Source organism: Haliotis cracherodii, unplaced genomic scaffold (genome assembly GCF_022045235.1).
Source record: "Haliotis cracherodii isolate W230 unplaced genomic scaffold, xgHalCrac1.p SCAF_3, whole genome shotgun sequence".
In the NCBI taxonomy this organism is placed as follows: Eukaryota; Metazoa; Mollusca; class Gastropoda; order Lepetellida; family Haliotidae; genus Haliotis; species Haliotis cracherodii.
Window position 1 is genome coordinate 27,689,978 of NW_027266286.1, and position 57,623 is coordinate 27,747,600.

Below are 57,623 nucleotides of genomic sequence, written 5' to 3' on the forward strand. Positions count from 1 at the left end.
AGCTGTGTAAGGTAACTGGACGTGACTACAACCACAACGATTTGTCCTACACTGTGTATCACTGCCACATGTGCACTTCGCAAGTTTCAAAATATATTGTGGTGCTGGAGTAACACTTTCATGTAGAGTAACTGGAAGTAGGCATTTGATGTAATGTCTTGATATGGAAACCAAACTGACTGTAACGCAGCCTTACACACTCTGGTTTGGAGATGTGCCCGCTTCACATTTTCTGAAAAGGCTTCATCGTTTTGCGGTAAAGTTGAAAGCTTGGGAATTTGAGAACAACCTCTTCCAGTTTTGGTTGCCCAAACTTGTAATCGAGCTTCTGTAAAAGAAGTGCAGTTTGGTTTGCCATCTGTCATTTGACAGAACAGTCACTGGATGGAGTTTCATCTATTGCTACTTTAATTGCTTGTTGGGCAATTATGTTGTTAGCTTTTTCGTGCGTTGTGGCAATGTTATGTCTCATGGATATGATGCCATTGAATACTTCAAGCGGGACATTATTCTCTCTTGTAATGACAAGCAGATCATCGTCATTAAGGAGGTCATGAGAAATCATGCAGGTTTATCAATGCATGTTTGTTTCCTTTGACTCTGCCTTGTGACATCCTTAGTGCTGTGCTCCTTGTAGCGATCAAATACCAAGTACACACCTCCAACTTTAAATTTTTGATATAATGTTAGCTTTGAAACCTAGCAAATAATCTGGGCCTGTTCCCCATTCTGGCCAGCGGATGACCCACAGCAATGCTGATCCATCAATAATCAAGGCTGTCTGAGTATCTTTATGACGAGAAGATACTTGTTCTTGTCATATACGTTTAATTGTGGACTTTACCTTGCAAACTCGTATTTCTCCACAGTCGCAGAACATAGAAGTAGGAACTGGTGCTAATTCATGAGAAAATAGATGCTCAATGTCAACATCACGAGAACTGGCCTGCAGACCAATAACACGAGAGTATTCTCAAACTTGTGTCGAAAACTTTAATTGATCCAATATTGTTATGTTTCTTTGCTGTTTCCATTGCAACAATCTTTATTGGAATTGTTTCATGAAAGCTGTTTAGCCATCCACTCTGAAAGCTTCCCATCTGCTTTGTTCCAATGGATACTGCTTCATGAACGTTAACTGCAGAAGGAGAAACCCTGCTGGAAACAATATTCACAAGATCTTCTGGATGAGTTTCTGGCTTCATTGGATCAATGAAAAGTTGTAGCTGCTGCCGAATGTTCTCCCTGTCCTTGACATCCGAGTATATTCTTGATTTGTTTTCTTCTTTGTGTTTTTCCTGTCGTATTTCTACATTGAGTTGACTGATCTTTAACACATCTTCCTCTAATTGTGTGAAATGTGGAGACTTAATGCACATGTCTTTAGTGTTTCAGGCCTCAGGGTAACTCCACTTATTCCCCCTTGCCCATAACCATATCTCATAAATGCTGTTTCGATCTACATGTCACTCCAGATATCGTTCCAGTAGCAAGGTATGTGTCTCATGACATGATCACCTGCAAGGAAGTGCCCATTTTTATGGGCATAGCTTCAGTGGACCTAAGAAAGAACAGACCATATTTGATATAATGTGTATGTCCAGCAGCAAAGAAGTACGGCATCATTTGTTTATCTGCTTCAAGGTGCAACGACCAGTCACCTTCCCTCACCATTGATGATGCCTGATAATTCACAATCATGTGCAGCAGCGTTGGCAGATAACTTCATCCAAGTATGCATCAAGATTCCAGTTACTGTATCACCCATAAAGAGAACTGAATGGATGTGATCAAGGTTTGATAAAGAGGCAAAGAGTTCCATTAAGGTTATGCTGGTAGCCCGCTCCGCATCTGATAATGTCAGTCGTGTTTAATAATGCTCTCTGTCTGTTGCAAGTTGTTTGGTCTCCTGCTTTATATGCTTTGACAACTTGGTAATAAAATTTTGAAGATCATCATATTCCTTCCAAGCCAATCGTAGAACAGAGGAAGCTGATGTTTTAAATGCAAAAACATTGGCATATCCAGGAGAGGACAACACTTCTGCAACAAAGCTTTTCGACACATTTTACCTCCTTCATTGTCTGCGTATAGTTTATGCAACTATACTGAATTCCACATTCGTGTTTCGTCTCACACAAGAACATTAACAAGGTTCATGTATGGTTCACCAAGGTCATCTCCAGAAAACTGAGAAGAGTATTTTGCTTTAGCAACTGCCCTTTGCCCTTAATCTACAACGACACTCAACGTGATAAATTGTGATACATGTAGATCACTCACAGCTCCTTCAATCCGTATCCTTACTTGAGAAGCTTACTTATTATGTCTTTCGTCGCATGTATCACTGATTACCTCCTTGTGAGACTTCTTTTCTGATTTGTATTCTAACTGGCGAAACAATCATGTTGGCCTCCATTGATTTGGATACTTTTTTTATCGTTAATCAAAAGTCTTCTCACCAAAATACGAAATGTTGCAGGAAGTCACAATCAGAACTGTAAGATCGAGGAGCACGCTTTACATTTTGTTCACTCAATTTGCCACCAATAGACCGCTTGCTAACGCTCATCAAATGGATTTTTGATGTATATGTTAACACAACCTCTATGACACATTATTTGGACACTGGCATTATTGTCCAAGTTCCGTTGTAGCTCTAAATGCTTTCCATCAGCATAGTATTTACTGTAGCTGATAAAAGTCTGTATTCTCTGAGGTCCAGCAGCAGAAAATTTCTCTGACTAGCCCTTACATCCATATTTCCACTCAAAATAGCAACTTATTGCTACTAAATACATAAACCCACCTGTAAAAGTTGACACATTAGTATAAATTTACAATCTGTGCATATCTGACCCATTTAACAACAGAAAACATTTACCTTACATTTCATTTCGAAAAAATGACTGCTCCCCAAAATATAGTAATATGAAAGTTGTCTGCCTTGAATAGCAGACGACTCATTGTGGCTATGTAGAAAGCAATATGTACTACAATCTGATGCTCTACTTGCATTTAACACAATTTAAATATTTCTTTGTGAAGTCAGACCGCATTTCATATACTTAAAACAATGTTTTTAAAGAAAACTGTGAAAAAAATATTTACACAATTGGTCCCACTGCTGTGATGTCAAGTTCCACAATCCGGCGCAGTGGTGACTCAGCATAACACCACTGCCACAGGCTAATTTGCATATCACGTGACCGGACTTTTCTCTTGTTTGTAAACAAACGCGCTTTTTCAGAAATCAGCATAGAACGGGCTAATGCAAGTATTTGGGGGCGCTTAACATATTGTTTTGCATAATTATATAGATTTTCACGTTTTAGGATACTTTCTTAAAGAACCGTAACCATTCTTTGACATTTGTTTATGAAAATGTGTAGACTTGTCAAACATGAAACGGATGAAAAGCAGATGCAATATCTTGAATAGACTGTGAAAATTGTGACGAATCGTCACATGGCGCTGGCCTGTGGCACATCTAGAGGTACTATGCTGGCTGGTTGCAACTATGGGTAGGGGAGTGGTCAAATTCAAGCTTTGAAGCAGCCATTGAAAGGGACCAGTCACTAATTGTTCCATTCTTCTTTCAAAAAGATTTTGGTCTCAATTTTGTTTGGCCCAGTTTGTTTGGGCATAAATTTCAAAGTATTTATCACATTTAAGCACAACTGTGTGTATAACAGACATAAAAGGTTTTACTTTATTGGGACGTCTTTTTAGGTAATTATAAATTTTTATAATTTAATTTGAACAAATCGAAAGAGGCTTGGTAAGGTGAACTTCACGATTCTTGTGTCTAAATATATACCTTATGGATAGAAAATACAAATGTATACAAATCTATTCACCAGTCTATTTGCCCCTTGATTTGAGTCAATATTTTAACGATTGTTTTGACTTTAACGACGTATTCCTCCTTAATTAAATCATACATTTTACTGGCCAGTTCAGGTAGAGGATGAAACTTGTCATAGTTCCCGACATACCCGTATGCAAAGACTGGAAATGTCTTCCGCCAACTATAACGTCGCCTACCGTTTGTCTCTCAAATTCAAAGTGTCCTCGGGCAGTAGGTTAGCTTTTAGGTTTAATCCTTCACACGTCACGCCCGGATTCATTTTCCAACATGGCGTATGTATGTGTGATGCTCATCATTTATGTACCACACATATTAAGGGCATAAATGTTATATTTATTGGGAAAGGGTAAATCCGCCCGGCTACTCACTCAACGTATCTAGAATAAAGAATTGTCCAAATTTCATGCTAACATTTAAATGTCACATGTTTCTCAAAAATCGAAAGTTGGGAGTGTGTAGGTATATCCCTATTTGATGCAAAATACAAATGTACACCTGAAATATGCTCACAGTTGTATCAATATTACCATAATGTGTCCATTGATTTGCAGTCACGATTTTCACGATTTCCTGACTATCATGATTTTTTTCTTCAATATTGAATCATGCATCCTTTTGGCGTGTTCAGGTAGGGGAAGAAATGTCGTATTTCTCGAAATGCCAGTACACAAGGACCGGAAACGTCTCTCACCAACTATAATGTCACCTCCCTTTCGTCATTCACTGACTACACCACCACTGTGGCTGCTGTCAATAACTTCAGCATCGGGATTAACACTTCCCTTGCTATACGGACAGACATTGATGGTAAACAAAATGTATATTGCATCAAATCCATTCACATTGTGTAATGTCGACTCATTTTTACCAATTGCAACAAGATGAAACCTTATGCCATTTGTAATGAATCGGAATTAACAGTAAAACATAAAATATTATATAAAATTATATCCAAATATATCTTACAGGGGCAATGACAAGAAATATACATTGCTATATGTAATTGAATTTAATTAATGGTGCTTTCCTTGGCTACTAGTCCCAGCAATGCCAGGAAGTTTCTCTGTCACTGTGTTGAACGCCTCGGCGGTGGAGGTTACCTGGACACCCCCAGTTCACAAGTCTGGACCGACGGATTACACCATCCTCGTACAGCAGGCTACAGGAAGACAATCTTCAACGTTCGAGAACATGGACAACGTAACTGTAAACGGTAGGTGTATATTTAAGGTGACCACACCCCAACAAATAACAAGAAGATAAATGATATCAATCATTTATCCTATTAGCAACGTGTATGTGTATTTATATATGTCCTTGTAACTTTGTTATTCATTTAAACAGGTTTGTTTAATGTCTTTCACGGGGTTTTTCATATACGCTTATTATTATTGTCTCATGTATACCTACATCTAAATAAACATTACGTTTATCTTAATTAGATGTAATGTCATTATAAAAGTAATCAGTGCTGGTTATATTATATCGATTCTTGCTGAAAAAAACCAACCCAAGAAAGCCATTACATGTATCTTCGAAAAGACGCATTTACATTAATAGTTTTTAGTTGCATCATTTTATACAGTTTATATGAATAATTACAGTGATAGGAGTACAGGTATGTGTAGGGAATCATCAATGCACGATTGAATTATTTGGGCATTTAGTAATAGGGACATCAGGATTGCCTAGTGGTTAAAGCATTAGATCGTCACGCCAAATACCCGGCGGGATTGCTTACACATGTGTTTAGGTTGTGTTCTCTTTGTAACAAAAAAATGCTTCGTGTGGTTTCTACCTGCTGTGAATATCAGTTAGAGTTTTCATTAACACAAAATAATAAGGAGAGGTGTGTTCCTTTCACACCAAACTAAATGAAACCGGGACTGCTCCATGACATGAATATACGTAACCTGCATATATACGTATATATGCGTATCATATAAATAGAGTAACATAAACGTGGCATGATTCATTTACTAACATGTATACATACAATGTACAATATGTGAGAAATATATATAAAACCTAGTAAACCCACCAAGTGTGTGGACCTGGGTTCATCAGTCCAGATATAGACCTCTGCACAGCTACATATGCACAACAAATGAATGAATGAATATATATATATATTGTGCAGACCAATTTAATAGCAGCAATATTACTACCAACCGATACATTATGTTATTGCAGAGTAACTTAAAACTTTTCTAAATTATAATAGTAAAACCCTGCTTCATTCATACATTATACATTCATACATTACACATTCATATATAGCAAATATGTAACTTAGCAACACATATGTTTCACATTCTTACTTTCATACTTCATACGATCATACATCAGCTTCACAGTAATTGAGGGGGCACTGGTGGCCCAGTCGCTGTGCAGAGTTGCGTCCCTTGGGCACGTCAGAAACCTATGATTGTGGGTTCGAATCCCGGTTCGCCCCGATTATCTTTCTAGGTTTGTCAGCACCATACCTGTGCTCGTTGGTTTCACCGAAGTGGTAAACGTCTGACACCTGCATCACTTCGGGCTTTCCTCCCAAATTAAGCTGACATGCCGTGATATAACTGGAATACTGTTAAAAGCGGTGTAAAACCAAACTCAATCACTCACAGTAATTGAAGATTTAGTTAAGTAATAGTATTTTAGTCCTGAACTTAGCGCTTTCTGAATTATTTACCTTACGTTAATAATAACACTTGTAATGCATACAGAAACACAACTAATTACTATGATCTATCTAATATTTACAATATGACAAAACAGCAAAATTTTCAACAACAAAATTCCTCCAAATATATGCAACTATCTGATCCTGTCACATTCTTCTGTCCCTTGAATAATGGCGTCCTCGTCATTCCGGTTCTTCATCAACAAGGGAAAGCAATGCCTTGGAGATGGTGGTGCTGATGTGTCCCAAAATGCCAGTTGCTGCCAGTTGTTCAAGGCGTCGACTCTTCTGCTGCCAGACTGGGTCAGAAAACTGGCACATTACATAATCTCCTGAGGTTTGTCAGGCAGGCTTCTTTGTTAGTCTACCAGTTCTTCTTGGTGCAGAGTTGGGTTGAGGATTAGCATCAGGTGGTGCAGGAGGAGGTAGCTCTTCTCTGACTGAGTCTTCTGGCTCCTCTTCAGTGTTCTCTGGTGGTTGCACTGCTTCGAGATCTGCTTCTGTGCTGCTCTCTTCTTCAGGTATGTGGTCGTCACAACCAGAAGCATCAGCTGCTATTCCAAAGGACTGTAAATCGTCACCTGTTGTCTCTTAAGTAGCCGCACTCTCTTCCACAGTGTCTTCACTGATGATGGTAACATCCTCAGCAACTGCTGGAAAATAGAATGGAGCATCATAGTCAGACTCTATCCTCCTGGATATCCTCTTCTATTGTCTTCTTAACTGTCTTTCTTGGTCTTGGAGTTGGCTTCTTGGCTGCTGGTACTCTGTTGTTATCCATGATCACTGGTACTGATCCAATGGGCAGGAGATGGTTTCTATGCAGCGTCTTCTTCCTCCCCTCACCAGATTCTCTCTGCACTTCAAACACAGTGATATCCTGGTTTGGTTGTAAGAGAATAACAGAAGGATCTTCCTCCCAGCGTGTGTGTGTGTGAGAGAGAGAAAGCTTTATTTCAGTAAAGGGGCCACCGGCCCATGATGCAATACATGATATCAGAGTTAGACAATTTCAGCGCCAATGAGAAAGTTATATCGCTTTTTAAAAACAAGAAATATAAATTTAGCTAAAGAATTAATTATGCATGGGGTTTTAGATGTACAGAGTGTTACAAATTTATCAAAAGTTACATTTGTGTAAAAATAATAAGGTAGAACCTTACGTCTCAAACTGTCATAGTATGGACATTGTAAACAAAAATGATATTCAGATTCGACTTCAGGTCTTACATAAAATGGACATAGTCTCTGAGCTCTAAGTATATTGTACTTCCTTCCATTTTCAATTAGCAAAGTATGACCAGAACATCTAAATTTACTCAAAGCAATACGATGGGCACTTACTGGAATACAATCTAGATAATTTTCAAATACATTATATTGCTTAATACAAGAATAAAATGAAAGTTTTGAGTAAGTTCTTAAACTGCTAGACCATTGTTGATTATCTATATCAATACATCTTGATTTAGAGTTATAGATAAAACCAATATGATTTACTCCTTGACTATTCCAAACGTGGCCAAAACCATATGAATAAAAGTTGTTTTACTTTTAGTGCCCAGCAATTTATTCCTTTTTCTGTCAGATTGTATTGATATGAGTAAGCATGGCTAAGGATTATATTAGTTTTTTTAGAAACAAGTCGGAGCCAATATTTGACAATACGAACATGTTGATTGACTTTAAGTGAATAACGTCCAAACTCACCACTAGCAACTATATTGGGGACAAATCTCCCATATTGTAAAATATTTTTACAGAATCTATCATGTACATTGATGACATCCTGAGACGGGTGAAAGCCCCATATCTCTGAGCAGTAGAGAAGAACAGGTAGTATTTTGACATCAAATGTCTGTAAAAGTACATAATAAGGAAGTTTTACTGATTTTAAAGTGAGAAGATATTTCGTCGCTTGTAGAGCTAGTGTCTTCTGTGTAAAGTACCAACTACCAGATGATGAAAGATGAACACCTAAATATTTATAAGTAGGAACAATTTCATTAATGTCAGTGCCAAGCCAAAACTTTTCATCTCTTCTAAGACGACCACTACATCTTAACACAATAACTTTACTTTGGTTTATATTAATAGACAATTTCCATTTATGACAATAAATCTTCATTTTGTCGAGGCGTCTTTGCAACCCTACTACTGTACTATCGAATAACACCATATCATCTGCAAACATTAGAATAAAAATTTCAATCATTCCTAATTGGATATTATCTTGCCCGTCTGAATGAAGAAAATCAACAATATCATTTACAAAGAATGACAACAGAAACGGAGATAATTCACATCCCTGTCGTACACCTGACTGGGAATGGAAAAAGTCTGTGTAGTCACCGTTAACAAATATACAAGATTTAACGTTTTCATACATATTTTTAAGTATTCTAAATATTTTACCAATAACATTACCTTTCCAGAGTTTGTAAAATGAAATCTGCCAACGTGTGCTTACCATCAAAGGCTAAGGCTTTCACCAGAACTCGATCACCTGTATGTACAGTGGCTCCTCTAGTCTTCAAGTCGCAGCTGGTTTTCTTTGATGCCTTTGATGTCAGGTCATAGGTTTCTTGGAACTTCTTCTTCAGAGACGTTGCATAAGCTGTCAGAGACTGATGATTCTTGTTGGTCTCGATCTCAAAAGCAGGATCTACGGGCAGACGAGGTTTACGACCAATCATAAGGAAGAATGGAGACTGGTTTGTTGATTCATGCCGGATGCTGTTAAAGGTGTGGACAAGAGGAGCTACATAGTTCTTCCAATCTGCTTTCTGACCTACAGCATCCAAATTTGGAGAAGTGAGCAAATAGGTCAGAGGGTTATTATCTGTATATACACTGAATGTATTGCCATACAGATAATCCTTTAACGTTTCAGTCACCGCACATTTCAAACTAGACATTCCAGATGGTGAGCTGAAAAGTTGCTCTCTGCCTTGCTCAGTCCTCAGCTTGCATAACTGATGACATTCTTTAATCCATTCTATTCCTGGTACAAGACAGCTCCCAGTCCTTGGCTATTGGCATCAGTGTGGACTACAAATGGCTTGGTGTAATCCACATACCAAAGAACCGGCTGTGTTGATAAGCATGTCAGGATTGTCTTGAACGCAGTTTCCTGTTGTGTTCCCCATTGCCATGGCTTGTCTTGCTTGTTGGCTGGATGGTTTCTTCCTCGTGTCTTGGTCTTTGTGGCTGGCATCAAAGCTGATAGAGGCTTGGAAATCAAGTCCTTGACGAATTTCCTGTAATAACCTGCAAGCCAAGAAACTTTCGTATCTCATCTGGGTTTGGGTTTGCAAGTGTAGGCCAGTCCAAAATCCTCTGTATCTTGTCCGGATCTGTCTCGATGCCACCTTCAGACACAATGTGGCCAAGAAACTTGATCTTGTTCTTGAAGAAAGAACACTGTGCTTCATTCCTGTCTCTCTGCACCGTTGCAGTACTTGGTTAAGCCTTTCTAAATGTTCTCCAAATGAGCTGGAAAAGATGATGATTTCATCCATGTAAATAGGACAAATTTTGAGGTGGAGTTTTTCGAAGCATTTGTTCATCGCCCGTTGATATGTTGCAGGGCTGTTGCAGAGACCGAACGGCATACGGTTGTATTCGAAGAACCCCGAAGGACCTTCGGTGAAAGCTGTCCTTTCCTTGTTCAATTCCTCAATTTCAACTTGATGATATCCTGACTTCATGTCCAGTGTACTAAAGAATCTTCATCCTGCAAGTGCGTCGAACATCTCGTCTATCCGTGGCAGAGAGTAGGAGTCTTTGATAGTCCGGCGATTCTGCTGTCTGAAGTCGACACACATCCGTAGTTTCCCATTCTTTTCCTGACTAAAACCACATTAGAAGACCATGGGGGGTATGACAGATGACTCCACATGCAAGCAGTTGTTGAAGGTGTTCCTTGACTTCTTGGTACATTGATGGTGCAATCCTTCTATGTCTCTGCTTTAAAGGTCGCTCATCCTCAAGGTCAATCCGATGCTTAACATTGGGGACATATCCTAAGTCTGTCTCGCCATTGGAAGTACACCCAAGTACTGTGAGATAGCCTGCTTGCCAATCTTCAACTGTTCAGGTGTGACTGCTACTTCCTTGAAGTCCATGCGGTTGATAACACCATGGCCTTCACCTTGACTTTCACCCTCAGGAACATCCTCAACATTAACGACCTGGAGTTCACACTGTGGGAAACAGTTGACGCAGTAGAACCTGTATCAAAAAGAGCTGTGGCTTTAACTCCATTAATGTAAACAGTGCCTTCATTTGGTTGACCTACTGGCTTGGCAACTTGCGGGTTAGTGATGGGAAGCCTCCTCCTATAGCCTATGACTTGCCCCGTCCCATAGGCTTCTTCCTGTGTTATATCCAGAATTATGCGGCAGCCATACTGTAGATGTCCTGGCTGGTTGCACCAGTAGCAAATGGGCTCTCCAGTAATGGAATCCTTAAAGGGTCGCTGATTCCTAGAATTCCCTCTCTCGTACTGGTACCATGATTGTGTTCATGGCGGATGTGGCCAATACCATTGAGGTGGAGGCTGCAGATTCGGTGATGGTCCTATAGGTCCTGGGTTTCTGTTCATCCAAGGAACAGAGGAAACGGGGAGTGGTGTAATCTGTTGCTTCTTCAGTTCTGCAACTTCGCTTGACAGCTGTCTCAACATTCCCTTTATCTCCTTCATCTCAGTGTCCTGTGTGCTTACAGTGGCCATACTAGGAGTCGAAATCTTCTTCTTGGCTCCAGCTCCTCTCTGCCCCAAATCTACTTCAGCTCTCCACAGCGCTCTGAGAAGGTCATCAAAGGTGATTCCTTGGTCATAGATATGAGCTGTCAGATCCCGAAGTTATGGCTTTGACCCTGACCATAACTGTGTACGGGGCATCTTTTTCCTGGTTGCCTGGGGAACTGGCCCTTGTGTTTCTGCTTGGGTGGGTGAATGCTCTAACCTGCATGCCCATAAAGCAACTTCTTCTGTGGTCTCTCGAAGTGAGCTATAAAAGTTAGCTAGTGGTGACTGACCCCTATCTACACTACCAAAAGTAACCTCTAGCTTTGAAATGAGCTGCTTGATATCAGCCTCAGGCCAAAGGCACATGTCAACAGTTGCTGCCTTACCACGTAGGGCTTGTAGGACTATGTTAACAACGGCCTGTGGTGAAAGAGACTTGTTTTGAAACAAACAATCAACGTGATATTTCCAAACATCAAATGATGTTTCGCCCTTCTTGTCACCAGAAAAAGATGGAACTTTTGGTGCCTGTGCTAACGTAACAGGTGCTTGAGTACCTTGGTTAGAAGGCGGGATGGACGAACCATCCTCAGCCTTGACCTTGGTCTGAGTGTATGCTCGCATCCACTGTACCAGGTCCTCTGGATTATCAACAGTAGGCCAGGTACCAAGAGCCTGAAAAGAAGAAATAAGTTTCTCGAACTCTTCAGGTGGTGGTTTACTCATGATGCTGTAACATGAGCAAGTGATACGGAAATTACAGGTGACAACATAAGTGTTGTGTTACACACAGGATGCCCTGGTGTAATCAAGTGATACTACAAATATATGATTGTATGTTCAGGATAACCTGAACGACAAAAACATTATGCAAATGATTGTTTGCTCATAGCACAATGAACAACAAGCTGAGATATATGAGTGATACCTGAAAGAAAATGGCCTAAAAAACTAAAACGTGAAGATAAAGAGCACCATATTACTTCACACATGTAGAAGATACCAAGGAAAAAAGTTGAAAGTTGTGCAAACAGCTCATGTACACATGCAGTGTATATCTACGCGCGCAGGGACAATATATTGGTACTGGGGAAATACATATATACCAAAGTTAACTATTAACAAACACCAAATGCAACCCATATTGACACACATGAAGACAAAATTACTGCAGTTGAATGAACAAATAGGTATACGTCTACCACAAGGCAAGTAGCAAAAGTAATACAACTACCACTGAACTTGGAACACAACACCACCCCTACATGATGAAATTTGAAAAGGTGTATTAAGGCCTAGTTATTTATTTGCTAAAGTTTAAATGTAAGGTTTGCCTTCTCACTTTATTCACACACATCGTACCAACGTGGTACTCTCAGCCATTGTACTTGCAATCCCAGGGTAACACAAACAACATATGATTTAAACTAAATATCAAATGAGTGAGCGCTCACTGAAAGAAACATAACATTTCAATCAGTATGTGCACACAGGCACAGGAATATCACAAGCATATGTACAATAAAGCTGCATAGAGCCGGAAAATATACTTAACTATAATATTAAGTGATATTTACGTGACTTATGTTTAAATTGACAATACCTAACCCTTATTAAAGCGGTGGTCACCGGTGCTAAGAACATTCCATATCTATGATAAAACTCACAGCTTACTGCGCTTATAGCATGTTCGATGAATGGGTCTTTCTCGAGAGATTCACATAAGTACATGCGATGTTCTGCCGGGATAGGAAGAAACGTACTAGCTACGACTGTGTATAGTTGTAACATAGCTGAACCAATTGTTTTAGTGTCATGGTTACTCCCAGTCTAGACTCGTAACGCACGTACAGTTTTTTAATTTCTTCATCTGTCATGTTATCAATTTTTTCGGTGGTATAATTTTCCCCAAAATATTGGGAACATTTTCCATCGGCTTCCTAAGCCGCGAGTCTTTTTCTATGTTTATCTGTATGTTGATCTACATGTTGATCTGCATGTTGATGAAGTTCTTTGAGCATTTGTTTGATAAGTTCGTCGCATTCCATAATGTAATACCTAAGGAGATATTAAAGTCTAACATAATGGAATATGGCATATCCAATACAGCCCAAAATAATAAACTTTTGCGAAAGAATGAGGATTTCAAACCACATTATTACATAATAACTGCTAATGTTCAATTTATCGTATTTTTGCTATATTTTTGCTATATTTGCTAAAATTTTGCTATATTTACTGAATTTTTGCAATTTTTGTTTAGCAGTTGCTATATTTTTGCTAAGCAGTTGCTATATTTGCTATACTTTTGCATGGAAGTTGCTATATTTTTGCATGGCAGTTGCTATATTTGCTTTATTTTTGCTAAGCAATTGCATAATCTCTGTCTTTGCAATGAAACAGGGCTACCCATTTGGTCTGCTCTCAGATCTTTCAGGACAGAGTTGTATTTTTGAGAAAGTACCCAAACGCTATGCTGAGTATGTCGTACGGAGAATGCTAAAAATGAAAGCATATCTTTCTTTTTGGTAAGTTCTTTAGTCACACTTCAACCGTCTATTATGAAAAGGGTTGATTCTCCTTTGTATTTTTCGTGACATACTCGTAAGCAGTCTTGTAAACGATCGCCCCGATCAACCCTGTGCACCCCAGGATCATTCATTACCCAAACTCTCGATAGGTATGTTTTATTAACGCTTATAGTCTGGCACAAAATTATAAAATGGTCGAAAACATCCCAATAATGACTTTGTGAAATATCTAGAATAAAAGCTGTTTTTCCACAACCAATTTGCCTGCAGATGCGGTTCTTTAGGTGAAAGATTATTAATAGATCGCTTGCACGAATCGTCCATTCTGTATATTAAGTTGCGCGTCTATAATCACGTACAAATATATGTTTAATTTACTAGCCGCTTCCTGGAGTTTTGTTTTCTGTATAGTAACACCCTCGCTAGCATTTTCTATTCTCCGCCCACTGCCGTGTAGTTGGTAATCATCTGTGGTTCGCATGTCAAGCCATAGCGCATACTTTGTGGTAAGGAATTCAGCCATCGATAAATCCCCGAGAGACAGATCGTTCACGACCGCTTTAACTTCTGGGTTCCGTTTTATAGAAGCGATTTTTTTAATCTCGTCCCACGTTGATATGCTCGCACGCCTTGACTATATAGTTGATTAGGCACACCCTCGATAGTCAATTCTACTTTTGTAATATTGGGATTGTAGAACTTCTCGGCATTGCTTTGAAATACTTCAGAGGGGTCCTCAAACAACATTAAAATACCCTTCAACGATCTCGCTAGGACGTTTAGATTGATATTCCAAGTCGTATCTCTTTTGTTTCTGGTGATCTTTCGGTGTCAAAGCACAAGATCGTACAAAATGGCTAAACTTTCGGAATGCTGGTTACAAATTTGTCTGGCTAATTCAGGATCTGTTATCATATCATACTCCAGTGAGATATTGTCAATAGAATAGCTAGTACCATCTTCAGCGGCTTTGATTACTCTGCTGTAGTCATTAAAAGTGAGTTTGTATTCTAACTCATCTCCTAGGGATGCTTGATAAAAGGGCATGTGAACATCTGGCAATTCAAAGTCGAGCGGAATATAGAATCGGTTGCCTAATGGTCATCAGCAACAGCCTTATCTTCTACGACGATATTATCACCACTATCAGCACCCACACACAGTCTCAATGCGTTCTGATTACAAATACCTTGGTACTGTAAGTTTTCCCTTTCTTTAGCCGTTCTCCAGAGATCCATGTAACTGACTGACGAATTGCTTTGACCTCTAATTGATCTCGAAGTCTACGTTGTGGGTTTAACTTGCGTCCGTATTGTGAAGATCTCAAAACAAAAGCTGATAGTTGATAGATACAAAGAAGTTTATGAAGCTGCTGAGGTTGATGTTCATGAATACTTCAGAGTAGCTAAACGTTATCGTAAAAACAAAGGTCATACTCAAAAACTTGTCTATTCAGATAAGTCATCTAATGACCCGAAAGATATATGTGATATGTTTGGTGAATATAACAGAAATCTAGCTGCCCCGGATACTGATCTGAAACATGATGTTCTATTTTCCTCTTACGTCAAACAACGTGTTAATGACCTTGAAAATGAGGTATTAGATTCTTATGACAATAATGGTGTAGCTATAGCATCTCCCCTTTCAAAACCCTTCACTGCTGAAGAATTGATGTATACTGTCAAATCTCTTAAAACAGATAATCACCAGGGCATGACGGAATCTCAAACGAGCATATTAAAAACGCAGGTAGATCTATTCATCACCATCTCATGGTTTTATTCAATGCAATTGTGCACTATGAATATATACCTTGTGAGTACAACATAGGTCAAATCCTCCCAATTCATAAATGTCATGGTAAAAGCAAGTCGGATCCTGCTAATTAAAGAGGAATAACTATGACATCTGCTTTTGGTAAACTTTTGGAAAGGCTCATACTCAACAGAATCGAATCCTGGATAACTAAAAACTGTTATTTCCCACATCTTCTCAAATTTGGCTTTCGCAAGAATGCAGGTGCAGATACTGCGACCCTCACACTATTAGAAGCAATAGCATATTACAATGAAAGAAGTTCTCCAGCCTACTGTGCATTTCTAGATAATGAAAAAGCCTTCGACAGGGTATGGCTAGATGGATTTTTTTTCTAAAACTTTATGACCTTGGTATCACGAGTAAAACATGGCGAATACTACGTAGCTCTTATATGTCTATGTACTCCTATGTCAGCTTTGCAGGCTATAGATCAGACTTGTTTCATGCACACCAAGGAGTTGGTCAAGGCAGAGTTATATCTGCTTGGCTCTTTACATTATATATAAATGATCTGTTATGTGAGCGGGAACGCTCTGAGCAAGGGCTAAATTTGCCGTGGGCACATACTCAAGGCCAGCTCTTGGCAGATGATACAACACTGTTTAGTAGCTCACCAACAGGCCTTCAAGGTCTTCTCAATGTTGTAAATCAGTATGCATATAAATGGCAGCTTAAGTAGAATGTCACGAAAAGTGCTGTTCTAATATTTGATGTGCAGCGTAAATTTACCTGCTCTCAATCACTGTACTTGGACAGTATGTGTGTTCCACTTCAGCAATCTATAATATATGCAGGTGTCAGGATACGCTCTGATAAGTCTTCCTTAGAACGATCACAATAAGTTTGTGAAAAGTTAAAAATGTTAATCAATAGTAATAATGATACTGAACTAAAGTTTGGAGGCATGAATCCAATCCCAGCATAGGATCTGGGAACGAGTGATACTCCCATGCGGGCTCTTGGATGTAATGTCTGGGGACTATTAACCCTCAAAGAATACGATATGCTGGAAGTTATTCAACGTTATTTCAGTAGAAAAATACAGGGCCTTCCAAAATGTACATCAGGTACTGTTGCTGTGGACAACATGGGCTTGATATCTCTCCAATCCTTTATTGACAAACAGTCACTGTTACTACTTGGAAAACTATGCCGGTCCCGTTACAGCTATGTTTTTAAATAGGTATTCATTACTCGCCTTGGGCAGTTTAAATACGAAATAGCGTTGGATAACTTCAGAAAACGATGTGCTTTGTCACCTGTATATAACATGCTTAGACTTGTCCAAAAATACAATCTCTATGCAGAAATAGATTATCTAATTAAATGTAGCTTCCCAAGTGAAAAGGCATGGTCTGATATTGAAAAGATTATTTTTGCAGACCAGGAAACTGTATGCTCTAAGCTGCTGTCTTGACTTAACTTAAATAGATATGTTTCGCTACGTAATGATAAAGAACACAGACTCTGGCTGCTTGCACTTGAACGTCGTGAACAGTTCCCAAACCTGTCTCATCTTGTATGGCTGGGATGCCTAAATAGAGAATCTAGGGAATGTCGAATTAGAATTGTAGCTCATGATATTACTAAGCATGTCTTTTTGTATTGTACATTGAATATAAACGACAGAAATGAACTATTTGAAATCATTTGTGATGTGATAGATGTTTCTACATTTGCAAGACTATGTAGTGAGGACGATGATATAATCCTGTCTGTACTACTTGGCGGTATGCCTGAGTGTGTTAGCTCTTTATCTCAAAGTCTATGGGTGACCTTATGGTTATTGTGTCAAGATACTGTAGGAAATGGCTGTATCTGTTACAAAACAGTTATAGGAATGCTTGATTGTCATGCATTTTGTAGTTATCATTTCGCATAATATTGTTAAATTGTACTACTGTACAGCTCTGTAATTATACATAATACCATATATGATATGTATCTTCAATATCTGGAGGAAATAAAGAATATCTATCTATGGGAGCATCACCCATTGCAACCCTTGAGGGGGTCCAAGTAATAAAAATGGTAGCATTTCTCTTACTAAGATATCTATCTCGTATAAAATAATTTAATAAGGTTGACGTATACTCTCAAAAACATTGAAGCAAGAGCAATGAAAGACTCTTATATGATATAATAATATGCACTATGGGTTCATATCTGGTGCTCAATCAAGCATCTGAAAAGATGGATACTGTTGATGGTTTTTGATTACATCAAATAAGCGACATAAAACATCGAATAGAGAAGGAGAGGGAGATGAGACTTGGATTGTATAAAAAGTATCGCAGAGCTGTGAGTGCTCTCGACGGAGTTGACACTGCACTTGTAACAGCTGGCATGGGACTCGGTGTAGCCAGTGTTGGTTTATTATCAACTATAATCGCCTATCGAAATTGGTATGGAAGTAGCCGCCGGGGTCTCAGGACTGGCAGGAATAGCGATACAATTTATTTCTCGTAAGTTGCAAAAGAAAGCATTAAAACATGATAATATAAGGATACTTGCTAAGCAAAGTTGAACAGCATTGAGGATCATATTTCAACAGCAATGGCTGATTGTAAGATATCCGAAGATGAGTTTCGTTTAGTGCTGTCAGAACTAATCAAATACAACGCAATGAAGCAGGAGATTCGATTCAATTCTCGTAAGACCAGAGCTATTAGCGAAGATGAGGAAAAAAAGTTAATAGAACAGGGGAGGCAACAAGCGCATCAATTACTCCGTGCCTAAACCAAAGAACTGGTTGGAGATTAAAATAGATTGTTTGCTATCGTTGGATCACATTTAAACGAATGCTTACATAAGTATATAATAATTGAGCCAATCAAATGGCGAGAATTACCTTAGGGTATATATAATATCAATGATGTCAAACCAACCAAATACGGTCATCAATTGTTTCTTTCCAATTTAGAAAAAGAGTATATAGTCAGGTCTCCTAGTAAAATGAACGAAGAAAAATGTTGAATATAATTTGTTCAAAATAATGGTATGCGTATGAGTAAAAATAATAGAGATTATTTTCCTTACAATTTAGTTTAATCTCATGACGATCGTTGAATCGCATCATCGTTTTTGCATAAAAAATTCCCTCTGAAGTTGTGGTATTGGTATATAAATCTGGCTCCAGTGGAAGTGAGCCAGAATCACCATTACCTATACTACTGTAACTGTTGCTGGCTGGAATCGATTTCGTAGGTGTGTTGTTCGAATCCAGTTGTCCGATTATTGGTTACGCATGCCCTGCCACTCCGAGGATTGTCTCTGACTGCATTCGTCTGTTGCCAACGTTGCCCTAAACACCAAATGGTGTTTCTGTGGACGTTAAATTGTCTTGCAACATTAGGTTGACTCGATCCTGCTTCAAGCATATCAATGGCTCTCAGACGCTCATTTTCGGACAGGCGTGGCATTTCGTAATGTTGAATAATTGCGTAATTTTGTTGTTTTTCTGAGTGGTTGTTGTCAGCACAATGCTAAACAATGCATATGGAATCCCGTACAATACTGAAATACATTACTACAATATTGAAAACTAAACTTTATTTGTTTGAAAAATACACTAAAATATTGGTGTCACAGGAATATTTGTTGTTGAGTATAGTATTTAAGGTCAGAACTTAGCGCTTTCTGAATTATTTACCTTACATAAATAATAACACTTGTAATGCATACAGAAACACAACTAATTACTATGATCTGTCTAATATTTACAACATGACAAAACAGCCAAATTTTCAACAGCATAAACACAATATACCTACAAATCCTATGAATACGTACAAACAATAAAATATCAACAAAAGACCAAATTGTGAATACCACAACGTCCAGTGCTATATGTGTGTTCGACAGTAACATCAAATGTGATATAAACTGTTGTAAAAACTAAACCCTTTAAACTGGAGACAGTAAGCTACAACGTTAAACACAAAGGGCGCACTTGGGCAGGCTATTGTGTGATAGTGCACTAGGTGATTGAGGCTGTGTCAAAGTACTCATGCAGTAAGCTGAAACAGATAATTGGGAACGCTGAAGTGTAAAGTATATAATGGTTAAAACATATTTGACTGAATATTTAATTCAGTAAAAATCTAAACTAATAAAACTCTCAAAATATATACAACTATCTGATCCTGTCACATAAAATTTACCAATTCGGATGTTCTGCCTTTCAGGTTATGATTCATCTGAAAGAACCATCGAGGGTCTGTTGAGTTCATGGAGGTACATGTTCAGCATTATGGCCCGAACATCCAAAGGAGATTCCCTTCCTGTTGTCTCAGGAAGTTACATTCTCACACAGGAATCCAGTAAGTATTGTTTTACCCATATTAATGCAATATATTGTCATAATCGTCTTTTTAGATCATCATATTGTTCTTTGTTCAACGTCTTGCAAAAATGTTTAGTAATCCTTGTTATATCCGTGTATATGGTTCTTAATGCCTTTTAATGTGTACATTGTCATTTTTTATTTCATAACATTATAACAGAGCCTTGTGAAGTACAGAATTTGAACGTTTCATCAATTCCTGGCAACTTTACGGCTGTAAAGCTCACCTGGGACTGTCCCAAGGAAAGAGAAAGGAACGGGTTTATAAAAAATTACACCATACAGTATTCGGGTCCGGTACGGTACTATTGTGTTCATCAAAATACAAAAAAACCATCACAACTGAATCTTGTAGAATGCTCTGATCTAATCGTCAGTCAAATAGTTCAGATGGCAATAACTGAGTTTGATAATTGCCCAGGGGTGGTACCAAGCAGGATATGGAAATAAGTATATTTATCGATTTATTCAGATCTGTCTGCTAAGAACATAAATTATTTGCATTAATCATTCTAATTTGTTAAGATTTAGAATTAACGAGAATGAATCTAACTTTGAGGCAATTACCGTGATCGGTAGACATTCAACTTTATAACTAAATGTTCATGAATATTGTAATACAGAAACACTTAATTACAAATGTGTAAATGTACACGATACCGTGAATGTGCAATGGACGAGAGGTACCGTGACAAGACAAAAGCGGTTGAATTGTATGCTAGATACACTCCTTTGCTCCCCTAAATGTGATGTGATGTAAAATGATAAAACTTTTAAAAAATGAAGCCGTAACTTCATGGCTTGCGTATGGTATCCCAGATGGGACATTGCGGCGACAACGCGACAATGGACAACGAGACCATTTTCTTTTTAGGATTTCATACTTGCGTCTAGATGTTATATTTTGGGAAGAAAATATAGGTTTCTAAAAGTTACATACGGTATTACTGAAAATGTATGAATATATGAAATATAATCGTAACAAGTTATTGCAATTGAATTTAATGCAGAATAACGCCATGGGTTCTTGCATCTTTAGGAAATAAGTGTCGTGTAAATAAGTGTAAAGATGATTTTATCAGTTAGCAGACGCTACAGTAGTCTTTATAATATTACGGAATAAGTAACATGCATGCAAAAAATACATCAAAACATAATTCTGCAATATGAACATGATATTTTCAATTGTTTCTTTTCCAACTCTGGCTAACAGGAAATCATGAGTGGATAGGTACACTCTTTGAGAATAAACTAACAACTTATCAGCAATATCTGCAATATCTGCAATAACAAAGTAACATTGATCTCAAGGGAGCGGTACCTATTGTGTATGGCCACTACGAACCAGAGGATCCGTGTGATAATACTCATCCTGCAATATTACCAGTACGGCCAGAACACAACTACACATTCAAAGTAAGCAAGTAATGAGCGCTTGTACGTGTGTATACGCTACTTTCAATTATTTTTACTGACCCAGCATAGCTTTTGTATGAAAATCCACGATCAGTTCGTTATATACATGTACATGTATCTTCTTAATGATTTGTTTGATGTTTCATCGTTAAAAGTGGTGAAGAAAATGCATCCTGCTTTTAGTGACACATATTCTATTCTATTCTGTCATCCAACGAATGCAGTTTCACGAATTTATTTGGTATTCACTCTGATATCCCGAACATGTATATCGTGATGTTTGTAACCATTCTAACTCTTGTTTTTGAGGTAGTCCGAGGTTGTCACATGTTTACAACACTGTTGCCGGTGTCACGAAATATATTAGCCCCCAGAATAAAGTCTCCCCCCGGCGAATTTATACCGGTACAGTTCCGCCCCTCTCGAAATAAACTCTCCCCCACCCTACGAAATAAAATCCCCCCCCCAGAATATTTCCTTCCCCGGTCGTTTTATAAATACTTGCCATGCAGTTCAATAGTTGATGTTATTTTGGGTTAGGTAATGTTGTAATCTATTTTTAGCCATTGATTCCATTACTTTGCATAAGTTTGAAGTTGAGATATTGGTCGATATGAGTTAGCTTGATTAGCTGGTTTATTAGGTTTAGGGATTGGTATGACTAGGGCCTGTTTCCAGGGAGTAGGATATAGTTTTAGGGTGTGTTTTTTTAATTATTTGTTAAGAAGTTAGGTCTAATCCTGGGGCTATGCCCTTTTTCCTGTTTTGGATTACGTAGAGGAGCTCCTCCATTTTGTAGGGTTGGTTTATTTCTAGATTGTTATTGTTTGGTTCTTTTGTGGGTTTGTTTTTTGTTTTAAGTTTATCTTGGAATTTTTGGCTGAAGTTGGTGTTACTGCTAACTGCCGAAAAGTGGTTGGCGAGATTATTCGCTTTTTTTTGGGGGGGGGGGGTTGGTTGAGTTGTTAATGTTAGTTTTTTTTATGTCGTTTTAAGCCTCTAATGGCGTGGATTTTGTGCCAGACCGTTCTGGCATCTGTACGGTTATTTATACCTTCGCAGAATTTTTTCCAGTCTCTACTTTTGGCTAGTTGGACTAGTTTTTGAACCTGGTGGTTTAGTTCGTGGGCTATGTTTAGATGTTTGTAGTCGCGTTTTGCTTTATTGAAGGCTGATTTACGTTTTCGTCTAGTCTGTTCTATTTCCTCATTCCACCATGGTACCGTGGGTTTGCCTGATGTTTTGAAGGGGAAATTTTGGCTGCCTTTATTATATATTAGTCTGTTAGGTTTTTACAATAGATTTCTGGGTCATTATTTTCTATTTCGTTTAAGTTAGCTTCGTTGCAGATATCTTTGAATTGGTCCCAGTTAGCTTTATTGTAATAGAATTTTGGTTCTTGGTTTTCTGTTTGGATTGGTACGTTTGTATTTACTATGGTTATGTTTATCGGGAAGTGGTCACTACCTAGCGGGACGTCGTGCACTTCCCATTGAGTACTTTGAGATAGATCTGCGGTGCATATGGTTAGGTCGATAGCCGACATTTTTTAGTTTATCTTATCGTAACTCGTGGGTTGGTTGTTATTTAGGAGTACTAGGTCGTTTGTTTCTATCCATTCGCCATGATTATCTATTTTATCATCTATGCTCCATGTAGGATGGTGAGCGTTAAGTTTCCTAGGAATATAGTAGATTTATCGCTTTTTTGAAGTAGTTTGTTTAGATCCTCAGGTTGGACTTTTTCTTCCGCCAAGTGGTATATATTTATGATGTTTATTTTTCGGTTATTTAATGTGATTTTAATGCAGTTGGCTTCTAGGTTTGGCGTGTCTATCTTTATTGCTTCGTAATTTATATCTTCCCTGATAAATATGATTAGTCCTCCTGCGGCTCTTCTTGTTTTTGGTTTAGCTCTGTCAGTTCTAACTTAGTTGTAGTTAGGTAGTGTGGATTTGGATTTTTTTGAGAATTTGGTTTCCTGGATACAAGCAATGTGATGGCCTTTATTTAGTTTAAATTTAGTTTTTAGTTCATGGCCGCGGGAGGCGTTCCACTGAAAAATATTTAGTCCTTCCATTATTGGGTTCGGGTGATTGGTGATTTAATTTTTAGTTTTTATTTTATTCGGTGACTTCTTTTAGGTGGAGGTTAAAGAGGAAGAAGGGAAGATCGGTTAATTTTAAATTGAAAGCTACTTTGTGGAAGGATTTCATGCTAGCTTTTGGTGAGTTTTGACTATGCATGTATACTAGGAGTATTTAGGAGGTTATTTAGGTTTTGGGTGTTAGCTGGTTGGGGAGTTTTGCGGTTTAGTTATTTCTTCCTTTTGAGGGCTGAGAGGGAATTTTGGTTTGTTTTAGTTGGAGTAGTGTCTATTGTTTCCTCAGTAGTGGAGAAATCTTCATCATCGGTTAGATTAGGTTTAGCTGTTTGAGTTTCCATAGGACGAAAACACATTAAATGGCCTGGCCGGGCCCGTGTGCGAAATACGCATCAGTCGGAATGCGCACGTTGAATCTCAAAAGTAAGTAAGTAAGTAAGTAAGTAAGGTTGAAGAATTTTAAACTGAACTGTCCTAAGTTTAAAATTATCTAAAATTTTGGAATTGGATACAGTGATAAAGTCTTATATCAATATGTTGACTCATAAATATTGGTTTTATGTTTTAACGGAGATATGATATTTTCTTATGAAATATCGCGTATTAGTGTAATATGCATGCTTAACCATTCATTGTACCGTTCTAAACCATGTAATATCAGTCAATCGGGTGGGAAAACAGCCCAGTCCTCGCTCTATAAAGGACTATGTCAATCATTTTGCAAGTTGAAATGACCCCTGATACTTTATGAATACTTTATGACAGTTTATGGAGTCAAAATCAATGCTGATTTTTCATAAACTTAATGCTTCGTACTATAGGCATGGTGCCTCTTCAGTGCTGAATAAAGATTGAAAATACATCAGTCAGTCAAAGATGAAGGAGTTCTTGAGAATTAGTTCATGTTTTGTTCTTAGACTTACATTTCAACCATCGATTGTGTTCACATGTAGACTCAAACTGGTATATTAAAAAAATGTATACAGACAACAAAAACTGTATTAGAAACAACAAACTCTGTATTTATGGATAGCACTTTCATAAGCATGATAGCATATTTTGGAAAACAAATTCAAGGTCAATTGCTTCAATACATCATGTTCATTGGACATAATTTCTAGTTTAAATATGTCAGTGTTAGGTTTGTATTTACAGTACAACTTTCGGTTACACAACTATAACGTGATGATCTTTGACTTCGGCGGGCGTCCACGCGTCACAGTCTTTGGAAAAGGACGGACGTCGTGTGCGATCAGGCACTGCACTAGGTGGTGTCTCATCTTTGCAATGTCGTATCTGCAGGAGTGCAAACTGTTACCTAGGGAAAGTTAGCAATAGCAATGGCAAAGATGCCACAGTCTGAACCATTTGTCTGCAACTGGCAAGGAAGCAGTTCAACTATAAGGTTACCACTACTGTCACGTTTATTTTGGAAGATCTGCTTCAACTGTTTATTGATGTGGTCGCTAACAGCTCTCTTCGTGCTGTCAGCATACATCACGCCACGGTCGTTGCTTGATACCGTCACCCAGTGGTCACTGTCATGGAGGATCTGCACGGTGTCGCGATGGATGGGCTTAAATTCTGTCTGTGAGAGAAGAGACGACTGGTTCACTAGCCCGGTGCTGGATGTCACAAGTTTAGATGCAGCGTCAATGACTCAGTCATTTACCCACTGCCCGGACTCAATGTCATCTCAGTCTGAAAATCGTAAGTTTAAGTCCTTCACCCAGAACGTATGTGCAGAGTCCTCCTTAGCTGTAACGTCTGTAGCAGCGTCATCAGTTGTAACGGGGACTGTGTCGCCTTCGGCAGGGGCATCTGTGACGAGCGGATCATGCCATATCTTAAGGTTAGTGGCGTTGTAGCGTGACTTGAGGACTTTCTCGCCGCTTCTAAGTAGATACACCACCTTGCCAAGGGACTCGTGAATGACCAGCACCACTGATTTCTAATAACCTAATATCATAAGAATATATCTGCATTCAAAAAGAATATATTTCTTAAGAAAGTAATTATTCTAAAATAACGCAGTCCCATACTTATTTTGTTAATTTAACAGTTTGTAACCATTAGTTTTACAAACGCTCTGCTTTCTCCCAAATTGCTACTGCTACTAACAGATGATTGTTTTGAAATAGAGCTTAAAAATCCTACCTGGAAAACGGGCGAGCTGTGTTTAAGATCGTATCGCCTCTTCTGTTTTGACTGTGCCTTCTCGATGTTGTCTCTAGCTGTTGCACGGCTTGAGGGCATCACGTCAGCAAGTTTCGTCATGCGGTCAGCGACGGCTTCGACGTCAACATCCCAGACAGCTTGGTCATCCTTCGCTTCTTCAAGGTCGATGGGAAGTCTTGCTTTCTGGCCATACAGGAGCTCAAACGGAGACGTCTTAGTAGACGCCTGGATGTTGGTCCAGTAGGCAAACGCAACGGGTTGAAGGAACTTGTCCCAGTCGTCTGCGTCCTTGTTAACCATCTTCATCAGCTGGGTGATCATGGTCTGGTTAAATCTTTCGGTGAGACCATTGGACTGGGGGTGATACGGGGACGTCGTGGCTTGGTCAGTAGCTAAAATGACACAAAGTTCCTTCACAAGAAAATTGCAAAATTCCCTTCCCTGGTCGTGCAGGAGTACTTGACTGGCCCCGTATCTGTACACTAGCTGCATCAGAAACTGATGAATGCTGATGGCCTTCTTGTCTGGAAGTGCAGCAACCTCCACCCATCTGGTAAGGTACTCGGTGGCAACGATGATATACCTGAACCCATCTACAGTTTCTTTAAGTGGTCCAATAAGGTCAATACCCCATCGATGAAAAAGTTCCTTAACAGGGACAGGGTGTAAGCTTGCCACTTAGGGTCTGTTGTTGGGGTTCGCTTTCTGGCAAGCAGGGCAACGCTTACAGAACTCACGGACGTCATTACTCATACTGCGCCACCAGTACCGCTCGGTGACCTTGTTAATGGTTGCATTCTGCCCGAAGTGACAACCACCGACAATGCTGCTGTGGAGAGTCTCTATGATCTTCATCTTCTCTTCTTCACCAACGACGACCTTCTGCTTCTTCTCCCCATTGCCTAGATGGTAGAGAACTCTGTCAGCAACTGTGAAAGAGGCGGCCTTCTCACGTAGACGTCTCTTTTGATCTTTGGTGAAGTCTTCTGGGTACTTAGTAGAGGCGATGTAGTCTACAAGGCGAGATACTTCGCTGGCATCCATCACGAGTAGATTTGGTAACACTGAAGAACTGTATGGCAATGTGTTGACGAACGATACAAGCAAATGATAGCAATTGTTCTAACCCTTTAGGTATTTGTACACGTATTATTGTGATGGGTAGCAACTTGACATGCCCGTTGCCCACAACCGCCCTCCCTACATGAAAACACCTCGGAGTGACACGCCAGCCCCATTTTCTCAGGATGACACCAGCAGTAACACCCACATGAACTGACGGCTAGTCATCTACGGACACGTTGGAATAGTTCGTTTGAAAATGATTTTGTTGGTTTGTACTACATTCATAAATTAATATTACGTTTATAAGCTTACTTTTAAATAATGCAAGCAACAATAGCTATATTAAAATTCATTATTCAATTAAGAATATATCTTTCTGGCGTGTTTCTTTTGAATGAAAAACACTTTCATTCAGTCAGTTCGCCACGCGGTTTGGGGCCCGTTTTGGGAGGCGGTTGAAACGTAATACAAAACTCTGTATATATTCAAACGGCGCACCTCAAGTCAAACCGCTATGCAAGGTTTTTTCCAAGATATTAGGCCTTATTCTGTAAAATTACCCTTGGCTCGGGTAGAACCGCTGGGCTAAACACGCGGTTCAAGATAATGGAGCACTGTTCGATTTTTTTTTTAGCCGAACGGTCCTAACCGCGCCAATGGAAATACTACATCGTCATCATAAATGAACTGTTTCGATTTGTCGCGGTTTTACCAACCGCTAGCCCCTAGCGGTTTGCAGTTGGTGAAACCGCGCCAAACCGCGCACCAACTTTTGAGCATACTTTTTGTATAGCATTTCAAAAGCCTGGTTTGTTTGCATTAAGATCAAAACAAAGGAATCTGTAATTAAAATGTGTAAGGTGAAAAAGCTTTTACATAAAAGAGCAAGATACATGGGGGAGAGTAAATATATAATTCTATATAACTTTTCTTGAATGGACCACATTTGAAAAAAAGGATAATCCAAGAATATTCGATATTACCGTGTATAAAGAATTTATATCAGTCATATAATTCTAACTTAGATCACCCGTATGTAGCCCAGGTAAAGCATGCACATCGGGGAACATTGTAATGTTGGTACAGTTTATCGTGTCTTCGTGCTTTAGTATTACACATTGGCTTTTCATATTCCTCAAGGTTTGAATGTTTATTTGTTTAAAAAAAAATGTATTTTTTATTTATTTTTTTCTCTCCTTTATTTGTTCTGGGTTATATATTTATCTAAATATACATTTAGTTACTTGTGTGTGTGTGGTTGTTTCCTTTTATTTGTTAATTTTGATTTTTATTGATTTTGCGGGGTATTTTTTTTGGGGGGGGGCACTTTTCCTTTCGTTTTTCATAAGATTATTTTTTTAAGTTGTATATAACGTATGAATCCCCTCTCAGATTACTTTATCTCATTTCTATATGACGTGCTATTTTACTTCTCTGTGTTTTTCTTGTTTTCTCTTCAGTATGAGGTTATACAGTATCATTTTTACTATTTTGATGGTTGTGGTCATCAGTTATGCAAATCTGTTTCGGTGTGTCTTTTTAACAAGGTGTTCTTCATTAAGATTCACCGCCAGCCCGATTGTAACAATTACATGTACACTTTGCTTTGACGATGCCGGTTGATGTTATTCAATACAGGCTGCGGTGGGTTTTTTTAAAATCTATTCTACATGCTTATCATTTCGGGAAGATGATACACATTTCTCTATATTTTGGGTTACTTTGCTTATCTAATTTCCGATTATCATTCCTAGTTTTACTTTTTCTCTTCGGCTGCGGTGATATCCATCCGAATCCAGGACCTTTGCATAGTGCAGATTTAAAGATTATATATCTAAACGTACGCAGTCTTAAAGACAAAGTAGACTGAATTAGATAGTTATGATGTTGTATGTTTAACAGAAACCTGCTTGCACCATGATATTCTAGCCACTGATATTACACTGATACCATTTTCAAATCGTAGCCTGTATTAAGGAATATATTTTAGATCTTAAATCAGAGTATAACGGACAGCCTGAGCTGGAGGCGCGCGTGGATATTTTGACAGTTTTTACGTAGTTAGTGGTAAAACCGAATGTTTGCGAGGATTAATAAGATTTCTGAATTCTGTTACAACAGTAACCGTACATGTATTTGTTACATTAAGTCATTTCATTCAAATTTGTTTAGTATGATTATGTCTTATAATTATTTTAGGATGGAAGGTACAGTTACCAAATAAAATATGCTGAAATATCAATTCTTTATGACCATATTTTATAATCTATTTTTTAAAGTAACCCTCCTTACATTAAAGATAACCATTTAAAGAATATAGTACTGAAAGACATTGCAACAAACCGAATAATCAGGGGGGAAACTTTATACTGAGGGGGGCGCGAAACATATCCGCCCGGGGGAGATTTTATTTCAGAACAGATTCTCCGGGGGAGAATCTGTACCGGTATAAACTCTCCGGGGGGAGAATTTGTACGGGGGAGAGTTCATACCGGGACACCGGCAGTAAGTACGCAGCATTTGATATAGCTCATACCACATTGTGACTTACACACTCTCACCAGCAGTTAGTGTGGAAGTACGCAATTATTTGCAGAGTGTCCCACCTGTCACGTCGTTAGATTAAGTATTGTCGTGTTAATACGTTTATGTAAGGGAAGTTACCTTTGCCCTACGAAATCAATTCCTAAGCTATATTGTTTAGGCATGAAACCGGAAACTATAACCAATAATGCACGCTGGTATGTATTGAACACTACGTTTCAACTTGCATTCAACGTATTTAGACCTAATGCTTATGTACAATAAACTTCATTGCATATTTTCTATTTCACTACCCCTGTTGCAGGACCTTCTCTGAAGCCTGCCTCTGACATATTCGTCAGTACAAACGTCCCGACAAGCTCTACTGACACGTCCGTTACTGTAACATTTAATGTACATCTCCTCACGGACACTTCCAACGGAGAAATCGTTGCAGCAGGAATTCTGGTATTGAAGAATCAAGGTAGGATAGGCATTAACTGAATCGTTTTGGAACTAAATAAAACTGATAATCTGAATGTTATTGACAGTATGTATATTACTTGACATACACCGAACTGACAATCAACAAATACACAAACACGAAGATGCAGAGTATCTACTCAATGCCTGAGGCATATTCTGTTATGTACTGGCCTTTGTAGTGGTATTCTACATTATGCTTTCTTGAAAATGGAACGTTCTAGGTATACTTGTGCATCACTGACAAACTTACACAATGTGATTCTAGTTATTACATACCCCGTGGTGAGACAGATGATTCAGTTTAATATATCCTATAACTGAGATTAAAAGTGATGCCACTTCACAGCATAATGATGGCAATATACATGTACAATGACTGATCCTTGAAATAATTTTTCTCTTCGAATCATACAGATGAAGAATATATCAAACATCGAAAGTTAATCAACCTTTTATCCTATAAAGTTGGTAATCAACACACAAACCACACACACACACACACACACACACACACACACACACACACACACACACACACACACACACACACACACACACACACACACACACACACACACACACACACACACACACACACACACACACACGATTTAAGGGCCTGGAACACATGGAATAACTGGCGAGAAAATGGCTTCAAGGGATCCTACCGACCGTCACCGCATAACCTGGCACACAACAGACACAGGAGGGGCGTTAAACAGGGTATAACACAGACACCCTTTCTCACCTTATCATTATTAGTTATAACAGGTTCTTTAATTCGTGAATATGGATATATTTGCATTTAATTTCAGGATTTGCAACAAAATCCATTGTTCCAATGTGTTTTTGTCCATATGGTTCAAAATAAAAGAAAAACACAAAGGCAGTGCATGAATTTGATTCTTACTTTAATGCATGAACATTGAGTCAGTGATAACATCTGAAGTATCTTCGCAGAAATCAGAAAGATAATTGTTTATATTTATAAATATTTGTTATAATAGGAAATGGGATAGCTATTACAGTTAACAAGTTGTTAAAATATGTTTCAGGCAGCACAATCAACGAGGACCTGTATTCTTATGTGGTTGGAGAAGAAAGTAATTGTTAAAAGGAGCCCTACATATTCTGCAATGGACCTTTGGAACCAGCAACCGTATACAGGTAAAATAGATATTTTTGAAGCGGTGCTTTATGAAGAGTGAAATCTTCACACGATTATCGAGACAGTAAGACTCTTTGTAGCGATTAATGTTGTTAAAACACAAGTCATTATTAGATGTTTATAACCTGATAGGATTATTTGTTCTATGGTATAATGTGGATATCTTGTGAATGATGCATACACTTTTCTTGAGATGTACATGTAGTGCGTATTTTTATTCAGGAAAAACTGTTTATTTAAACCCGTCGATAAAACAGATTATTATATAATTGGCAGTGACATTGGCAAATTTATGAGTAAAATACATCATGATAGACTGATATCGTCATTCTCGGAAAAGGTAATTTGTATATCGATAATGGGCAAAGTTTAACACTTGTGATGGCTCAAGGTCAACATCGCTCATATTCCAGGGTTATAGGCGTGGCTTGTACACAAACGGGGTGTTCATCGACTGATATGTTTGGTCACTTAAAAACGAAAGGTAATCATGCATACCTCTAATGAGATACAACTACATACCAGTACAATCACTTGTTTTGATGAATAATGTGTAGTGTAACGGCGGGATAATAATATAGTGCCGACATACACGTTGAAAGCACCGAAAAGAAATACTTTTGACAAAAGTGACTGACCTGTACATGGAATGCAGTTTAGACTGATTTACTTTTGTACAGAACTTAGCCATGGGGCTGACAAAGATGTCACACCATGGATCGCCTTTGGAGTGAGCACCGCTACCCTACTTTGTGTCATCATACTCCTTGTTTTATATTTGTGAGTATAATGCCCTGCTTAGAATATGCAGTTCTCAATGTACTTTCTCCATACTAAATTGCTTCCTATTAAATATCAAATAGTCCATGTAAATGATAATTCACAGTTATAATATGTAGTAGCAGTGAACATATGTAATAGCATTCTAAGAACAGTAATGCATATTCGAGATTCAGAATCTCGTTTGATAAAATATAAGCCAGCTTTCACGTCCCTCTCGTCCTTCACTTCTGTTTTATCTGAATTTGCAGTAAGGTTGTTCAACCAGCCAACACACTGAGTTCACGGGGAGAAGGCAATGCATTAGAGTTGGCCGTTCGAGGTGAAGACGGTACAGGGCAGAGAGAAGACACTCCCTACGATGAAGTAGCATTTGGATCCGCCAGCGACAACCCTAATGCCTTGGCGACTAAATGTTATGAGAATGTAGATATCAGAAAACAAGAGACATATGAATCGTTACCTAATCAAGTAAATGACCAAAACATGCATTTGTACGACACTGTGCAGGCACGATTGTGAATATAAAGTTACCATGTACATACACAAGTACTCACTTCAAATAGAAATGCAGTTACATGTATGATTTGAGGCACAAATTGCTTTCATCAAATTGGTAAATGTTTGTTCTGTATATAATATTTGTAATTTAATCACTTGCATTCATGTATGTGCAAAGTTGTATTTTCTCTCACACCGAAAAGACACCGTATCCCGGTGATTTTTACTGTGGAGACCACTCATTCAACTTTACAAAAGCTCATACAAGGCTACTCATTGTCAAATGCAAAATTTAATGTACATATGGATCCGGACACTAAATCCGGAAAATATCCTGAAAATAAAAAAAGTGTCACGATATGCTACCTGTTTGTTTCCAAAATACTTAGGTGCTGATCTTGTTAAATACGTTTTATTCTTTATTGTTTATTTAAACACACGAACATTGAGCCCCTCTTTATACCGTACCCCTTATAACGTCATAATGAAACAACATACATTTGATATGTTCTCAATATTTGTGTGGGCCTACTGTAACGATTTCTATATTTTCTGGGGGCAGTGTGGGTAGCCTAGTGGTTAAAGCGTCCGCTAGTCACGCCGAAGATCCGGGTTCGATTCCTCACATGGGTACAATGTGTGAAGCCCATTTCTGGTGTCCCCCCAACCCCAGTCCTTTGATATTGCTAGAATATTGCTAAAAGCTAAAAGGTCAATCACTCACTCAATATTCTCCATTGAGGTTTGTTGCTTTGTTGTTTAACACCGCACGCTGCACTATTCCAGCAAAATGACGATAGCCTGTAAATGGACCAGACAATCCAGAGATTGACATCAAGAGCATCAACCTACGCAACTGGGATACAATGACATGCATCAGCCAAGTCAGTGAGTATGACCACCTGATCCCGTTTGTCGCCTCTTTACATGGGTTGGTGAAGACCAATTCTAAGCCGAATGTTCATGGGTTCTCTCTTGATAGAATGAATATTACTAAAAATTAACACAGTGAGAACTTAACATTGCTTGTGTGTTTTGCGTTTTATTTTGTAGACTAATCCAGTTTGTTACTTATATATAAGAAGCAACAATAAGGAAGCTAATATTTACGGAGTTTCTCCAAATACCAGTGGTACAATTTGATAATGATTCATACACACATAATCATGACATATCCGGAATCGTACAATATACTTTGCTATAAGTAGATAGTTCTGATCATCATTGAAAGGGTGTTTATTTTCATTTTTATTCAGAAATAAACTGACAAAATTGAAACTAAATACCGACAAAATACCGATTTCGTCTGAGTAACCACCTGTTTATTAAGTTCAGTATCCTATTTCGTTTTTATATTTTCGCCATTGTGCGCTTGGAAGCTTATGATCATACGCTTACGGTTGTAATTAGAATAAATCAATATGAAATTTATTTTCTGAGGTCACATGATGCTATTTCTAACCCCGCTTGACTCTCACGGCTCTTGGTTCAAGGATGGCATAGTCTTCTAAGGCCCTGCAATTCGCTGTGCACAGTTGCGTTCCTTCGGTTGCACAGAAACCAGATTCACCTAATTATGTTTCTAGTTTTATCAGCGTCAAGTCTTCTCGATTTGATAGCGATTCATTACGCATGCTTATGATATAGTCAGAATCGTGCAATATGACTGTCTCTGCTTTTAGCAGGTGTTTCTTTTAATTATTGAAATGGTTTTGTTGCTTTCATTCTCATGAATAGGAGAGTGGTATGCCCACTAAGCAGGAGAATACAACACAGAAGTTGGTGACAACTCAAGCAGCACCTCAGTTTCAACCTCTTGGTTTCCATCTGGTCTACGAAGAAGGCAGCGAAAGGGTTGCTTTTCCATTCTCAAACAGTCACACATACGTATGACAAGTATATTACGAGTGATTGGATTCAATTTAACGTAGTTTTTATATCTCACAGTAGCATGTAAATAATGGAATCCAGGTCACACAAATCAGTGGTTGATACCACGACTAACGTCATGATGTACACTGACATGCAATCAACCAAGTCAAAATGCTTGAACACCTGATCCAAATGTGTTGCCTCCTAATCACGTGTGACAGAGAGTATGATATCTATTCCACCAAGAAATCAAATGGGATCTGCTCATCAAGATAAACTTGGGAAATAAGCCGTAACCACTTACTGACCAAAATGGAAACCCTGACGAACATACATATATATCTTGGCGTAATATCTTGTCAACTTCACAACGAGGAAGTTGTTTGCAGTATTTTTTGACGCGGCCGTGCGCTATTCTGTTGAGAAAAATATAAAGGTAACTTGCTTTGCCTCCAAGGCGGGGATCAGAATGTCATCCACAGTACATTACATTTATCATCAACAAAGTGTCATGTTCTTCGTGTTTATCAAGGGTCATTCATGCAATTAAATAATGTTTAATCCGTCTACATTCAATTGTGGTTGACATTTTCGACACGCAAATAATCCATAGTTCAGTTTGTCGAATCTGTTTGCCCATGTATCCACTTCATGTTGAGTTAAATCTACATCACCTCACATCAAGTAAATTTCATGGTAATATCGCTCAGCATGCACGAGTACGAGTTATAGGACCTGTCAAAATTGAGGTCTGCTCCACGTGTTGGGGACTTAATACCTGAATATCAGGGTGAGAAGGGCTTTTGGTGTTGCAACGCGCATGGACGAGTATGTGTCCCGACTGAAGACAGCTTTACAGTGCTGGTCCACTGCGAAAACAGACCGAAGTTTAATATCGACTATCCACGCAAACATAATTTACTGATTCCGAGCCAGTAGGGTAACAACAGGTACCATCGTGTAACGTGTTTGGTTTGACGCAGCAAGGGTATCGAACCGACCTTCTGCTGTTTGGACATACGCTCTTTACACGTGAATACATTTGGTAAGAGGCTTACATTACCGTGGTTTCACGTTTGTTACAAACATTACATACGCATATACCAACTCAATGCGGGAACGTCCTAACATATAAAGAATTGAATGGTCTGAACATCTGAATTGATTTTACCTTGATATTGTAGAGGCATACATAACAACAACTTATCATGCATGAAATATTATCATGTCCTTAAGACAATTTGCAAATGTGACATTATTGCGACATATGAGTCACCCGAAAATCATAGTAAATAAACTATTAGGGTACAGTTGAGCATCAAAGATTTGCGATTTTTTATCTTACTTTCAAATCCGCATGTAACGAACTAAAAGTAAACTTTCGCTTTTAATGCTAAGTTCGTTATTTTCCTTGAAGAATAAAATTACGTACAATTGTTGGTGAATTAAAGTTGATGGAACTCATAACATGCCTAAAGATTTTCTTTTGACCTCTTATGTTCAGTGCATGTCACTTGTGCAATGTTTGTGTGTGCTATCTAAGTTATCGAGCTTATCTCAAACTTTTGTCAGCTGGGGACGTCACTGGGCTGTAATATCTTGTCAACTTCACAATGAGGAAGTAAATTGCTACAAACGCCTACTGATTCTTACATGCGGCAGTGTGTGATCATATAAGTAGCTAGCACATCTCATCGGATGTACATGCCATCGTATCCAAAATGAATCTGGGATCAAGGTTCTGTTGCCTCCTGCTCCTCTTGTTGGCCTGTACGGTAGGTGTTATACACGATATCTCCATGACCCGCTTTCAGTGTTTTAAACCAATCAACGTGGTACGTGATCTTCTCCTCGGTATCTTCAATTCTCTCTGATAGCTGGTAACAAATCACAGCTGCTCTGTTTTCTGGTTTGAATATAAATCCCATACTATTTTCCTTAATGTGCAACTATCATCATGGATGACAACTAATGTTGACAAATTGACAAACAATCAAGTTTGACAACGAGTCCAATCTGTCCTAATGAAGGTAACAAAAGGTTAGATGAACATAACACTTCCTGTTTGTATTGTATTGCTCTAAATGTAATGTGGTAAACAACAATCACACATCCACGATGAATTTTGTAATAAGTTTGTATTCATTAAAAGGTTTGATACAGAAAAAAAACATTTTAGGAAGGTCAAAGATCATCTGAGTGTCTGACAAGTATCCAGCCAGTAACCCTTCCGAAACATGTCATAGGCTCTGTTGTTAACTGTATATGTCCTTTAGGTTTGTCAAGAAACATATGTGAGTTTGACAATTAATAAAGTATGTTCTCTATGCTCTATAAACTATAGGTATGAGTGCTTGAGTCAATGAGGTGAGGTGAAATGGGGTTTAACCTCGCGCTCAGGATTATTGCACTCTTAAAGCGTCTTGCATGTATGCATGTGTGTCCTCTCTCTTTCTCTCTGTCTGTCTCTCTCTCTCTCTGTATGCTAACCCAGAGTAGTTGAGGACAGAACCCTAGGAGCATGCGCAAGATTCCGGGAGGGCGTGCACCTCCAAGAGGACGTCACTTTCGGTTCGATGACGTCCCTCAGAAGTGGGTCTATGTCACGTCCGGCCGTGGCACTTAGTAGCAACATGGTGGCCAACGACCAAAGAATTGACAGTGGGGGCATGACCTCTCCAGTGATGGTGCCGGCTCTTAAGGCTGCGGAGAGGTCATGATGTGCTCTTAACACCTCCTTTAGCCGGGTTGCTCTTGACGTGCAGCCTTGGGGATCCGTTGTCGGGGAGCTTTTTCCTCCTCCTTCTCCGAGGGAGGGTGGCGGGGCGCTCTGACGAGCAACCTTCGGGATCCTCTGTCGCCGGGAGTGCCTTTTCTAATGAGAGATCGATAGACATACGGGGTGTTTTACTCGTAGGTGTGTGTTTTACTCGTAGGTAGATACCTCCAAGAGGAAGGGGAGGGTGTGGGTTCTTTTGGATTGTTGTTGGGTGACCGTTTGGTGAAGAGGAAGATAAAAAAACGGGAACAGAAACCAGAAACCAGAACAGGAACGTCATCCTAGGAAGGCGGCCATGCTACTTCATTCGCGTTGCTCTGATTCGCAGGCTCCTGGTAGATCTGATTCTGACATGGATACTGCAAGAAAGTAGCTACTACGTTCTGGTGTTTCACCACCCCCGTCAGCTTGAGGTAGGCGAAGGGAGGGGACCGCTTGTGGTGTTCCACCCAAGGATCGTCGTGGGCCGCCCATCTTCTCAGCCGCACGCCGCAATGAAAGCAGAACATGCTATCGGTGCTTTGCGTGTACACGAAGCCCGCATGGGTCATGTCTTCAGCAGTCTTGGCTATCTGCATCGGCAACGCCTCAAACGAAGTGACTCTGCTTTCAAAAGATTGATGGCATGGCGACGTCGAATTTCTAGACGGCGACGGTGGTGGTGGCGGCGGCTACCTACCATCACAACCATTCGTACTCTTAGTCCACATGTTATCCACAACCCAGGCCTCTGATTGGTAAGATGTTTCGACCAATCAGAGACCAGAACAGGTCCTGTGCGAACTTCTGATTGGTCGACAACCCAAGCTTCTGGTTGGTCAGATATAGGGAAGGTTTGTCCATAAATAAAGGAGGGCAGACGTTCATCAGGCACACATAGCCCTCATGACTGGCAAACAGAGTACACCGTATCGTTTGGAGAGGGCAGAGACGTCTCGATCCAGACGGTTAAGAAGCGCTAACCATACGTATCGTTTGACATTGAACCGAAACTACTTGGAAACCGTACCACCACACCACCTGTCCCTAGAGCTACCCTCTTTATTTGACACAGTGATCGAGGACTCCTATCAACAGATGTCAGGCCAGAAGGGTGATCGTATTGGTCTAGGTATCCGACAACCCTATTTTGAACCCCCCGATACAGATTCCATTTCGCCGCTTTGAAGATTTCCATGGTCAAAATATCTTGCATGCTGTGGAAAAAGTCCAATAGTCCAACCAAGACCTTACCATCGATGCCACCATGGTTGTGACCTTAGTGCGTGCAGCAGATCCCGACAGGCTAGGATCAGGCAGTGGTGGCGGTCTGAATAACGTGCTTGGAGTGAAATCATTTTAGAACGCAAAAAGTGCATCGTACAGATCATGAACGAAGATCAATCCTGTTTGGCAAGGGCCATTGTGGTGGCACTGCATTATGCCCAGAAGCCTGACCCTCCGACCCAAGAATGGCACTGCCGAAGAAATAAACTGATGAGAACGAATCGAACCGACGCTCAAGGCAAGCAGGAACGGGCATTGTTTTAGCACCTTGTCATTCCTGAAGGCCGCTGTCAAGGCCTCGATGACCTAGAACGCGTGGGACGTGCCGTGGCCCGAATCCACTATCAACTGAAAGTCTACAGTAAAGATGTGTTCAACAGTCTGTTGTACAAGTGTGAAGAAGCTCTACCCGACACCACCGTGCTGCATTTATACCATCATCATGACCACTTTGAGGTCATCAGTTCCATGGCAGCCTTTCACGGGTCTAAGCATTACTGCGAACTCTGCGACCACAGTTATGATCGTCCCGAAAAACACCCCTGCTGTAAGAAATACCGCTGCCACCGCTGCCTCCACTCCACCCCTTGCGGACCCCAGGAAGATCATGGGATGTCTTGCCTGGCATGTCAAGGATGGTTCGTAAATCAACGCTGTTACACCAGACATCTCCAGTCACCGTCAGAGGGAGGACCCAGCGCCTGTCAATCGATTCACAGGTGCCCGACCTGTTTTCAGTGTGTCCGCGTCTTGGAGACACCCATGGCCATCACAAATGCTCAGATGAGCGACTTCCATGCTTAGTATGTCAAGAACCCGTGACCCCAGACCATCGATGCTACGTCACTCCTCTGTGAAGCCGATGATGCAGAGGAGGAGGAGGGATGCTACAACCAAGTCCGACGAGACAACGTCAAAGCCCCTACTACGATTTTGAATGTACGCAAGAGACGGGAGTGCACATCCCGAATTTGTGCGTGGCGCCTCGGTCAAGGGACAAAGGAGTTGAGCGAAGACTTTCCTTGGAGAGAAGAAGGTTATGGCCCCAGCTGCGAGAAAGTGTTTCAAGGCCCCACCACGCTAGACGATTTGTGTGAATGGTTGACGACCCTGTCCGAAAAACCCAAGAAGAGGAACCAAGAGGAGGACGCACGCAAGGGGGGAGCAGCACGCCTAGGCAAAAGAAAACATGAAAGAATCCTCTCAAGCAGCCCCCCTACAAAGCGTCGGCGATGTCAACCCTCCAAGGAGGAGGGGAAGGGGGGGGGGATGCCATGGAGGTGGACGCGCCCACCCCATTTGAGGAGGAGGGAGTGGAGGAGGAGACGAAGAACACCCCCGTCCAGCCGCCTGAGAAGGATGACATCATTTATGCGATTGCTCATAACGCGCGGGGGTATGATCTGCACTGGATCATGATGGGCATGCTCCTGCATATGGTGAAACCCCCAGCCGAGATTCGGAGGGGGATACACATTTTACAGACGACCGTGGGACGCTTGTGTTTCATAGACAGTTTGAATTTCCTGCCCTGGCCGATGAAAACATTTCCAGAGACCTTTGAACTGAATGAACTGAATACCGAACCCAACCAGACCTACAGAGGTCCCTATCCAACAACCGACATATACAATCCCGATGGCATGTCTCCCAAGGAATGCACCATCTTCCTCAAGTGGCATACCAAGAAAGTTCAAGAAGGAGCCTTGTTTGACTTGCAAGAAGAACCTTTAGCCTACTGCCAGAGCTATGTCGTTATTTTGAGACGTGGATGCGCTGCCTTCCGACAGGACTTCATGATGGAGTGCGGCATGGATCCCTTTGTAGAGCTGGTGACACTACCTTCACTGCACGAAAATCTTCCGAAAACTCTTTCTGAAACCCCAAACCATAGCCATCATTCCAACGCAAGGCTACCAACCTGAGAGAAGATATTCCCAGGCCTGTATGAACTGGTTATGTTATCTCATGGAGACCGACCCGATCTACACATCCAGCACGCCAAGAATGGGGGTGAAAAGATGTTCACGTGCAGAGAGGGTAAACATCGTTACAGGGTGGATGGCTACGATCCGGCGACAGGCACCGTCTATGAATTCATGGGCTGTTTCTGGCGTGGGTGCCCCTCCTGTTACAAGACCAAATGTGGCGAACCTCATGCCGTCCTGGGCACGTCGATGGGAGCACGTTATACCAACACCCACTATCGCCTGGGTCGCCTCTTGAAGCAACACCCTGATGTGAAGCGTATCGTCACCCTGTGCTTATGCGACTTTAAAGCCCAGCAACAGTCAGACCAAGCTTTGCGTGCTTTCTTGCAGGGACCCCACTGTACCAACCTACCTGCCCCGCTAAACCCTCGCGACGCCTTCTATGGATAAATTCGTTATTCACTTGAAATTTAAAATTACGTACAATTGTTGGTGAAGTAAAGTTGATAGAGTTGATAACATATATAAAGACATGCTTTTGACCTCCAATGTTCAGTGCATGTCACTTGTGCAGTGTCTATGTGTGCTATCTAAATTATCGAGCTTATCGGAAGCTTCTGTCAGCTAGGGACGTCACTGGGCTATAATATCTTGTCAACTTCACAATGAGGAAGTAGTTTGCAACAACCGTCTACTGATTCTTATATGCACCATGTAAGCAGCAAGCACCTCTCATTGGATGTACATGCCATCGTATCCAAAATGAATCTGGGATCAAGGTTCTGCCGCCTCCTGCTCCTCTTGTTGGCCTGTACGGTAGGTGTTATACACGTTATCTCCATGTCCCTCTTAGTGTTTCAAACCAATCAACGCGCTACATGATCTTCTCCTCGGTATCTACAATTCTCTCTGATAGCTGGTAACAATTCACACCTTTTCTGTTTACTGATTTGAATATAAATCCCATACCATGTTCCATAATGTGCAAATATCACCATGGATGACAACTAATGTTCTGAAACTTGTATTGACAAACAGTCAAATTTGACAAATTTGTCCTTATGAAGCGAGCCATAGGTTGGATGTACATGACATTTGCTGCCTGTATGGTATTGCTATTTCTTAGACTCTTGTGTTAGACATGAATCACTCACTATGAAGTTGTTTATACATTGAATAAGTTTGTATTTAATAAAGGTTCAATAGGAAGGTACCCGTGAAGATCCGGGGTGAATAGGTCTTCAGCAACCCATGCTTGCCGTAAAAGGCGACTATGCTTGTCGTGAGAGGCGACTTACAGGATCGGGTGGTCAGGCTCGCTTACTTGGTTGATGCATGTCATCGCATCCCACTTGCGTGGATCAATCCCTGGAGTGTCTAGTTCAGACTCGATTATTTACAGACCGCCGTCATAAAGCTTGAATATTCTTGAGTGCGACGTCAAACAACAAACAAACGAGCATCAATAGGAAGGTCAAAGACCATATGACTATCCAACATATATCTAGCCAAAAACCCTTCCGAAACACTGCAACAGCTCTGTTGTTAATTGCCATTTGTTTTGAAATAAGCCATTTGTTTTTTGTGTGTGTGACAGATGCAAGTTTGACAATAGTTATGGTATACCCTTTACACTCCATAAACTAGATGTATGAATGTTCTAGGTGAGGTGAAATGGGGTTTAACGTCGCGTTCAAGATTATCGCACTAGTGACGTGCATGCACGTGTGTGTGTGTGTGTGTGTGTGTGTGTGTGTGTGTGTGTGTGTGTGTTGGTACTTGTGCTAGCTGGGGGGAAAGCCGGATTTATAGTGTTAGCCCGCTGATACCACACTGACGCCGAGCCGACCAGTCCTTGTTTTATCCTCCCAGTGCCAAACGCCAGGCCGGGCACCAGCAGGTTTCATATTTTACGTAGTTTGGTATGACACGGCCGGGGATCGAACTACCGAACTTCCGCTCTCCGGGCAGACGCTCTATCCACTAGACCACGGAAGAGGTCGAGTGAGGTAGTGAGTGATTGTTGTATAACGTTACGTCGAGCAGTATTTCAGGAGTATGATGACGTGGAAGAAACGTCCAAAGTTATGCAGTATGTCTTCAAATGTGGTCAAATCCACTGACACGGATATGGTACTGACAACCAAAGAACGCTAATCAGGCCGTTTTTGATAGATTTATTGCTGAGCAACGAGAAGCAGGTTCTTTAGTTGAGCCATTGTGTACATTTGTGCTGATACCTTCTGAACTTAATAGTTTATCAGAGTTGACCTATCCATACTGTTCATAACGCGAAACTAGTTTATGTACATGTATGTGTTATATATACTTAACGAATTGCATGGCCATACATGTACACTGCTCATCATTTGCTTCATGCTACTAGTATTTAATCGGGTTGACTATCCAGGATATTTCTGCTTTATCAATGCTGTTGAGACACTTCGAACCCCTGTAAAACATGCTTCAGACTGTTGACATGCAAGACATGTAAAGCTCTTCACGTGTTTAGGAATGTGTTTAAATGTCAGAAGAAATGCACATTTGGTGTTTTCTATTTAAACACGTTTAGTGTACAAACACATGAAATGAGGCATTGTCTCGCAGTCTAAACACCGCACACACAAAAACATATCTTCAATCTAAACATGTTTACAACAAAATTAATATCATTTACTATCACGTTAAACATCGACAGAATGTTTCATGTATTTTGATATAGGTTTTACAATAGGTCAGATCAATACAATTGTGCCTCTCATTGTCAGGTTCTCAGATATCACAATCAAAATGTGATCAAATGTGTATAAGAATCACGGGCATAATAGGAATAATTAGCAAACATTATTCATACAAACAATTACACCACAGATGAGTCTATTTCACAATTTTATAATACTCAGAGTTAACATATTTGTAGATCTGTATAATATTGTACTTAGAGGAAATAGCTGAGGATTCGATCTTGATTTGTCAAACATGGTGAAGTAGCACTCATTGTGGAAGTGACATTATACGTTTACAATTTAATTTTTTTAAAAAGGCGGTTAAGCTGAAAAATGAATTAGAAAAGTACAGGTGAAGAGGTTTTTCTTTTTAAAAAAACCGGAATTGTATTTCTTACAACCATCACACACACGCACGCACAGGGTATTATTCTAATGCACAATGTTTTGTTGGATACCCTAGATGCAACCAGAATGAAAGCGAAAACGGTGGTGTCTCGCTTTCCCTTCAGTCAATTTTATGGATGTTTTGAGGTATTTATAAGGGAACATAGTCATTTCAGCTTTAAGAATGAAATGACCATCCTTGTTGCACGAGTCACTGAACGCGGATAGTAAACATGCTGACACTTTGCACATTGCACAAGTAAAACATGTTGGTGACACATCCTTGTTACTTAAACGAGCTAAAAACTGTCACAACCACATGGTTCATTGATGGGGTACAGCGAAGGAAAATGCCTCCTAAAAAGTGTATGACAGAAAATGCAAAATTGCACCCAATAGGCATGGTTGAAGCTGACCACGTTTAGCTACTAAACACTTCATAAACATGTTTAGACTTAACGCGTCAAACTTATAGAACAAGAAACGCGCTTAGGTTTGTGTTGACGACCTTTTTACACCCAATGGAATCTGTTTCGGTGGATTATAGGTACTTGCTGTTCTCTGGCGTTGAGGTTTTATATTTACTCGAACTTGATCGAAATGTATGCTGGTGTACTGAAGTTTCTTCAGAACCTCAGTATCATTTACCAATAAGCCCCCACTGTGTTGCAAAACAAACATATTTCTTAAAAGCTTTAATTTTTTTTATACACACCAGACATAATTCAAAATTAATTAACATCGATTAAAATAGGTATGTACGCTATCGTGTTACTGGATTTTCATGTCTATCGATTATTTGATTGTCTGGTTTGTTCACAGTAATAAGTGATAATAAAACTCTCAATTTTTATGCAAATCGGTAGGGCATGACCTGTTTACCCTTTCAACGACAACCCGATGTCATCGCTGATTTTACGTGATCCATTCATATGATTTTCACTATCATTTTGCCATTACACCAAATTGAATCGGCATATAATCCAGACTGGATATTCTCTGGCGTTGACGCTTTTTTTTTATAGTTCAGCTTATGATGTACCTGTCCTGTTCTACAACGTACAATTTGATGCATTGCCATTGACAAATGTCATGCATCGATAGTTTGATCAGATTAACACACCTGCATGTATGTGTTCATCCTAGTAACAGCATTTACTTGTTAGTCTTTATGATGCAGCCAAACAATCAGTCAGTACTATGATGTTTACAAGTTGGTAAACTTGTATGCAATTAATATGAGTCGATGGACTCGATGTTCGATGGAACAACGTGTTGAAGAGAACGCAACACAGCGGTAACCATGCTTGATTGTTTACTTGCTATCCCATAATATTGTACAAGGGACATAACCTCGGTAATACTGCTAGTAAACATACCGCTAAACAAAAGGCTAAACACTACAACCTCTCCCCTCCTTGGATACTTATTGAGGGATCAATAATTAGACTGGCTAAATGACTTAGTTTAACCTATGAGTTAACTTCAAGAACTTGTGACAACATGAAATTGCCAAGACAAAATATACCTGTGAAAATCTTCACATTATTGCAAATATAGTCTCTTTGCTGAAAGTAATAATACTGATAACTATTGACTAGATCTTAAAACATAATCCAGCTTTCAATTAATGAATTAACTGAACACATAATTTCAAACACAGTTCAGGCTTCAGTTCACATGTGCACACATTTGCACATTGCACTTTACATGAAAAAGTCCTTGTATTTACTCGGAGGTCTTCGATCTCTTGTTGGATATCTGCGCATAGGTTCATTTGGTTCAACATGTTCAATAGGATCAATCACTGCTTGATCTTCATTGTCACTGACTGGAACTTGTTGACCATCACATTCAGGTGTGTCAACTGTGTCCTGAATATTGGAGTGAGTAGGATGTTGGGGTGACTTCTTAAAGAAACTGCTGTTTCTTGTTACCTCCCCCCCCCCCCCCCCAACACACACACACTCTGCACTGATCATCGAGCCTTTTGTGGATGTTACTGTTAAAGGCACAGGCTCATATGGGGTGTTGGACTTCCTCATTGACGTGTCTTTCAGGAGAACTGCATCCCCTTCCTTGAAACTGTGTGGCTTGACATAAGCCTTTCTGTCAGCATACTGCTTCATTGCATGTTTAGCTGCCATGTCTCTCTGTCTCATTTTCCTGTTTCTGGATTTTGATGACTTGGACAAACTAGGCAGACGATTTCGCAGATTTCTGTTAAACATGGCAGTTGCTGGAGGAACACCTGTTGACGTGTGTGGTGTTGTCCGGTAAGACAACAGGAATCGATAAATTTCCTGTTTCCAGTTTTGTCCTTGTGCAATAGCACCTTTAATGCACTTTTTGATGGTACGCATGAAGCGTTCAGTTTCTGCATTGGCTTGGGGCCATAATGGAGTTATTTTCCGATGTTTGAATCCAATGTGTTCTGCATATGTACTGAACTCGTAGCCATTAAATGGTGGGCCGTTGTCCGTCTTGAGCTGATGTGGTATCCCAAACTCTGAAAAGATTTTCTCAAGTCTTGGAATTACATTGCGACCAGAGATGCCCTTAAGTATGTCTACAATGACATAACGTGAATATTCATCTTGCACCACCAGCAGATATTCACCAGTTGATATCTGACCGAAATCAGCACTAAGCTCTTGCCATGGTCCATCTGGCAATTCTGACATTTTGAGGGGTTCACATGCTGGTAAATCAGTTGTGATTTGACATGTCATGCAGTTTTTAACCACATGTTCCACCATATTGTGCAATCCACGAAACCATATCTTCTCACGAAGCAGGGAAACTGTTTTCACGATGCCCTGGTGACCAGCATGAGCTAGATCAACAGCTTGTCTGTGTAAGCTTGGTGGCAACACAATTTGAGCACCTTTCAACAGTATTTGATTGTTCATGGCGACAGACAGTTCATTACGACACTTGTACAAAGAGTCATACACCTTGTCTACATTATTGCTTGACTTCCAGTTGCCTGTGTTCAAGGCCTGAATAACAGCTTGTAATACTGGTTCATTCCTTGTTGCCTTAGCAACATGGTCTGTCGTCATGGTTTTAGGGATTGCTGTGGTAACAACATAGTTAATGTATTCTTCAGCAATCTTCTCTCCTCTATGACTTGCAGATTGCTGGACTGGATGTCTACTAAGATAATCTGCCGGATTATCTGCTCCTGGTCTGTAGACAATCTTGAATTGATATTGCTGAATCCTCATCACCCATCTTTCAATTCTGGGAGGTAACGATGCCTTTGGGTTCCCGAACAGTGTAGTTAATGGCTTATGATCGGTGAATATGGTAAACACTGATCCAAACACATATATGTGAAAATGTTCACAAGACCAAGTGACAGCCAAAGCTTCCCATTCAGTTTGAGAGTACCTGTGTTCTGTGGGTGTGAGCGATCTGCTTGCAAACTGAATCACTTTGGGTTTTCCATCTGAATCTGGTTGAGTAAGCACCGCACACAAACCAACAGGGCTTGCGTCAACATACAGCTGTGTATGTTTTTGTGGATCAAAGAAACTCAGTGTTGTCGCTTTAAACAGTTCAGATTTCAGGTTGTCAAGGGCTGTTTGGTGTTTCTCTGTCCAGTCCCACTGAGCATCCTTGTGAGTCAGCTGGCGGAGTTCATAGGTGAGTGTCGCATAATTTGGAACATGACGAGCACCACAGAAGTTCATCATTCCAAGCAAGCTCCTCACTTCCGAAACATTCTTGGGTGGTGGCATATCTAGGATTGCAGACAGTTTTGCCTGGCTTGGTGTTATGCCGTCAGCACTGAACACATGTCCAAGAAACTCAATGGAATGCTTGTTGAAAACACACTTGTCACTGTTTAAAGTTAGTCCCATTTCACGGAGAAGTTCAAACAAGGCATGTAGATTTGTGTCATGTGACTGTTGATCACCCCCATGGACCAGAATGTCGTCACTGATATTGATGACACCATTCAAACCACTGACAGCTTGTCTAATGGTTTCTTGGAATACTTCAGCAGCACTGTTGATTCCAAAATTCAAACGTTTGTACCTGAATAATCCAAGGTGTGTGGCAAAAGTGGTGATATACCGGGATTCTTCGACCAATTCAAGCTGGTTATAACCCTGATTAAGGTCAAGTTTGCTAAAAACTTAAGCCCCTGTGAGAATAGTTGTGAGTTTTTCCAGTGTTGGTGAGTTGTGTCTTTCTCGCTTTATGGCTGTATTTGGACATCTCATGTCAACACAAACTCTCACCTTGCCAGGACTACTTGGTTTAGGGACTACCACTAAAGGAGACACCCAGGGTGTTGGACCTGAAGCTCGTTCAATGACGTCACGTTCCAAATCAGATTTGATCTGGGTTTCTATGTCCTTCCTGACATGAAATGGTACACGTCTGTACTGTTGAGCCACTGGTTGAACATCTTTGTCGATATGCAATTGTACTTTCACATCTTTCAGCTTGCCGAGTCCCGTGGACAAATCACTGTATTCTGTTATCAGATCTTCAGATTTGCAAGAATACACGGATTCATGTATTTTTAGCAGATGAAGTTCCTGTGCCATTTGCCAACTTAACAAACACTCATCAACGTCAGACACGACACATATTTTCGCTTCAGCAGATGCGGTCTTCGATGCAATCGTGGCTGTGAAACGTCCTAGCACATGCACTGGTTCCTTCTTTCCATAAGGAAACACCTTTGTTCTGCATTCTTGTAGATTGGGTTTAGGTCGGAGGGACTGGTACACAGTTTTTGAAATTGTGTTGCTAGATGCACCTGAATCTGCTAACATGATAACAGGTTGTCCATTAATCTTCATGGTGAACTTTGGAGATTTGTTTTTCTCACCTTGTGACAGAAAGACAAACTCATCTTCATCAGAAGTCTCTTCCCCGCAGTCATCAACCATGCGAACATTCTTCAAATGCCCTCGACCACGTTGTGCATTTGTATGTCCATCTTTACACGCATTGGCAAAATGATTTGATTTTCCACATTTCACACACTTTTTTCCAAAAGCAGGACAGTTTCTCTGACCCCTGCTATGAGGCCAAGCATGTCCACAATTAAAACAAGTTTGCTGTTTCTGTGACTTCTCATGGTTATCATGGTTATCATAAGTTTTCTGTGGCTTTCTTTTATGGTGCTTATGGGTCATGGCGTTTGCCTGGTGAGTGTTCACATTTTGGGATTGAGTGGAGGACTGAATTTGTTTGGAGTGTTCATGTGTAAGTTCTAGAGTTCTGGCATGAGTTAACAAATCAGCCAATGTCATGCCTGGGGTACTCAGGCCTTTCTCACGAACTTTGTTCGACTTGCAACCAGCTATGAGTTGAGATTTTACCTCCGCTTCAATTCTATCACCAAAATCACATGTGCTTGCATGCTGTCTCAGTTCATGATAAAACTCATCAATTGAATCCGACTTCTGTTTTAATTGACGAAAGCAACATCTCTGGAATTCCAGATTAACTTGTGGATTGAAGTGATTCGTTATCGCCGTGACAAGCTTTCCAAAATGTGTCTCATTGTCAATAGGGGTTAATTCACCTGCCGGTATCGCATCAACGACGTCATTCAAATCGTCCCCAGCAAACGATAATAGCAACGCTTTCTTTTGCCTGTCATCTGTGATTTTATATCCGACAAACACATTGTTTTCCAATCGGGAGCGCCACTTATTCCACCTCACTAACTTCCCATCCGACTTGCAGTCAAACGGAGGATAACTTGGTAACGATACAGTCACCGGTCCCGCGGGCGCAGGCGGTTGACGAACCTCACCGTCTTGATTATCTGCCATCGCTCGTCGCCAATATGATGTTTACAAGTTGGTAAACTTGTATGCAATTAATATGAGTCGATGGACTCGATGTTCGATGGAACAACGTGTTGAAGAAAACGCAACACAGCGGTAACCATGCTTGATTGTTTACTTGCTATCCCAAAATATAGTACAAGGGACATAACCTCGGTAATACTGCTAGTAAACATACCGCTAAACAAAAGGCTAAACACTACAAATACCTTTTGAGAATGAAGGACAGTGGCCTGTATACAAATGACAATTTAACATATAATAAGTATAGATTTGGCAATCTACATGATTTTAAACATTATTCATAAAATAGTTTCTTCTTTCAAAATCATGATTGATACACAAGCATACTGATTTAATTTGTTCTGGATACATTGGATATCGACTACATTCCCTCTGAACTTCAGCATTAGGTGATTGTGGTGCAATTTGTAATAAGTTTTGTAAGCCAGTAGGTCTATCTCCTTTAAATTCTATTGTTTCCCCAAATTTCAGATGCATATAAAAGACTCGCACTCATCACATGATCAAATAATTTAAAGAATACTTCAGGGGAAGTAATGCCAATTTTACAAATGGTTGTAAATGACTTAAATAAAGCTTTACATCAACTAAACGTACAAGTGAAAACTAATCCAGATGTTTAGAAAATATCAACATTAACCGTTCTATGTGACATTTTGCAAAGCTGATATCCTGTCCTGTTTCGATGAAACGTTTATGGGAACTACATCTAAAATGGACTGATGTGACACGAAATATATGCAAGCGTATTTCTGTAAGGTAGCCTTCAGTACAGATGATGCCGTCCATTTTTGCAAGTAGGCCTTAATATGATGAGCCTTATTGCATTTACCGTGTTTGTTTTCAAATCACAATTTTATATTATAACATTTCCTTGCAATTGGGAGCGTAGTTCATGGCATTTTTAAATATGTCATAATAAATGAACGTATATATATATATATATATATATATATATATATATATATATATATATATATATATATATATATATATATATATATATATACACACACACACACACACATATATATATATATATATATATATATATATATATATATATTATCTCTCTCTCTCTCTCTCTATATATATATATATACGTCAATACTCTCTCCATATTCCATGGCATAATTTGGAGTACCTACCATTATCTTCAAATGTCTGCACCATAAGGCAACATGGGTTTTATTTTGTCATTAGTGTACTGAAAACAATTCTGATTGAAATAGCGTTGACAGTTTTTATGTCCTTCGTGATGCAAAGAAGAAGCGTTGAACCATGTTACACACATGACGATTTGATATTTATCCTGTCTGAGATAATGTTAATCAGTACAAATGCAAAGTATAATGTGTGTTGGCAGGTATGAATGGACCTTTTTTAAACTCTTTTTCAAAATATCTTTGGGAAACGCTCAATGTTAATATTAACCTTACTGCTACCAGGTTTTAAGACATCGGCTGTATGCTGAACTGCACTACAGCTGTATGTGACAATTGGAATGAACAACGTTTTGATCGGTTATGTATGTATCATGGCGTGTCAGTTAACAGCGGGGTGACTGTCCAATGGGATGCAATATAGGCGTTGTCAGTTTCGTTATACACACTGTACAGATGCCAAACTGCTGATACCACGTTTTACTTTGTGAAAACCAAATGACAAAGACGGCGCCCCCGACAACCCTGAGGATCAGACCCAGGGCGTAAATGGGGTTGAACCCATTAACAGTGAACCCCACCAACAAGCAGCTTGGACAAATGGTGCTTCTTGTCTTCTTGTCTTCTTGTATATTTGAAGATAGAAATGGCTTGTATTTGCCAAAGTGTATGCCAATCGTTTGTGTATCTCTTTAAGGACTGTGAACATCATTTTTTAAACAGACACATATCGTGTCCTGAAAACCTGGTTTCCAAAAATACAACTTAGGAGTAAGAGCGATTTGAAATTTGTAATGCTTGTATTTTCAGATGTTATTCCATCTCCACTGTGTTTGATACTTACACAATCACAACATGAACCGTCCATACCTGGTCAGTCTGTAGGTCAAGTGGAATGAAATGTCATATATGTTGGGTCATATATCAAACGACAATTATTACAAAACAAACAAATATATATATTTGGATCTAAACCACAGCCTTGATTTCATTCGGTTCTTTTGATTTCAGATACAAACATTCAGCGATGGACATAATCATGTTACACCTGCTGGAAGTATGTTAAACCTTTCCTGATCAATACTGTTTTTAAGTGGGAGGTCAACTTATGTTTATGTTTGCTCAATTCCACATTGAACAATGTGTCACCTTAGTATGTGAGAAATGTTAAAGTGATGAAAGTCTTAGACGTTCACTAATTGGTGAAATCCACGAGCATACATGTAGGTGTGTTGCCAATAGGACCATCACTATCGTTTACATTATAATAATCTAAAACAATACTGGCCTACCTGGTACAATGTAATACGAAAACGACATGACAAATGTCATATAAATTAATTACTTCGAAATACGTTTGCTCATGTGTTGTCTGTTAGACGATGGTTAGGCGCCGATTCGTTATAGTTAGATCACGAGAGCCAAAGCCTAGATGCCCAGATATATTTCGATTCTGCTATATCCTGTATTGCTATATTGATTTGATTAAATGTCTCACACGCACGCACGCACGCACGCACGCACGCACGCACGCACGCACATACACACACACACACACACCTCCACCTTACATGAAATATGTCAGGGGCTGTCACCTGGTATTGGTATGAAATTAGATTGTGTACTTCTTGTCATTGGTTGTTCTCGGTATATCGTTTGGATTTTGAAAATATGTTTATAGTTTAATAGATATTGATTTTCCACGGTTCACAATATTGCGAGAATATATATTGCAGATTTCCCTTACTTTACTGCCTTGCATAAGCTGTATGAATAACCTGTGTACAGTGTTGATACTTTCCAAGGAAGGGTGAGACATCCTCAGAATGGCAAGCAGTTAGAACTCGACAATACAGAAGGGATCGAGCACATGAACATGAAAAGCTTTATTTCAGCAGACATATCATACAAAATTATTCTTCTTTCAGAAATCACAACCTAATTGTATTATTTCCTTCACGTACACTACTGCCTAAAAGTTCATTCCCCTAACACGCGTTGAGAACGCGTGTAACACGCATGTGACACGGGTGCTCAACGGGTTGCACACGGGGTGAGCACCCGTTGGACACGGGTGTGCAACGGGTGTGCGTCGCGTGTGCAACCCGTTGCACACGCGTGTGCCACGCGTGTAACACGGGACCGGGTTCCAGTTGAAGTTGACAAATTTATCAAATGAATAGTGAGATAAAACAAAATAGTGAGATGTGAAATTTGAGTTAATGAGCGGCCATTGAGCTGTGCTCACCAGACCGTAAATACAAGGTCGGCCCATCTTAATTAGTGTTCGGTTGCTAGACTTTTATGGCATGAACCATTCCACTAGGGTCCAGTCTAGCCCTTGTGGCTAGCCGACAGTAGAACAGTAGTGAATTTAGATGCGAGTTTATTGCTAGGGGAACCCCCGTGTTGACACGATTGTCGCGCGTTGGTAAATGTTCGCCATCAATAAAATGATTGTTTGTGGAGTGCGAACATATTCATTTGCCCACACGAGTCATTCCATTTGATTGCAAATATAACGTTTTTCGTTCGCCAAATTTATGCTTTAGACAGTACAATTATGATATAGCCGTCACCACTACTAATGTCTCATTATTTCACGTAGGAATATGTCCCATTTCCCCACACCCCACTTTCTGTGTTGTATTTTGAAAGAATAAATAAAAGAAGGTTTTGTGTGGGACACTTTTATACTAATTATAAGAGGATGTTGTAAATGAATATGAACAGCCATGCCGTCTGACAGTTGATAGAATTTGAGATCTTCACAATCACCGGGTGTGACCATGTTGACAGAATCTCGTTAGGGTTTGTGATTTTTACATTTGCCCAATGACCATGGTGAGTATTGCTGGGGATACCAAACGTAACAGTTTATTATTAGAGGTTGTGAGTACCTATACCACGTAGATAGGATATCTTTAGGATTTTAATCCTTCTTTGAGAGGCATTTAGAAGTTGGAGTACTACGTTAGGAGAAGATTTATGGGTGACTTTAATCCTTTCTTTCTCTGTGGGTAATCCTTTCATGTTGATTGGAGGAAGTCACTCAACCAGGTCATGACAGGTCGTGAGTTTACTCACTAACTACTGTGAGCGTTTTTGGCATGACATCTTTTCTTGTATAAACATAGAAACGATGCTCACTCACTCACTGTTAATCTTCTGCAGTTTGCTGGCAAAGTGGGGATAAACCTCAGTGTCAAAGACGATCAAATTTAGTTCGAATCCTTGCTTATATGTGACATCTCCCAAATGGGGACATTTTCATAAACTTGGCAAGTGATGATGAATTTTAATATTAATATTATTATAGTTTATGAAATTGTTAATAAAACTTTAATAAAATTGTGCTTCACTCTCACGAAAAATATATTGTCTGTGAGTAAATTTATATGTCACGTTACATCGGCATTTTTCAGTGATATTGGGACTACATGAAACATGGCTGGTTTTACATTTCTGATACAGGTGCTTGACTGACTGAGTAGTTCATGATCAATAAGATATGTTTAAATCAGTCAAGTTTGCAACAATAGATGAATAAGTTGATACATTTGGACCGATTACCAACTTAAGACATAGAGACAGGGAGGAGATATATAACCAAACCTATGATCCTGTTGAGACAGTTGACAGTTAGAACGTTGGATTAAATGACAGTAACTAATTTGAACATTCCCCAGTTATATCATAAAATACATCATAACTCATAACAGTCCGAGAGACAGCTTCCAGACTTATACTAGTATTGAAGGGACAATAGCTTTTGACAGTTTAAAAGTAAACTCACCTTAAGGTGCTTGGCAAGTCAAAACTTACCTTACTTACTTACTTACTTTGGAGATTTAACGTGCGCTTTCCGACTGATGCGTATTTCGCACACGGGCCCGGCCAGGCCATTTAATGTGTTTCCGAAAGGGGCGAGGGTGGTCTGTGCAACCCAAGAGGGGGCTTTAGGGGTTGCTTATATAGAATTTGGGAATTTTGATATTTGGAATAGATGTCGATGGGGTTGGGGAGGAGAACTAAGGGAGCTGGGTATGGTGGATGATTGTTTGTTTATTTGATTTTGATTTGGTAGGTTATTATGGTTTTAGATGCGTTTTATTAGTTCCGTTTTGATTAAGAATACGCCTAAGGCCTCGAAGTTTTCTAGTTTATTTTGTGGGTTTAGTATTGCTTCTAGAGTGAGAGCCTTGTTTAGATTGAGGGTGGTTTGTAATGCGGTTCGATGTGTTAGGTAGTGTGTGCAGTGGATGAGTGCGTGTTCTGGGGTTTCTGGTTGTTTGCAGTGTGGGCAGTTACCTGTAGTGTGTTTTTTAAATTTCTTTAGGTGGTTATTTAGGTTGGTGTGTCCTGTTTGGAGTTTAGTGATTACTCTGTCGATTTTTTTTGATGGATGGAGAATTTTTGGTTTGGTTAGTGGTTTGCTGAGCACTCTTTTGATTTGGCTATTTGAGTTTAGATATAGGTTATGCCATTTTTTTTGTGATTTTTTGTTTGTTCACACTTTTAATTTCTGATTTTGAGATGGGTAAGTTTAAGCTTATTTCTGGGATTTTGAGGGATAGTTTAGCTGCTTTATCGGCGTTTTCATTACCGTATATTCCTACGTGGGCGGGTATCCACAAGAAGGTTATTTGTTTGCCTGCCTTAGTTAGGTCGTTGGAGCTTTTAAGTATTTGATTTATTAATTTAGGTCGGTTTTTGGTATTTTTGTTTTGTAGGGCTTGTAGTCCACTTAGGGAGTCAGTAAGTATTAGGATTTTTTGGTGGTTTTTGGATTCTTGATTGTGGAGGGCTGAGGCCATGCCCATTAGTTCTGCCGTGAATATTGATTGGTTATTTGGGAGTCGGAAGGATTGTGTGGTTTTAGTTGGTTGTGTGGTATGGACTCCGAAACCCGTGTGTTTGGAGGTCGGATCTGAGGATCCGTCCGTGTAAATGTGACACCAATTTGGCCATTTTTTGTGTATGTATGCTAGTGTGGTAGTTTTAGCTATGTTTGGGTCGGTTTGTTTATTTATTTGGCTAGCTAGTGTTGTGTCTATTTTGGGTATTTTAAGTTTAGGGGTGAAGATATTTGATTGTTTGCAGTTTTGTTTAAGATTTTTAATTTGGTGTTCATTTAGGTAGTTTGTTATTCTTTGGGATATTGGGGTAAGTAAGGGGTGTTTACGAGCTAGAGCTTGGTTTTTAGGGCTGATGTTTTGGTTTATTAAGTTTTGGATGAGAGGGTTTGATTGGGACGCGGCCCAGAAATTTAAGCTTAGCTGTTCCCTGCGTAGACTTAGTGGCATTTCTCCTGTTAGGGCCTGAAGTGAGGTGTAGGAGGTGCCATGTTGGGTGCGTGTAATGAGTTTGAGAGCCTGATATTGTATTGAGTCAAGTTTTTTAGATAGAGAGTTGTTTAGGGTGTTGTATATGGCGCAGCCGTAGTCTAGTTTTGATCTAATTAGTGATATGTAGAGAGAGAGGAGAGTATCTTTGGAGGCTCCCCAGTTAGAGCCAGTTAGGCATCTTAGGGTGTTTAGGTCTTTACTGCATTTAGTTGTTAGGTTTTGGATGTGAGCATCCCAGGTGAGATGTTCATCGAAAATAAGTCCTAAGAATTTGGTTTGTTTTTGAAATTTGATTGTTTGATTGTTTAGCTGGAGGATTGGGGAGGCGGGTTTCATGTTTTTATGTTTGAATACTATTCCTGTTGTTTTTTCTGAGTTAAGGGAGAAGCCCCATTTGTCAGCCCATTGTTGTATTTTATTAAGAGATTTTTGGAGTAAATTTTTGGCCATTTTCATGCTTTTAGTGCGGATCCAGATGGCTCCATCATCCGCGAATTTTGATGTGTTTACTTTAGGGGATAGACCCTCGAATAGATCGTTTATCATTATATTGAAGAGGGTGGGGCTGAGGATACTGCCCTGTGGAGTGCCATTTTCTAGGGGACATTGGTCCGATAGAGTTTGGTCTATACCCACGGTTATTTTACGATTGTTTAGGAAGTCCTGGATGTAGTTTATTATTTGACCTTTGAGTCCTATTTTTTTAAGTTTTTGTTATAGCCCATCGTGCCATACCATGTCGAAAGCTAAAACTTACCTCCCTGTATATGTTTTTTAGGTTTGACAGCAACTATGCTTGTAGATTTCATAGATAGACATGATTGGTTAGCTAGATGTTATTACAATAAGCGAAAATGTCTTAAAAGTCCACAGTTTGTTTAAAAGTACAAAAAGTGTGTTATAGATCTATCAACGTTTTCTTTTATTGAACATAATATTTGCACTATATTGCTGTAAGCTGTAAATAATCTAGCCTCCCCATGTACGTAACTTACATATATTTATCTATGACCAGAACAGCAAATAAAGTTCTGGTAGATAGGTACCTCGGAGATTTAACGTGCGCTTTCCGACTTTAGCCTATCTCGCACACGGGGAAGCACTTATACTATTAGGGTAAAAAAGCAAAAAAAATTAAGTTTAGTCCTTGTAGTAGTCTCTTGGTCAGCTTCTCATCCTGGGGGTCGGGATTCTGGTAGAGACTCTTGGCAAAGAGGGCGGCGGTATTGGCGACGAAGTGGTTTGAGGTCGGTACGCCACTACTCTGGAAGAAGTGGTACAAGTCTGTGTAGTTTGTGATGTCTTACTCGATGTCCTGTCCCCCCTTCTTGTGCACCATGACGAAAGGGACTCCTTGTTTGGCGTAGAGATATTCCTTTGGGGTGTTGATCTGGTCAACCTTGAGATCCGGCCGGGGCTTGTAGTGGTTGATCGGAATGTCTGATTTTTCCACTAGTAAATAAAGTTCTTTGGTATGACCTCTTTTATCCCTGCTGACGTTATCCTAATGTTCAATTTCAGTCTGCCTCACCAAGCGTAAGAAAGCATTGTACATGATAAACCACACTGATGCAATTATCTATATATATATTTGTAGATATGAAGCATTCTAGTTAATTGTGGATACACTGGGCAGACAGAATTGTGTTTATTTCCAGGCCATCCTGATCGTCGTTTACTACTATAAGGTGTATGGTTGGAGGCAAGATCAAAGGCGCCGCACAGCATTTATTAGATAACAGACGGGGTCGTCCGTTTCGCTTTGAACAACCACCCCACCTGTCTGTAGGAGTTATATAATCAGTGCGCAAATAACTGTGTCAAGTCCACTGCCGGGCTGATGCAGTGTCAGTGTCAGCGATGAACATGAATGCCCAAATCATAGACCTGTAGCACTCACAAGTTGCTTAGCCAAAATATTTGAAAAGTGTATATTCAAATCCTCGATAACAGCAAATATAACCTTAGAAAAAGATTCAACATACAAACAATCAAATGTAGAACACAGACCTATGCTTATTATCATTTCTTCTGGATATGATCAACCTGCGGAACCCTCTATCCGATGAAGTAACTAATGC

The 57,623-nt window shown here is 39.7% G+C and overlaps 1 pseudogene; it reads right to left on the reverse strand.

Moving 5' to 3' along the window:
- Positions 1 to 6,737: 6,737 nt before the first annotated feature.
- Positions 6,738 to 9,250, reverse strand: LOC139474005 (uncharacterized; annotated as a pseudogene).
- Positions 9,251 to 57,623: the final 48,373 nt, after the last annotated feature.